A 72,089-nucleotide genomic window follows, 5' to 3' on the forward strand; every position below is an offset into this window, starting at 1 on the left:
CTGACCCTGAGGCCACAAATTTCACAATTGTGGAAGAGGCACCCTTGCTATCATAACTATATTGTAACCCCTAAAAAAAAACTCTCGTTATATTTACAATCAAAATTTTACCTCTAAGAAATTTATTCTGTCCTGTAAGACTTCATTGTTTTGTTTTTGAAGCACACATTTATTTCTGACAACCATTTTTAAATATCAGGATGCAGAATGCAAATATAATTATTTAAAAGACTATGATGGTGAAGAGAAACTTCTAGTTGTGAAAATGTAGATTTTTTTTTTTCGAATTTGCAGAAAATTAAATTAGACGAACTGTGACAATGCCATGGGCCACAATGCTCATCTGAGCAATTTATAGTCTACATCAGCAGAACTAAATTCTTAATAAAAATCTCCTCTTTACTTTGACTGACCATATTGTGGACTCAAATCTAGCCTTAAGAGGGCTGCTATGATTTATTCAAAGTTGAATCCACACAACTTTGGAATCAATATGACTAACAATATGCCCTGCTGACAGGGATAGACATTAACTTTTAGATTCACTTGTCCTTCGGGCAAGTGATCTAAGACTTGGACTTGTCCGAATGCAAAAACTTGGTTGCCCAAAATAAGGGAAGAAAAATACTATTTATTACTGTAAACTGAGAAGAAAAAATGTGACCAAATACACTACTGTCAACTTGGCAAGTTGAGCTACATAAAAAAGTAATTTCGATGCTTCGTTTGTACAAGTGTATCACTGTCCTTGTCAATTTAATATGTTGACACACTGCCATGCAGCATTATCCCTCCGTTTTCTTTTAATAAACTTCATATTTTTAAAAATTAATTTCCGAAGAATCCTTTTGTGAATCGTGATTTTCAGAGATAAAAAGCAACAGTAAAGGAAGACAATTGCTATGAAACATACATATCTGGATTGGGATACATCATGTTACTTATATTCTGTGAATGAATTTCCTAATTAGAAGTTAACAAATTTGTTAAAAGTAGAGCGTATTTATCACGAAAGAAAACAGAATAATGAACCCGATTTTTAAATGGTCCGTATATTCTAGAAACGCTACCAAGGATTTCCTAATGTAAATCAATGTCAGGTATCTGGCGGAAATGAAGTATTCTATCTATTGTTTTATTTATAAATTAATGTAAGCTGACTAAATATGTACATTTCTATGAGAAAAATTCACTTGCCCGATCGGACAAGTACGTTGACAGTTTCACTTGCCCGAAATGAGGATTTACTTGTCCCGGGCAATCGGACAACCGTTAATGTGGATCCCTGGCTGATCTAGTCGGAAATAGCTGACGGTTTCCAGGCTTTCTTCATGATTTTGAAATATGAAGTTGCCAGGAAAATGTCAGTACTCAGGAGCGGAGTGAAAATTTGGCTGCCTCCAAGTGAACTACATTTCAATACTTGCAAATCAAATTTAATTTCAAACTCACAACTTATTAATAACACAGTACTTCAGGAGATTAGTTTTACCAATATTGCTTAGAAGAAAATATCACTCCACATTTCGATACAGGTCTCACAAGATTTCAAAATACAAGAAATTTTTAACAACGACCCTGACAGTTTGATAAAATGTTGTCACCAGACACTTTATATTACAAAAAAAAAACAAAACAATAAAAGCAATACATGTACTGGTAAGTACTAAAAGCATAATACTGTTGATTAGATGCGAGTTCGCCTTTGAATTCAAATTACATGTATCGAAAATGATTGGACTGGTGGCGATTACCACTTTTCACAATGGAGCTGGTTCTGACATTTTCCTGGCATGTCAAATATCAAAATCATGAAAAACCCCTGGAAAACATTAAATATTTTGGACTACTGTTGATTTTCAAAGGATAATTTGCCTGCACAGGAATGTAGCAGAACTTTAGGGGTGTTGCTAAAACGCGGAACGGAAAACGGAAGGGAAAGCAGAACAGAACGGAAAATGGAATTTATGATACCAGTTTAAATCCCTTGAAAATAAATAAACTATACCAAAAACGATATAAATTATATATGTTGTTCTTATTTAACTTTGATTATCAAGAATGAGTTGAATTATTCATGTTTATTCTTCACCCCAGTCAAGCAAAAACATTTATTAAATGTGTACTTTTCCCATCAACTATACAGGTGTCCGTGTTTTGGGGGGGGGGGGGGGGGCGGGGGCGGAAGAGTAAATAATTTGATATAAGATTTTCCGTTTTCTGTTCCACTTTCCGTTCCATTTTCTGTTCCGCGTTTTGGCAACACCCAAATTTCAACCCAATTCCAACACCAGGGTTCATACTTTATAAAAACTGAAACATGTCCATAGGACACAAATGCCCTGCCCAGGGTTCATTAGTAATGAAACATGAAAATTTGCTTAAGTGCATGAAGTTTGATAAAAACATCTTGGAATAGTAAAACTAAGTTTTACACACAGTAAATAGTTAAGTCAAAGGTCAATGGGTAGGTCAAGGTAATTCAAATGTGAACACGATTGATAAATTCTCACCAGATGATGTATCAGTGCATAAGTTGACATGAAAATATCTTAAGTAGTCTTTTGAAACTGTCAGCTGAACACAAATTTAGTAAAAGTTTGGAAGGTCAATGAAAGGTCAAGGACAAAAAAAATTGATGAAGTTGATTAACTCGATCTCCTCAATATGTATATGCATATGAAGTTAGATAAAAATATTTTAATTTTTTTCTTTAAAACTTACCTAACACAAATTTGAGAAAACAAGATCGAAGTAAAAGGGAAGGTCAATGTAAAAATGTTGATGCAATTGAATAGCTCTCTAAATGAAATTTTGATACACAAATCTTGAATACCTTCTTTGAAATTTAGCTAAAAACAAATTCAGGCTGTCCTGAGCACTTTTTGACAAAAATTTCTGCAATTTAAATTAAGAAATTTTAGAGCTAATTTTGGGCTAATAACTTATCTATAAATGTTATTAGTTCTTCAATATATTTGAGATGAGCTGTTCTTCAAAATATTTTGTAAAGTTCAATCTTTGCAAATTGTATCTGACTTACAATTTTCAACTTAAAAGTTTTGAATACTGTATATTAACAAGTTAATATTTTAGAGATATTTAGTGATTTGATCCTAAAAGTTGTTTTTTTTATTAGCATAATTAATTTTGATGCATGTATATTAGAATACTTTCTGTTTACAAATTTTTCCTAACTGTCTGAGAAATCTTAGGGATATGGCCAAATAGTAACATGTCAAAAAAATTAGGGTAGGTAGGTAGCTGATGACTTTTTTTTTAACTTTTACTCTTTATTTTAAAAGATTCAGTTAATTATTCACTACAATATTTTTTTGTCATATATACATATATATTACATAAATAAATATACAATAAAACAGGTGTACCCTAGACTTTAAAACACTTGAGTAGTTACATTTTACTGTCCAAGACATTCATTTTAAGAGAAATCTATACCTGTATACTATTGAACAGAAGTAAAATTCAAAACCCAGATTTGGAATAAAGAGTTAAGAGTCAGTGGGTAAAAATTAGGGTCGGTCAGGTTACCAGAAACACAAAATATTTTTTAGCATTTTTACTTGCTCAAAAATAGTTGATATCGAAGCAACCTTTATTTTTGGTATTGCCTACAATGCCAAAATTAGATGGTCACCATTTAATATTCTTGTTATGAAGTATATCATCTATAAGCTTGTTTATTTGTACTGGTGTTTGTTTTTATTTACAACCACCCTGTAGCTTAAAGCATGCATCGCTAGAGGGCATTTAATGGTCATCCAGGTAAGACAAGATCAGTGAGTAGTGTTAACCAACAGGTATGAAGAGTTCATTATACCAATAGGCTAGTTAACAGGCAAACGCTGGATTTCATATACCAATAGACTAACAGGCTAACATAAAATGCATTTGAAATGTATTTCAAATGATCAGATGATGATTATAATTATATAGAAGTACATATATGTAAACAAATATTTCATAAACCAGTCTTAGTGTAGGGATTATGTTGGACGGTGATCAGAAATGGCGGCGGGAATGTTCGAGTAACCACCGTATTATATTTTCAACAAAAAGGTTATTAAGAGTCATAAATCGATTATTACAACATTCATAAACTTACCTCAGTTGAAAGTAGTCTTCTTCTGTATCCGATGAAATATATGAAAGCTTTGATTGAGTGCAAGGAAGGCTTTTGCAAAGGCAAATGCAAATCACTGCTATTAGGATAGATTCCAAATCTCAGTGTGACGAAATCCTATTCAGGCCCAACTCACGTGATCAATGGTGGTCAATGGAGCATGACGATTGCGAAAACAGAGAAAGAAAGAATGAAAGAAAGAAAGGAGAGGACATTGTTATAAGGGAATCGAAAGGAAAGACTTACTTGTTTCTATATTATTATAAAAAGTTTATTGTCTGCATGCAATAATCTAGAGGGGGACCGAAACACATACCCCCTCCTGAATTTCTGTGTTATTAAATTGCCACGTAAAAGTAACGAAAAAGTATCTTATGCAGGTTGGTTACGATTTCTTTTTAAACAAAAAAATTTTGAATGACATCTGTTAGAGTTCATGTGATGAGGCCCACCTTTAAAAAAAAATGAAGATTTCATGAATTAGGAAGGGCTACATTGTAAATGTATGTCTTTGGGACACATCAATATGAAGCGCAAATTCAATGTCATAAACTCAAATAAATGAAAATATTAACTATTTGAAGATATCACGGATGTCATCCATTCGATTAATTACTGCGGAAAAAAGATGGGCGAACAGGGCGAGCAAAATGCTTATTTGGCGAAAAATAAGAAAATTTAAAAAGAATTAATGTCAATTACGAAAAAGTTCCTTGATGTTTCATTTAACATATTGTATACTAATACCTTAAAAATACACTTGTATGACGCAAAAAAAAAATCGTGACTTTCCGGGAATTATTTGCAGTCCATTTATTCCAAGGTCATATCACAAATATGATTTAAATGCCATTATTTGTCATAAGCAGTATATAGCATAATGATTAGAGTGTTAGCCTCGTTTTGTCGTAGTATCGTTTAGTATCGTTTTTCAAAGTGGAGGGAGGCATCAAAAATGAAAATGCGACTTACCTAAAATAACATACAGAAAAAAAAGAGAAAGAAGAAAAGGTTAAAAATAATCTAGAAAAAAAAAAATTTAAAAAAAAAGTCCAAGTAGATGACTTCAGCCTTTCCTTCGTCAACTTTCCTCATTTATGTAGTAGTATCACCTTCGTATGGTGTTTACGTCTCCCAACTTATTCGATACTCGAGAGCATGCTCCGAGTACAATCATTTTTTTAAACCGATACAGGCTACTGACAGATAAGTTGATGTTACAAGGATTTCAACAAACTCGTTAAAAGTCTGCATTTCGTAAATTATATGATCGTTATAATGACCTTGTTAGCAAATATAACCTATCACTGGGACGTAATTTGGCTGACTTGTTACATGTAGGCCTTTGTTTTATACTAAATTTGACTCTACGGAATCCGTCTACCTGATCAATAGTTACATAGGACTCACGACGGCGTCACGATCAACGGGGGATGCTTACTCCTTCTAGGCAGGCACCTGATCCAACCATTGGAATTTCCAGGGGTCCGTATTTTATGCCCTGTTCACAGATTTGTATTTTCAATTTTTTTTTAGATCGATCACTGTTCATTATCTTCAATCTTTTTCTTATTTTTTTAATTACATGTAGTATATCTTCCAATATACAATCATATAAATACATTAAGCTTAAAAATCTTAAGCTCGTTAGTACACTTATTTTAAGGACAGACTGGGTAATTTGTACAGTTAAAAATTATACACTTGGTAAATATTACCCTCTAATCATTCAGTAATACGATGTACCTTTCAATAAAATCACTATATAAATCAATAAGTGCATTTTTCAATAATTAAATTGGTAATTAGTAGTATCTTTATTGGCGTATACATTACATATATTGCCACAGAAGTATAACATTAGTTTTATAATATAAACATTGGTCAACAGGTGTTACACAGGTGCTTTATAACATAACTTGAAATGTACATATATGAAAGAAGAACTATACAGCAGTATCTCCTATTATTAATCTTGCTTTAGAGTAAAGTTTTCCCTCTTTTATTAGTACAATTTCCAATTACACATTGGGTAATTAGTATATTTTCCAATCATACACTTTAGTAATTAGTACACAGACCAATTATATGTTACTAATCATAACCTGAATATTTAGTACACTTTCTAAATTGTACACTGGGTGTTCATAGTAATTTTTACACATTCTAATCAGGCACGTGATAATTTTTAGAACTTTCCAATCAAACACAAGATAATAAGTAGTGTAATCTCTCTTTATAAGTATGGTAATTACTACACTCTTCAATTTAAATGCTTCATATAACCTGTACTTTCCACGGGGTAATAAAAACTTTTCCAATCATTTACCGGGTAACTCGTACACTTTTTCACCAATTTCTTTGTAATAAGAATATACACTTTAAAAATCACGAACTGGTTGTTTACTTAGTTATATATACATAAAAACTCTAAAAATACAAACTCTAAAAATTCTGTCATTTTAACTCGAAGTTTTACAATATTTTGATTTACAGTCTTATCTTTTAGACTTACAAAAAAAGGATAACTGCACTTAACGCCGGGTTTTAGGTCTTTTTCGGTTGCTTTTATATCTTAACCTTATTTCACTTTTGTATATTTACTAAAGAATTCTGTCAATTTGGCACCAAAATTTAAATGTTTAAATGATTTTAACCTTATTTCACTTTTGTATATTTACTAAAGAATTCTGTCAATTTGGCACCAAAATTTAAATGTTTAAATGATTTTAGACTGTGATACAATAAAATAATTCTATGATTTTTGTCCTTACTGTTTTTAAAATATAGAGAATTTACACTTACCTGCCCTTGGTTAAACATTAGGTATGCATGAGAGGTGGAGCTAACATTGTAAGAATGGTTCTAAAATTAGACTAGATAAATAACAATGACATGTATAAAAGTACGAGATTACTCTTTCTCATCTCCCCCTTTATTCTGTATGGCACAAGTACACTATTAACAAAGGTTTTAAAACGAAATTAACAATATCAGCACGTCCATGTAAGGAAAGAATACTTTGAATCGATGCCTGTCAATTCAACGTGTTCGAGCACAGTGTCCTAGTTAGCACAATACATGCAACCTTACAAGTCACGTGACGGAATTTAGTATTCACAGAGTTACCTGAGGTAGAAATCACGTGGGGAATTATAATATTCAACATGCTATAGCCCTTGGTTACAACAGAGAGGGCGAATGTAAGAAGAAGCAGTTTTTTTCTCTTTTAAACCATGAGCGCATGTTTGTCTATTAATCTCCTTTTGACACAACATTATTAATGCAAATATACAAATACTAAACGGAGAACAATAGACAAACATGCGCTGACTATGTATAAAGTCAGTGAAAAAGTGGGCGTCCTCATTATCGTACGGAGATTCAAGAAATTGTGGTGACCCCCGCCTTTGAAAACAGCTTCGTACTTCGTAAATACATACTTTTATTTCATGTAATTACGTAAAGTTGTAGATTAGATGTTGATCGTTTCTGCAATTAAAAGAAAAATGCTTGTTTTGAAAGTTTATTTTGTCGCAATTTTGGCATGTCCTTAAGTGCAGTCATCCTCTAAATCCCTCCAGTTGCAAACGATGCCTTAGAAGTAAATGTAAATTTTCAAAATGTTGGAAAAGCATTTGTAAACTTTGCAGACAAAAATGTACCTTGGGGGGAAAAAAGATAAAATCATAAAATAGTGTACCATACATGAATTATGACGCAAGGAGGGATATTTACAAAAAAAAAAATGCTGAAAAATAAATATGACAAGTGCAAGACAGATAAGAACTGGACTGGGAAGAATTTAGAAAACAAAGAAATTAAAAGGGTATCAATAAGAAATTATTTCCATGAAAAATGACCCCTAGCCATTATTCTATGAAGGTCTTTATTCGTCTTTACACCGGCGATGCATTCGCTTGTAAAACGTTTGAAGACTCATTTTGGATGTCATTGTGAGGTTCTTCTTACTGATACTATGTGTGTGGCTGAACAATATTAAATCTAACATACTTTATAAAATTATAATGTGATATTGCTTATTTAATTCAAAACTGCACGAGTAAACAATACCAAAGACAATACATGAAATCAATTGCTACAAAATTATATATATATAAAAAAAAAAAAAACAAACAAACAAAAAAAAAACAAGAGGCCCAAGGGCCTTAACGGTCACCTGAGTATAATACAACAATTTAGAGTATAAAATGAACTGAAAGGTGAAGCTTTGTTGTCCATAAGCAAGAAAAATAGGGTGATCAGGATCAACAAAATAATTAGTCTAGTGTTCATTAACAGTTCATAAATTAGGTTCTAATCTGTTCCCCATTTATCACTATCAAGATACAGTATATTAAGAGCTATTCTCTGTAATGACTTGAACTTTATATAGGAGCTGTGGCACGCATAGTCTCAGAATTTCTCCAAACTTTCTATGATAAAAGTCTTTGATACTGTAAACTCAAATCAGGCAAAAATTGGTTGCTACGTGTCATGGTTACCATAGCAACATGTCCTAAAGTTTGAAAAATGGCATTTTTCAACATCTTCAGAGTCCCACAGTTAACGTTTGCAGCAAAGCAAACAAGTGGCAATGACTGTTATTAAAAGTTGAAGGCCTGGTGTCTTAAATGCATGATTAACATGTTTGGTAAATCATCTATAACATACGTTACTATGGAAACAAAGTATTCAAAAGTAATAATTTTGTTCATTTAATTTTATAAAGTCATACACTTAAGAATAAAAACAATTATAGGTTGAAATGCAAGCAAATAATAGAGAAGAGATCCTTGTAGCATATACCAAGGACAAAATATGATATTTCTTATAAGTTGACAATGGTTGCCATAGTTTTAATACCACGAAGGGATGTTAAATTTACTCTCTTAGTGTTTTAATCTTATCCTATCTTTTTGAAAAGCATATTTCTATATAACTGATGATCAATTTTTAAAGGCCTTGGTGTGACCCTAATTTTCACATTTCAAAAAATTCAATTTCAATTCTTTAAATAGTGCGTCGCTATGGAAATAAGGCGAAAAAACATGCATAAAAATCTGAAAAATACTCTGTTTCCTTCGATACGTACCGTTGTATGTAGATTCCAAAAACTTTCATGATTGATATATGTGAACAACTAACCTGACTTTCAATTTTGACTATCACCCAATCTCTAACTGGATGCAAAAAGCTGGCACATAGGGTCTAATATTGACAAAAATTAACAAAATCGAACATTTTCTCTTCTTGGTAACCATAGCAACAATGTTGTATTTTTCAACAACCTTTATCAATATATGATATTCAACTTTAGTTCTACGAGATAAGTACTATTCAAGGTGATTCAAATAATATTTTTCTTGATTAAAAGGTTAGTAAATTCCTAAAGCAGCAAAAAAAATATCACTTTAAACAACTAGTATGTTGTTTCCATGGTTACACTGCAAAGTAACAATTAATCTCAATTTTTTTCTTTTGTTTTTGGTGTTGCAAGGTCCTAAGAATGCATATGTGCCAGTCATGAATTTTATTGTTTTTTCTCACGATAGTAGCATTAACCCGATCATAGCAACAGATTTTGCATGGTGACACTGTGTTACCATGGCAACCATGAAAGTTATTTTTAGAATAATATTGCCAATACCTAATTACACGAGGTCAAATATTTTTCATTGTTTTTCTTACGTTGTTGATTGAGTTTGATCATGGAAGATCAATCATTTGTGACTATAGAGCGTTTTTCAGCATTTTTCAGCATCTAAAATGTATTCCAAATGTACCCATGGTTACCACTTACTTAGAGATAAATTCTAAATAGTTTCTTTATAGCATAAGTGGCAACAAGGTGTCATATTTTTGTGAGAATGGTTTGTTTGTTTTTCTTAGTCTTTATTAAAGCTTAATAAAGATTTAAAGTAGCTGAAAATCTCAATTTTTTTCAACTTTTCTGGCTGTTGCCATGGCAACCAAGACACATAGCAACGAAATTTTATTTGATATATGTTTCTGGTGTCAAGTTGTAATAATGTGCAAAGTTTCATCAAAATCAGTGACCATGCGTGGCAAAGAAGTTAAAGTGGTTACAGAGAATCGCTATTAACAAATTATCAGTGATTCTGTACTATTTTAATTCCTTGATGAAATCTCTTATATTGGACTCTCTTGGTCTTTGATGAACATTGAATAAGACAAGTTATTTTTGTCTCATTTTTATTTATCTATTACTTACAAGTCTACCTGATCATTTAAAATATAAAAGTACTTTTTGTATTTTACAATAAAAAATCTTGCATAATTCTCCTATTCTATTAACCTTTCAAGTACATTATTTACAGTGAACAATTATCAAAAGTAAATGGCAAAGGGAAATTACTCCTCTCAGTTGAATACAAATTAATAGAGCCCTTGCCATGACCAGAACACTTGACCAAATGGTCAGATGTTCAAAAATCTTTATTAAAACTTTTACTATTTTTGCCTCTGATATGCCCAGGTGCAGAGAAGATTTTCAAAGAAATAATGCATTTTTACTACAGATTCACTATATTATCAATAGAGACCCCCTCCCCCCACAACCCCCCAGCATCAGAGCCCCTGACCCTGGGGCCATGAATTTCACAATTTTGGTAGAGTCACCCTTGCTTATCATAACAAAGTATTCAATTTGTTTCAATAATACACAGGAGTAGAGACTAGAGAAGAAGATTTTTCAAAAAAATAATGCACTTTCACTATATGATCTATATAGCCCCGCCCTAGCACCAGAACCCCTGACCCTGGGGCCATGAATTTCACAATTTTTGAAAAGGCATCAATGCTTATCATAACCATGCACTTAGTTTGTTTATATAATATCCATAAGCAGAGAAGAAGATTTTCAAAGAATTAATGCATTTTCACTATATAATCAATAGAGCCCCACTCTAACACCAGAATCCCTGACCCTGGGGCCATGAATTTCACAATTTTGGAAAAATCATCCTTATGTGCCATTATCATGCACTTAGTTTGTTTAAATAATACCCAGGAGCAGAGAAGATTTTCAAAGAATTAATGCATTTTCACTATATAATCAATAGAGCCCCGCCCTAACACCAGAACCCCTAACCCAGGGGCCATGAATTTCACAATTTTGAAAAAGGTGTCATTGCTTGTCATAACCATGCACTTAGTTTGTATAAATAATACCCAGGAAAAGAGAAGAAGATTTTCAAAGAAATAATGCACTTTTACTATATGATCTATATAGCCCCGCCCTAGCACCAGAACCCTTGATCCTGGGGCCATGAATTTTACAATTTAGGTAGAAGGTCCAATGTTTATTACAATCATGTCAACAGTTTGACTGCTTGATGTCCAGAAGATTTTTCAAGATTGCATCATTTTTTGTTGTTTTAGCCCCACCCCTGGGGTCCCAGGGACCATGAAATTCACAAAATTTTGTTTCCCTTTACCAAAAGATACTATATGCCAAAATTGGTTGAAATTGGTTGAGCGGTTCTAGAGAAGAAGTTGAAAATGTTCAAAAGTTAACGCACGACAATGGACAAAAACGAATAGCAATAGGTCACCTGAGTGACTCAGGTGACCTAAAAAGCTATACATCACTTTATGTATACATTTTATAATCACTAGTTCCTACCAGTACCAAGGACAGCAGAGGACATTAATTTATAAAAAAAACCTTTTAAATACATATCTTAATTCCATATTATTCACTTCATTATATATTGCAACAGTAAGTTAAAGCATAAATATAAATCCCTGTGAAATCTCATAGAATCACAAAATTAAGCCTTCAAATCAAATCGATTGAAAGCATGACTGGGAATTACTGTTTGATATACATATAAACGAATTACAATTTAAATCATAAAAACTATTTGCATTTTGTATTTCTTTTAATGGAACGAACAAAAAATTGAGAATCTTTTTTGGATCATTTACAAAATCCTTTAAGATGTATTATTTATTGTTCCACCAGTTGGTCCGATGTTTCGTAGACTTTGCAGGAAAAAAACCAATGGTCTAAGAAGTTGTCTTCCCCTCAAATGCTACAAACATAAATTTTGTGTGTAAGGCTTAATGTAGACAAAGCTTACAGATGATTTATTTTAGAAAGTCCAAAAATTGAATAAACAATACATTTATTTTCTCTCATATCCCAGCTTCTGTGCATATATGACTTAATTGCAGAGAATTCATAGAAGCTAGCTTTCAAATGAGTCATTTTGTCTTCAATGACCCCAGGTTTTAGCAGAAGATTTTAACTGGTTGTATCTTTTATTTCCATGTTTAATTCCATCCTCTTTGCTTGAGTCATGGCTAATTATTTAGTCCTTGTCACTGAGAGATACAATGTACACATGGACCAAGTTTGGTTTATTGGTAAAGTAAAGATGTGAAGTCCACAGATGAACGACAGACTATCCAAGAGACAAATAAGCCATAATGTTCGTCTGAGTCACCTTAGCCCTGCTGTTATTCCGAAAAAGATTTTAAAAGATTTTTTCCCTCTTCATTCCCATGAAATATTGACCCCATATTGTATCCCACCCTCGCCCTTAAGGACATACGCAACGTACCTTACCAACTGATAATTTTTCAAGATATTCTTAATTTAAGATTATAGTGCCATCAGATGTTCGTAGACAAAAAATCAACAAGCATTACCAGGGGTTTTGAAAAGATATCAATTGATGAAAATTCTTGTGTAATTCAAAGAAAAATATACAAAAATTACTAAACATATATTCAAGACGTTTTGTTTATCCAAACTTGTTTTAGAAGAAGTGTACAATGGCATACATAGACATTAAAATGTAGCACACAGTTCCTTTATGTATTGGAACTCTTCAACTCCAAGGAAAAAGACAATAAAGTTCAAACTACGTTGCGTATGTCCTTAAGGTTTATAATTTAAATAAACTTGAATCCACACATGAGGATTGAGGAGTCAATATGACTTACATAACCTTTTGCTCTGGAGAGGATTTTTATGTTTTTTTCCTCTGATTTAATGCATGATTTTAAAATTTTATGCCCGATTTAGACCCGCCCTTATCATACGTTTCACAAAAAAAAAAATTAAATTCACACAATTTGGAAATGTTTGCACATCAATACGATTTAATGTGTCCTTGCTACTCTTAAAAAGATTTTTTCTTTTCAAATACCCTATATACATTTATTCCCAAATAAAACTCTGACCCCTATGTGGTCCCAACCGACCCAGGTACCAAGAAGAAGAAGATTTTAGACACCAATCCTTTTTGCCTTTTCTTTATTATTTCTTATCTTTTTAAGACGACGTTGTCCTTCATTTAAATCTTGAATACCCTTTATCCGAGGGTACTTTTTGGCAAGTTTATTTGAAATTGGTCCAGTGGCTCTAGAGAAGATGTCAAAAATGTCAAAACTTAACAGACCGACGGGTATTAAGCGGCGGACAACAGGTGATCAGAAAAGTTTACTTGAACCATTGGTTCAGGTGAGTTAAAAATGGATGCTGCGCACATTTATAATCAGAAAAAATCATAAACTTTTGGTTCAAATATAAGTATTTAATTTGCTTGAACAAAAATGCAGCTTGATAAAACAAGGTTTGCATCGGAAAAAATTCAAACATATTAAGCTATTTTACTCACCATTTTCCAACGACTTCAGGATTCCTTTTTTAAAGCTCTTCTGAAGAAAAATTGTTAAAGATATATTAATTTGGACAGGGAAAATGATTCTTTAAAAAATACGCATTGATTAAGTTTTCTTTGTATAAAAAGTTATAGATTAAAAAAGCTCTGATCTGTTTTGTTATTGTTAATAATTGATACAAAAAGCTAAAGATAGGAGAAACATACTGCAAAGTATATGCAGTAAAAACATTCTTCCAATATTCCTTGCCAGTAGTTTTTTTTTTAAATAAATGAGAAAAAATATTGGTCCATAGAGTGTTTCTTGTGAAAGTTTTTTTGATTCTGATACTGTAAACATAGTTTTTCCCCAATTTCTTACATATTAACAGGAAATCCGTGGTCATTATGCCTTGTGAAATGAACCTGGTCAAAAAGGAAATGAACTTGGTCAAAAAGCCTTTACCTGCACGAAAAACTGCCGATTTCAACAAACTAGAGGCCTTTTATCTTTTTTGTTCCAGTGAAATTTAGACAGAAAGTAGAGTTTGTGTTTGGAATAATACGAGTCTCTGAAGTGTCACTTACCTCTCACACTTGTTGGTTCAAGACAAGGTCGTTCTATAAGGTCCTCTCCCTCGCAGTCTTTTCCACCATGCCGTGGAGAAGGATTGGTACATGTACGAGTTTTAGATTTTTTATCCATACCATTTACAAAATAGCACTGGCTCCAATCAGACCACTCCGACCAACCACCGTCACCTAAACATGAACTATTCAATGACTTATTCATAAATGGGGATTTATTTATTTAAGATCAGATGTGACACATTGTCACAAAAATAAGAACTAATTCTTATTATTATACTTTCATGTTAAATACTAAAATCTGATTGGTTTAGAGGCATTTAACAATCCGTAATGTTACCCTCAGCATTAGCAACACACTTGACAACGGGTAACATTACGAAAATATCACATGCGTTCAAATGATGCGCGTACGGTTCACCGTAGAATTCTCAAAACGTCGGTTGTGCGTTTGAAAGAAGTCGAATAAACGAGGTCAATAAAAGCTTGCGTCCGATGTAGCTTACTTGAAAACAACAAACGACAGACGAAACATCCTTGCGAGTGCAAACTTTAGATGATAAAGGACTTTTTGAGTAGCAAACAAACAAAAAAGAGGTTGGTAAATCTTTTCCGAAGCTTTCTTATTGAAAAAATAGAAGTGGGGAGTGTGAAAGCTTTCTAAGCGTGAACTTAACGACGATCTCCGAATTTTTTGTATGATATCCGAAATCAATAAGACATTCAGTATAATAAAATAAATAGTGCACGTTTTTGAGGGTAACAGTTGAAATTGACACCCCTCGGAAAACCATTGTCAACCTCCGCTGACGCGTCGGTTGACAATGGTTTTCCTTGGGGTGTCAATTTCAACTGTTACCCTCAAAAACGTGCACTATTTATATAATAATCACTAAGATTAGTAATTAGACATTTATTGACTAAGTTCGATGGAAACATGCGTTTTGTCGAACCCAAGAACAAAATAGCTTTGTTCGAGGTGGTCTACAAAATGCATTTAACCCGAGAACTCGGTCAATAAATGTTTTGTTAACCTTTTACTTTTTATTTGACATATCTTGCACTGGCTTCAATGCTATAGCTGATCCCGCCTACAGTGTGACGTAAAAAAGTCACAATGATTGCGGTCTAATATCTCATTGACAGACCCAGTATCTCACTCAGCGGTCCAACATCGATTTTTTTCGGGGGGGGGGGGGGGTCGCTCAGTAAAATATTGGAAATATTCGACTTTTTAAGGATAGACTTATAAAGGAAACAAGTTTTAAAGGTATAACAATATAATTTTATAGGTAGCTGCAAAGAGAATAATTAACGGGTTAAGATAACATTAAAATCTGATCGCAGATAATTTAATTCAAGTATCATACAAGAATTAAATACAAGACAGTGTTTAAACAGTGAATAACACTTCACGAATGACCATTTACATAATTAAATTTTTTCCGACTGATTACAGATTTTCCAACCAATTATCGTCGTTTTGACCGAATAACTGGTTAGGCGAATACAGATTGCCATCCCTATATTTTATCATATATGTGAATGTTATTTAAGGAATCACTGTCTAGTTAGTAGAGTATGCCAGGGCATCAACGATAGTTGGAAACGTGGGATAATTTGCATAACTATCGTTGATGTCCCTGGCATACTCTACTAACTAGATAGTGATTCCTTATATTTCCATTTCATTGTGAAATAAAATTGTAAATTTAGATTTTTAAAATGTAGACTAATTGATTTAAATTACACGAGGCCTCACATGTCAATTTCAATAGTCCCCGCCCACTGACGTCAAACATAAAGACAGCCGCACGAGAATTACATGCATATTACGCCTTCTTAGCTCCTGACCTTTCGCTTGGCGAAATTTGCATTCCGTTAGAATGATCAAGAAATCAACTCTCCTAACTTTCAAAGAGTTATCACAGAGAAAACAAATAGAAATGGAATTAATATATCATTATTGATAACTAAACCCTAGCCACGATACATGGATTGAATGCTTTTTATCCATTAATATCAATCCAAAATAATATTTCTAAACGCAAAAACATCTTTTATAACTAAGCTATGGTATTTAATAGTGTGAAATATGGTTTAACCCTTAAATTTTCGAAGTCATAAATGTGTAACACACGTTTTGTTGACTTTTCACAAATGGAAGGCAATGATTCTGAGCAATCTTGTGGATAAGTGTTGGGGTAGATTGTTCCATCTTCATTCACCTTAACTGCTAAGCAGTGATGGAGGTTTTTGTCTTTTCCTCCGTTCTCCAAGTCACCTAATAAAAAAAGTCGGAGAAAAAAAAACATGATACATAAAAGTTGTCATATATTCAAAATATAGTGGATATTGATAATACTTTTATGGTCCTTTGAGCTCTGAAAAGACCGAATAAATCTCAGAATGCCCAAGCAAACAAATTTTGTTCCTTTTGTCTAGGTCTTAAACATTATATGAGGCCCATGGTCCTTGAAGATTAACTAAGAATTTGTTTTTCCTTTCATATGACCATATCACCCCAACCTGAAATTGTAACTCTGAACTCGATTTGGCAGGAATTTTACTATTTGGTGAAAAATCTATTTGGTGAAAACTTTATCGTATTCCTGAAGCATGTTTCTATATGATTATGAGTAGAAAAGATTTTTTAAGATTATGTGCATTTTAAATGAATGATCAAGCTTAGCCACGCCACTCGCCTGTGCTCTGGGCACACACATTTAACATATTTGGAAAAGGGCAGCTAGCTCACCCCAATTATGCATTAAATTGTTTGCTAAGAATCCTGGAATGAATAAGAATCCAATGGCATTAACGGTCACCTCATGCAAAAAGTCTGCCTGTTAGATATCCATGAGTAAAGAAGATGATTTAAAATATAATACATTTTTAATATATGATCACCCATGTCCCACCTTGGGGTCTGAACCCTGGGCCCGAATTCTGGACCAATGGGACTTCCCTACTAGCTACTCATTATAATAACGCAAACAGTTTGCCTGCTATATGGACGGCCATTAGTAATGAATGCGCATTTACCAGGAGGGCTCCAATATTCGTAGCTTTGTCTGTAAAATCCTGTCCAAAACTCATGATTCTTGTGAGAATTCGTCAAGCCTGTATAATGGCCAATGATGTCTGTCTTTAAAGAAGATGTACCGCACTGTTTTACAGCTTCAGCCCAAGGTACTTCTACGAGAGATACTCGCCCATCTGAAATAAAATCAAGGTCAATTTTAACAGCCAAAATAAATTTCCAAATAAAGGCCTTGTGGGCTGTTGAGTTTATTATTAAATTAAACCCCATTTCATGTACAATAAACAATCATTTCTTTTTACTTTTACTGTTAACAAAACAATCCTGTAGATGGTTGTTTAACTTACTTGAACACATGAACCCAATTCTGTTCAGACAGGAAGAAAATTGATGACCAACCGGAATTGTTCCTAGATATCTCACAGCAGCGCAATTACCGTATTCATGTGCTGTAAATGGAAGCAAATTATAGTCGTTTTACCTGTATTTATTGTACTACACCATTCATTCTACTATGATCCAATTCACTCTCTTCCTCCTTATTGTTACATTTCATATCGTATTTTCTTGTATCAAAAAAGTAAAAAAAAAATTGAAAAACGCAATCCCTGATTTGAGTTGTATATACAAATGTATTTGAATTTTACATCTCGTGGAATACATGAATTCCTTTGTCTCTCACGAAAACAATGAGAATTAAATCCAGCGGATATTAGTCATATCAAAGTGTGAGAAAAGAAGGTCAATTCAATGACGCGATAGATACTGATTTTATTCATCGTCAATGTAAGATGGTGTTGTCAATAAATAAATTGAATAACCAGAGAGTTCTTTTAAACAAAAAGAGGAATATAACATTTGAAAAACATAAATTGTCTTCTGCGTTCCTGCTTTTATGGGCATATACATGTACACCAGAAGCAGTAGGGTTTATTAAATGTTATGTTTATTGAATGATACATCAAATATTATCAATTGGAGATTTTTCAAATTAACGCCTTACAGTTTGATGATGGCTCCTGTGCGTTATATTGGTATACCACCACACTTCCGTCGTTTGGTCCTCCGAAGAGTTCACCGGGGTACTCTGGAAAAGTCTTATAAACGCACTCTTCGTCTGCCTTGCGGTATTTCTCTACATCGGTATAACAGTAGCATGTCGTTTTCTATTAAAATCATAAAACAGTCTCTATATATATTATGGTTAAAGTATATCATTGAGAAAGATGTAAACTCACTTTATCTGACACAATGTTTCGGGCAAACCAATAACCTTAAATATGGTGTCGTGGTGCACTCTAAGCAATCATTTATAACTATTTACTGCTCTGTCTTTGCTACGAAAAGTGTAGCTACACAAATCATTCCGAGAATTTTCCAAGTTATCAACTACAACCTTTTTAAAGTACAACCGTTACTATTCTCACTTCTATGGAACAGTGCAGAGATTTCAGATATGCAGGTATAGAAACAGTTGAGTGTTAGACAGAATTAAGCATTTTGATGATCTTACCGATATGCCTATAGCCGTAATACCGTCGTTGTTACTACAAAAAGCAGAGCATTTATAGGTGGGATTTCCATGACCAGTAATGGTCTTTAGAGAAATAACCTTGGTGGCTTCTTCGGTCTCAAAGCATCCTTCAATAAAGAAATTAAACACTCTCTTTAAGTCTTTATATCACAAAGCTTAATTGATTTGAGGCGGAAAGGGGGGGGGGGGAGGTATTCACGTGTATATATGTGTATACGGGGTGTGTTCCCCGAACGGCTACTCGCCAAAAACAACAAGTAATTATCACACTCAATTAAGGGGCCCTCTTAGGGGTACAGTAGACTTACCTGTGTTTACCTGGATTAGCAATATTTGATAAATCAGATAAATCCATCCAATTCAAAGATTTTTTTTTAATTTTCAGAATTCTACTATATAAAAGAAAAAAAAATAAATAGAAAAAATTAAGATAAATCAGATAAATTCATTGAATTTCATTTTAATTTAGAGATTATTTTTTTTAATTTTCAAAACTCTAATGTGTAAAAGAAAAAAATAAATACATAACTAAGATCCTTTGTATGATTGTACTTAAAATAAAATTTTTTATTGTACCTTTGATATTATTTTTTCCAAATTATTCAATAGTATTGATGGATTATTTTCATATAATTATTTTTAAAAAAAACTCATAAATTACTCTTTCATAAAATTAACACACACATACACACACACAAATTATCTATAAATTTCTGACTTATTTAACTCATTTATTTATCATTTTGAATGAAACCTTTTTAAAAACTCACCATAAAAAAACAGAAGTTTATGCAATACTTTTTGATAATCAATAGATTTGATGTGATAAAAACAGATCACTTTGATTTTTAATGAAGACCCAAGTTAATAAGCTAATTGATGAAGCAATGATAATTGAGATTAGTTCACTTTGAAATTTTAAATAAGCTAAGCTATAATAATTAGTGTCAAATAAAATGATGTACTGAACTTGTCCAATGATGCAGTCCAAGCTGTAACTACAAGAACAACACAAGCTTCAAAACAGTATATATATAAGGATGAAAATGAAGAAGCATCATACTTCACCCATCAACAATGGCAAATGCACAGCTCAACGTGAAATTCATCACAAACAGGAGAGGCGGCCAAAATTTATCCTTTCAAGGCTTTATCTACAGAATTCATCGCAGAACAGACACCAAACTCTTTTGGAGATGTGTTGTTGCAGGATGCTCAGCTGGCCTCTCTACAGAAAACAACGTTCCCATAGGATTTGGAAGACAGCTCCACACCCATCCTGAAGATCACACCGAAGTTGCTGCCAAACAGATCATGAACCAGATTTCAAGGCGATGCACAGAAGAAGTAAAACCTATACCTTCCATCTTCACAGAAGAACTCAACAGACTGCGAGACGATGAATGGGACGACACCAGCAGAGAAGTGATAGAGAGATTGCCAACGTTCAACACGGCCAAGTCATCGCTTTACAGAGCTCGCCGGAAACAGACTCCACCACTTCCAAAGACACCTGCTGACATTCGACTAGAAGGGAAATGGACAGAAACACAGACAGGTGAACGTTTCCTCCTTCTAGACGACACCGTTCAGAACAATAGGATCCTGGCATTCGCAACAACGGACAACGAGACCTGGCAGCTTCAGAGACCTTTTTCTGTGACGGGACATTCTACACCTGCCCCAACCTATTCCACCAGATATACACCGTTCATATTCTGAGTGATGATGTGATGACACCTGTTGTGTATGCCCTATTACCAGGAAAGAGTCAAGCCATCTATACAAGGTTCTTCACCCTTCTTCTGGACAAAATCAACGACCTTGACCTCCAGTTTTTACCAACCTGTGCCCTAGCTGACTTCGAGACAGCAGTCCACAACTCCATCCGAGAAGTGTTTCCGGACATCACAACGAAGGGATGTTTTTTTCACTTCACCCAGGCTATTTGGCGAAAAGCTCAACAGACAGGACTACAGATCCCCTACAAAGATGACGACAACGTAAAGACTTTGGTTAGAAGAGCAACAGTTCTTCCCCTTGTTCCCCTAGACTGTATTGAAGACGTTTGGTTCAGAGCCCTAGAAGACAGAGATGAAGCTGACCTCACACAAGCTACAGAATCCTTCACAGACTATGTGACAGAACAGTGGGTTAACGGTGACAGACTTTTATGGAATCATTTTGGAACAGAGGGACCACGGACCAACAACAGCCTTGAAGGATGGCATGGAAAACTCAAAAGAATGGCACAGCACGCACATCCCAACATCTTCATCGTCGTAAAGATGTTTAAAGATATACAGAAGCCGGCGGGACCATTAGACCTCCAGCAAAAAAGTACGCAAATATAAAGAGAAGATTGCAGTTACTGAAAGAAAGGTACCAGGATGGCATCATTGACCTTATGGCGTACACAGACTCTGCATCTGAACTACTTCATCTAGGATAGTGACCCCTTAGTTATGACTAAATCAATTGTAAATATGTGTGGTTTGAAAGTGAAACAGTGCTTTTTTACTTATAATGAAATATGAAGTGTGCTAAACAGTGCTGTTAAACAATAGAACTTTAAGACAATTTAAAGTAAAAATTTCTGTGTAATTCTTAATTTTACTATGTTTTGTGCTTGTAAAATTATTTATTTAAAAATTTGTACACAATACATTTAATTTTCTGCTAAAATAAAAAAAAAATACCAAATCTATTTTATTTTATTTTGTTTAAAGTAACTTAAATTCTGGCAGATTATTCATACAGGTAAGTCTACCTGTACCCCTAAGAGGGCCCCTTAATTGAGTGTGATAATTACTTGTTGTTTTTGGCGAGTAGCCGTTCGGGGAATAAGCCTTACTCGCATAGCTTGCTTCCTTTGATCTAATTATTTATCTGCTTGTCTGTATTTTGGGGGGAGGGTGTCTCCTTTATCTTTTTCAGGGGGGGGGGGGGGGTATCGTGTTTGTTTTGTTTATTTCATCGTTTGCTCTCTCTCTCTCTCTCTCTCTCTCTCTCTCTCTCTCAAGCGCGCACGCAAGTTTCATTGCTTTGTTTTGATAATTTGTTTTTTTATTCACATCTTTTTACAACATTAAAAAATTTGATTTTAAAAATCGATTTCTTTATGTAAGAACTCCAACAAATACTATAAATGTGTCGTCAAGAATTTTCCTCCTATACTATAGGGAAACATTTTCCATTAGAAAAAATCTGAAATTACAGTAATTTGTACCATTTTCACGCTGGAACTGTGTTTCAAAAACATAAAATCTTTAAATTTGTATTTTTTTAATCTGATATAGGAAGATGACCAGACATTAAGCACAGTTATCTATCTTTTGTGCATATATGTACCTTCACCAGATGTCTTTATGCAAAATATTACCTAGGAGTGTGAACCATGGAGTTTGATGCATGTCTGCTCCAATCCAGAAAACCTGATCCTGAGGGAAGCCCGATGGTCGGGCTGGTACCTTGAATCCTGCAGTGCTAAAATCGGTATCTTCCCAAGCTCCTAATTGCTGACAATTTGTAGAAGACTCATGCCAGCTTCTGGGTGTTGTATCATAGTAGGCACCTAATAACCAAATACAATTCATAAAAGATCTGCTACAACACTAATCCTCTTAGAAATAATTCAAGTTTTTTATTGTACAACAAATTAGTGCTATTTAGAGTATTTTGTATCGTGTTATTTTCATCTAAAGACATTTACTTCGTATTACCTATCAAAACCTATCAAAAATATTTTTGAATTTGATATAACGAATTATCGAATTTGTTACAACGAATTTAATTTGTTACAACGAATTTTAGAATTCGTTTAAACAAATTCATTTCCTTTTATGTCTTTTTTTTTTTTTTTTTTTTTTTTTTTTTGAATTCGTTATAACGAATTTAGTCTGTTAAAACAAATTCATTGAATCCATTTTTACAGATTCTAAAATTTCTTAAATTGAATTAAATCAGTTTCCAGAATTCATCATTTCAATTTGTTCAATTCCTTTTTTACGGATTTATAAAATCTGGTTAAACATATTTCTTTCAAAACTGTGATAACAAATGAACGATTGTAGAACTCGTTAAATCAAATTTAAATCAATATATCGAATTGATGAACTCGTTATAATTAATTTAATTAAACAATAAAATGCTTTGTTTGGTTCATATAGTATGGGAATTAATGTTACCGCTGTTACAGAAAAAAAAATACATAACCCGCATCAGGTGGTTATGTATTTTTTCTGCAATAGCTGCAACGTTAATTACCATACTAACAAAGAAAGCCATCTATTGTTTATATTTATGTCTGTATAAATAATCATAGAAAGTATAGATTTGATTGCATCAAAAATTTTATTATTGATATGTATAGCATAGTATGTTTCATTGATGGAAGAGCCACTGCTCAAGAATTCTATACAGGTGGCTTGCTACGCAGCGTTAAAGTATTGAAAAACGACCGTGGTTTTTATAAGAAATAATATAAGGGAGATAATATCAGTGGAAGTAATTATTCTGCTATAACGCATTACATTGTGTTAATTTGTTAGAGCATAACTAGAGAATTCGTTATCACAAGTTACATTCTGTTATATAAATAAACGAATTCATTAAATTGACATCAAATTGTTCAATTTGTTCCCACAAAATCTAAAATGAAAATATATGGAGATAACGAACAGTATTCAAGCTCTAAAGTCCATTTAAACAATACAAATCAGGAGCAGAGTAAACACGGACCTCTAAAACATCAGAGGGGGGATCAGGTGCCATGGAGGAGTGAGCATCCCCCACCGACCGATCACACCCGCCGTGTGCTCATTGTCATGATCAGGAAATACCGGAAAAATCCGTAGACAATATTCAGTGTGTAAAAAATTCTGTATAACGAATTCAAAAAAAAATGTTATGACGAATTAAATTCGTTATATATATATATATATATATATATATATATATATATATATATATATATATATATATATATATATATATATATATATATATATATATATATATATAACAATTCGCTAAATCGAATTCAAGACTATTTTTGATGGCTTTTAGTTTAATTAAGAGACAAGCTAAGTCTTCTTCATTTTAGATTCGATCAGTTCCACTGGACAGAATTGCGTGACATTTTCAAATGAGAAGAAACGCAATTTTTTACAGTATTCTAAGTGTGGTTTCCCCAAACAGAAGCTTCTCTGTGTCTGTGACACTTACCTCTATCATCAGATACAACAACTGAGGGACAAAATACCAGGAGCAGAATACCAAGCGGATGGGGCATCATAGAAATTTTCAAAGTCCCGCAAAGTAGACAAAAACTGTAAATCTGAGGAGCTCAAGACAGACTAGTGTTATAGATCCGGCAATAGTTGCTATATAATTGTATACAAACTTAAAAACAGGAAGCAGATTATTATATAGTAGAATGTTGAATTCAGATTTATTACTGTGTAAATTGTCGCATAACTTACGATCCGGGTGTTTCGCATTTTAATATACATGTACTATATATGCTGTTAGTGACGGTTTGTCTTGAAGTTCTTTTTTATATTTTTTTCTTTTCCACATCTTTGTACCTTTAAATATACCTAAACGCTTATTTCTTTGTTTCGGATGCATGTACATCCTAGATTTCTGTTCATCTTTTAACAGATCCAGTTTACATGTATCTCAATTAAACCAAGAAAAAAAGGAAGAGGGTTGGGGGTCTTTCTAATCGTACAAAATGTTTTTATTTTCGTTTCTGAAAACGATGCATTCAGATTTGAAATTAATCTGGAATTTCTTGATACCTCCCATGAATATAAATGTAGTGTTGTGGTTTATAACAAATTAATGAAGAATTAACTAAAAATTATGGAAAAGGAAACAAATGAATAAGTATTGAGAATTTATCTACTTATACATGTATGTTGAAAAGCAAGTGATTTTTTCATCAGTTAATTTGAAATTGAGGGAAAATGAAATGCATGCAGCAATGACGGTACATCTGATGATTAGGAAGAAGTTGAGCGCTTTGATTATTTTATTACAGTCTCCTCCATGAAGAAGGCAAAACCAACAAATGGGTCATGAACATTTTATATTACTAAAATTTATAGGGATATACACATGTAGATCTCCGAACCAATTTTTTATGACCAAAAACAAATTATGATCGAACATGAATTATAGGTATTCAGCGTAGCTAGTCTATTTATTCCGGAAATAAAATCTTTATCTTAAAATATCTCAGTACCAGAGCAAAATTCTTAATTTTGGATGTCGTCGGTCCTATAACCACACCTGGCCGTGCCGACAAATTAACATACCGCGCTTAATTTTGGATGTCGTCGGTCCTATAACACACCTGGCCGTGCCGACAAATTAACATACCGCGCTTAATTTTGGATGTCGTCGGTCCTATAACACACCTGGCCGTGCTGACAAATTAACATACCGCGCTTAATTTTGGATGTCGTCGGTCCTATAACACACCTGGCCGTGCCGACAAATTATCATACCGCGCTTAATTTTGGATGTCGTCGGTCCTAGAACACACCTGGCCGTGCCGACAAATTATCATACCGCGCTTAATTTTGGATGTCGTCGGTCCTAGAACACACCTGGCCGTGCCGACAAATTAACATACCGCGCTTAATTTTGGATGTCGTCGGTCCTATAACACACCTGGCCGTGCCGACAAATTATCATACCGCGCTTAATTTTGGATGTCGTCCGTCCTATAACACACCTGGCCGTGCCGACAAATTAACATACCGCGCTTAATTTTGGATGTCGTCGGTCCTATAACACACCTGGCCGCGCCGACAAATTAACATACCGCGCTTAATTTTGGATGTCGTCCGTCCTATAACACACCTGACCGTGCCGACAAATTATCATACCGCGCTAACGCGATATTAGGTGTGTTATAGGACAGACGACATCCAAAAATAAGAATTCAATGCTTAAATATGCAATACTTTGAAAAATATTAAAATGAATATAACGTTGGGTCACGTCTATCGCCGCACGGGAAGAATGTGCCGACGTCGTTATGACGTTTCACTTCGACAGTCATTTTGAATCAAATAATACATAAGAATTTAGAAATAACATCCAGGCAAAGTTCAAATAATTTTAATACTACAACTCAAAACAAGACTGTTTAATAGCAAAACGGCAGTAAAGATTATTAGATAGAAGCACGTTAGAGGTTAAATAGATATGCGAATGAACTGAAAATAAGTGCCGAAAAGTAACGTCATAACGACGTCGGTAAAATTCTTGCCATGCACAGCGATAGACAAAACCTAACGTTGTGTTTACTAGTATCTTAATATTCTAAGTAGTATTTTATATTATTGAATGAAATTTTCAAGCAAAATTCAAAACAGATAGGGATATTAGTATGTCAAATTTTGTTGATAACATTTGATTATTACAGATTTTATATCAGTTGTGACATTACCTTTGGGTACATGTCTTTGAACACATTTTCAAGATCTTTAACAGTGGCCATAATTCTTTGAATAACTGAGGCACTGACACTTAAGAGTGGTAAATTTTCATTATATTTACATGATATGCAGACTTCTTGATTAAAGTCATTATTTTCCCTTCTTTCAATAAATAACTAAATGATTTAAAATTGCATGCAAGTCTTAAAATTCTTTTCTTTTTTATTCAATCTTAAATTTAAAAGAAGTAATGTTGTCAATCCCGGCATCAATAACGTCTCCTTTATCAACGGGTCCAACACCAGAGGGCGTTCCCGTAAGAATGACGTCACCTTCCTCCAACGTAAAATATTTGCTGATGTAACTAATAAGATATGGAATGCTAAAGATCATGTCTTTGGTGTCGCCATTTTGTTTTGTTTCACCATTAACTTTCAACCATAAATTGACGTTATCTGACCGAGGTAGTTTGTCTTTCAGAATGAGGTCACTGATCGGACATGACGTGTCAAAGCCTTTAGCAAGAGTCCAAGGATGACCTTTCTTCTTTGCCTCGTCCTAAAAACGAAAATCATACATGATTTCAAAAAAAGTAACTTTAAAAAAAATCCTGTACTTTATAGAGTACAGCTGCTTAAAAAAGTTTAATGAATTTTTCCGAAGACAGGTCACATGCAGCGCATATAAAACATGATTTTATGTTCCCCGAACATCTATGCAAGCTTGATTATTTCATTGCTAATACTCACTTAAGGTTCACTGATACTCCGATAAGAGAGATAACTCTTAATGACATAAATGTCTATTATTCCTTCATAAATTTGACGAGTTGAAGTGTGTTTTTGTCCAATTTTGCCCAGAAAGCTATGCTATAATTGTTTGTATTTTACTTATAAAATACAGTTCTTTTGGAAAATCTTAAAGGTTAAAGCAAAATTTTATATGAATGAGCAGAGAGTTTATGAACCTATTACAGAAATTTTGATCGGTCACTCATAGGAAAAAATGGTCACATTGATTCAGCATCTTAAGTATCGTTTCATATCAATTTATGCATCCAAGATTCAGTTTTGGGAATACAACTTTGCAGGGACCTATATATATACGTCAGTACATGTATATAGGTCACTGAACATGACATCATGTTCTTGGTTGTTTCATGCAGTATATCCAAAGCCTGTCTATCATATGTAGTACACGTCACAAACTGAAGTACAACACTTACAATGTATGCAAGATTATTCAAAGAAAGATCAGCAGCTATTTGAAAATGGATCTGCTTCTTCTTTTTTTTAAATCTAAATAATGATCACTCTTTTAAAGGCATACATGTATACGGCGTGTTTTTTATAAGTTCAGACTAACTAAAATTAAAAAGATCTTTCTACTTATTTTATAACTTCATATAAAGATAGGACTTTCCTGTAAATTACACAATTTAAATCAATCACGTTTCAAAGATATTAGAAATTTAAAACAATAACCGATTTATTTACCGCGACTCCGCATTTAATTAACAGACACAGTTTAAACTCAATTTAACTATGGAAACATGAGGTTATTCAAGTTCAAAGTCGGTGAAAATTTTAATTTGAACGTAAATAACATGTATCATGTTTATCTACACTCAATCTCGTATTTTTATTTTTTAGTTCAGATACGTCATATATAGCTTTAAAAAAGTTATACACATGTACCATTGTACCATATATATAATTTTATATACCCTAGCGAATCTCGGAGGCCAAAAGCAAACTTTAGGAGTATACAACTTGTAACAAAATCATTCTCATATGTGTAAATTACATTTTCTTATTAGTAATAGCTAAATTAAATAAATACTAGTATTCTGTTGCGACAACAATACACGACAAACAATCAATAAAGCTAAATGAAGTTTAGGAGAAACTTTTTTTTACTGAGTTTTTATTTAAATATTTTCTTAATATTTCTTTTATTGTGTTTGTGTGTGAGAGAGAGATTTCATCGGTGTTAATATGGTACTAAATTGTGATATTCAACTGGCTTGTCCAGTAAAATTGACGGTTCCTGCTTCTCACACACTAATTGATGAAACGTTGGTGACAATAAAAACTGATGTTAATGGCAAATAACTTCACTTATATACTTGACAGAATATAGATACAATGGCGGATTCAGAGACAGGTCCGTTGGAGGGGGGGGGAGGGTGCTTCCCCTGGGAAAATTGTTCAAAAACTAGAGAAAAATGATGCAATGATTTCACAGCTTATCTGATGTAAATCCTGAATCAGCAGGATTGTACTTTATAGAATCATAACATCCTGAATAAGCAGGATCGAAGTGCCGGTAATGGAGTTAGCTGATCATTTTCTTATATACACTGATGTAATTTCTATTAACCAAATTATGTTTAATTATCAAAAATATATAAATCTCATTTGGATTAAATAATGGGGGGGGGGGGGGGTGGTCCGTATCGAATTTTCAAAACGCTACAAAAATCAAATTACGACATTTATCTGTGATGTTAACTAAACAGCAATGCACAAATAATGCCTCCTAAAAAAATTAATCACCAACACATCTGCGTTAGTCCCACGTTATACACAATTATGTTGATTTAAAAAAAGACAACTGTTTACAAGAAGAATTTCCATACTTGTATCTATAAGACATAATGTTCATGAAATTATTCTCTAATGTCACTGATCTTTATATTTATAAATATTCTGATATCATATGGCAAGAAAAGGCATGCACATGTACTTTATTTGAATACTCTATTAAGACATAAATAACTCGGAAATAGTCTTCGATAATGAAAGTTTATTTTTAATTCACCATCATGAAGAGACCTTTTTTCTTGAAAATGTGAAAATGTTATATTCCTGTATCATTGAGGAAGTATCGAATTACATCTAATGCACCCGCGAAAGTAGAAAACAACAAAAATTCAGTTCTTTTGATTTTTTTTGTTTTTGTTTGGACGATCCAGAAAAAAACGTACATTGCTTTTTCTAAGCTGAAATTTTATTATTTTGTGGAAGCACATCATCCATATCATAGACTTACAATAGACTAATATTTTGTATTGATTGCGATGCCATCTAAACCACGGTGACTATATATTTTCAACAACGTGTCCGACTTTTTCACGTCCTGTAGTTTTGTGTGTTGTCCAGTTATTTTGATAATATCAATATAATAGTGACTGTTCCTGAACTATGATAAATTAAATGTGGTTGCCAAAGCAACTATTTTTTTAAATGAATTTCTGTTTTAATGCAAGTAAAATGACAAGGTTAATTAGCATGATTTATTTTATTGAAGAAGAAACATAACATTCAACGATTTGTACATTGATAATATCAATGATAATAAGGATTGTTTCTGAAATATTTGGTTGCCATAGCAACTGTTTTTTTTTAAATTATGAATTTCTTTAAGTGAAATGATAAAGTTGATTCATTTGATTTATTTATTGATTCAGAAGAAGAAATATAATAATGCGATGTGGCTATGGTTATTTTATATTGTTAATATAAATAATAATTTGAATAGTTCCTGAACTATTTGGTTGCCATCACAACGTGGTTTTTTTATTTTATATTTCTATTTTGTTTAAATGTTATGTGAAATGTAAAGGTAAATTATGTGAGATATTTTTTCATTAGTGATTTAATTAAAGCAGAAATGTTTAAAAAAAATCAGTCAAATGTAGAATCTACAAATTAATCCAAATTCTCCATAGCAACCATTTTTGTTTTCATTTTATTTTATTTTAAGAAATATTACCACTCAAGAAATTTTATATTTTGTTGAGTATGGAATGAACTTTTACATGATGGTGGTCATTTGTTATGGAGCGCCTGCATTTTTCTGCTATTATTTATAGAAAATGCCCAAAATCTGCATTTTTAAAAATTTGTTAAATTTGTAAAAATTGACACTTTTCATTGAAGGATCATTCATTCATGACCAACTACTGAATTAATACACTAATTGCGGTAGTTACTCCTATAAATAATACATCAGAATAGATAACTGTTAATCCTGTATGAAATGTGTAGAAAATAAAAAATTAAGATGAAGTTGGTATAATTTTAGTAGAATGTTGCTCATTTGTGAGCTAAAAATGGCGGTTTCGGTAACCATGGCAACCGGTAATCAAATTTGTCTGTTGACCCCAAATATGATCTATACATGGTGTTTCTACATTACATGCAAAATATCAGCCAAATCTGTGATGTACCATTTCCACTTTTTTCTAAATTCTTTGATGCTTACAGAGAATGACTCTTAAATCGTCATCTGTGTGCCCCGTTAAATCATTCTGAGAGCACAAAAGGTGGAATAATTCCTGTCTATTTATCGAAAGGTACTGCTGGGTGCCAACGTCTCTACCCCTTCCGCATGCACGGATCTAGAGGGGGGTTGGGGGGTCCGGACCCCCCCCCCCCCTCGCTATTTGCAGAGAAAAAAGTGTATACTTTTTGCAAATAAAAATTGACTTTGGACCCCCTAGAAAACATGGATCCCCCATCACCACCATGAAATAGGTATTTTTCACGTTTGGAAAGGGATTTTACCTATTTTTTTTTTTTTTTTTTTTTTTTTTTTTTTTTTGCTTGTCAAGAAATTTTGTAGGTTCATTACGCGTTCGGGAAGGGAATTTAGGTCTTTTTTTTTTTCTTTTTTTTTTCTTGTCTTGTCAAGAAATTTTTGTGGTATAAATATTTTTTTGACTGGGATGGAGTCCCCATGGAAAAAATTCCTGGATCCGCGCCTGTTCCAAATCCACCATTGACACTTTTATTAAGTTAATAAACATTTACAGCACCTACTGACCCCAGGACACTACTGAGTATGTGCAGATTACGGGTGATCCTGTGTCATAGACATCTACAAATATAATGTCGCTAGCGAGGGTGGAAATACAGGGTATAAAATTACATACCTGTAAATCCCTGGCGGTCATGTCCAGAGCTAACACGTAACCTCCAACATGGTCCATAGCTTGGTCCTCGCTTATATTGTTCCCTGTTTTCCCTATAACAATACCTAGTTCTACCTCGTGATGAAGGGATTTGCAATTTGGTGGAATCTATTGGTCAAACATAAACCGCTGTTTTATGTATATACATACATGTAAACTGACTGATAAACCATCCTCATTTTAGAGGAGATAATCCATTAAGAAAGATTCAGTCTATTAATTTATCTAAGTATGTCATGATTTGTACTTTTATTTATATATCAAAAATTCGACCTCGATAAAATGTTTCATCTAAAACAGTTAAAAGAAATAATGAATTCAGTCGCAAGGCTACAGAGACATGTTCAACAATAATTCAAATAATGAATATACATGAGATTAATTTCAGTTACCTTTATATTTTGACCCTCTGTGACGTAAGATGAAGTTGGTTTTAGAAACAAAATTGGTTTTGTTGGTACAACATTTCCTAGTTCTGTAGCATGTTCCCTGTATTAAATGTAAATTAACTTCTCAAAATCTGTGATTTTGTGAAGTTCAAATAGTTACTTGTAACAATTTAATTTCAAGCAATGTTATTTTATTTAATGGCAGACTTTGTTATCAACTATAGCATGTCTATAAGTATATTTAATAATATAATAACTGAAAATTAAAAAAAAAAAATAAAAATAAAGGTTATCTAATATGGAATTCCATATACGACAGCCAACTGCTTACTGCCAACTGCTCACTGCTTACTGCCAACTGCCACACATATTTGAATAAATTTTCATATTTATATTGATATTTATGTGAATTTTCATAAAACCAGGCGCGGATCCAGGATTTTTTTTTACAGGAGGGGTCCCCCCCCCCCCAAAAAAAAAAAAAATCCAACACAGAAATTTCTTGACAAAAAAAAAAAACAAAACAAAAAAAAACAAAACAAACAAACAAACAAAAACGTAAACTCCTTTCCTAAACGTAAAAAACCTATTTCGGCGGGGGAAGGGGAGGGGTTGACATCTTATGCTTCATATCTATGACTTTTCATATCAACTTAACACGGATCCGCGTTTTCTAGGGGGGGGGGGGGGTTTCCAAGGTCACTTTTAGTTGGTTTAGTATAGGTCTATACATTAAATAACTCTACAAATTCCAGGGGGTGGTCTGGAACCCCCCCCCTTCCCAACGACCCCCCCCCCCTTCTAGATCTATGTATGTAAAATATAACTTATTTGGGAAAACAAAGAGATATAAATCTTTAATTTGAAAAAAATATTTCACTATAGAAATTAACGAAAAATGGAAATTTATTTTCAAAACATCTTCCCCCGCGAAACAACAGATCCCTTTTTTCAGTTTTTATTCATTCCAAAGGTTTTGTTGTCTCACGGGGGGGGGGGGGGGGACACGTGTTTTTGAAGAGTAAAAACAGGAAAATAGTCATTTTATTACCAATTTCAAATGAGATCACAAATAAAAAATGTACTTTATCACTTTATCAATCTCATATGTTAAATTTTACATAAGTTAAAACATACGGTGAGATTCAAGAGTCATTTATCCATTTTCATTTTCATGAAGGCGGGAATAGAGAGTTGGTGTGCTGCATAGTTCTTACAATAATAACAAAATTTGGCGGATTTAGGAATTTTAAACTGTAAAGGCGAGGAAGGAGTAAATCGGAAGAAGGGGTGTTTCCTCTTAAAAACAAAACATTTAATTTCTGCATTTCGTTGCAGGCAAATAATTTGATAGCTTTTTTTTGACGCGGGTAAGGGGGGGGGGTCACTTACGACAAAAGAACAAACTTTTAAAATGGTCTTGAGTAACATTTGTTGGTATATGTATTTATAATAGAAATATTACTGAAAGTTATAATAACAAATAACTTTTGCCTAGTTTAAAACATCGAGTAATAACTTTTGGATTTTCTTTTTATCCTAGGAAAAATACCTATGTGTGGGAATTTTTATATGTGTCTTATGTAAATCGTTTTAATGGCTAATGTTCGACCTGTTAGATCTGTAAAAAACATTCGTGGTGGTGGTGGTTGGGGGGGGGGGCGGGGGCGTAAACACTAAATTTCCAACATATACTATATACAGTAGTTCTCCCTTACGGAAGGGTATTAGTGCCACGTAATTTTTTTTTTTTTTAAGTTGGTAATTCCAACTTTAAAGTTGGAAATTCCAACTTCAAAGTTGGCTTTTCCAACTTTAAAATTGGAAATTCCAACTTTAAAGTTGAAAATTCCAACTTTAAAGTTGGCTTTTCCAACTTTAAAGTTGGTAATTCCAATTGCAACTTAAAAGTTGGAATTACCAACTTTAAAAAAAACATTACGTGGCACTAATACGCTTCCGTAAGGGAGAACTACTGTATATAGTATGTGTTGGAAATTTAGTGGTTACGCCCCCCCCCCCCTCCCTACAACCACCACCACCACGAATGTTTTTTTACAGATCTAACAGGTCGAACATTAGCCATTAAAACGATTTACATAAGACACATATAAAAATTCCCACACATAGGTATTTTTCCTAGGATAAAAAGAAAATCCAAAAGTTATTACTCGATGATTACTCCCCCCCCCCCCCCTTACCCGCGTCAAAAAAAAAAGCTATCAAATTATTTGCCTGCAACGAAATGCAGAAATTAAATGTTTTGTTTTAAAGAGGAAACACCCCTTCTTCCGATTTACTCCTTCCTCGCCTTTACAGTTTAAAAATTCCTTTTGGAAAGGCGTTATTACGCCTTTATTTGCGTTATTACGCCTTTTTCCGCGTTATAACGCCTTTTCAAAAGGCGTTATTACGCCTTTTTTCGCGTTATAACGCCTTTTGAAAAGGCGTTATAACGCCTTTTAAATTTTTTTTACCGTAGTTTGATCCTAATAGGCTTTCGTAATATCTCTTTGTTTTCCCAAATAAGTTATATTTTACATACATAGATCTAGAAGGGGGGGGGGTCGTTGGGAAGGGGGGTTCCAGACCACCCCCTGGAATTTGTAGAGTTATTTAATGTATAGACCTATACTAAACCAACTAAAAGTGACCTTGGAAACCCACCCCCCCCCCTAGAAAACGCGGATCCGTGTTAAGTTGATATGAAAAGTCATAGATATGAAGCATAAGATGTCAACCCCTCCCCTTCCCCCGCCGAAATAGGTTTTTTACGTTTAGGAAAGGAGTTTACGTTTTTGTTTGTTTGTTTGTTTTGTTTTGTTTTTTTTTTTTGTCAAGAAATTTCTGTGTTGGATTTTTTTTTGGGGGGGGGGGGGGGGGGTGGACCCCTCCTGTAAAAAAAATCCTGGATCCGCGCCTGGTTTTATGAAAATTCACATAAATATCAATATAAATATGAAAAATTTTTCAAATATGCGTGGCAGTTGGCAGTAAGCAGTGAGCAGTTGGCAGTAAGCAGTGAGCAGTTGGCAGTAAGCAGTTGGCTGTCGTATATGAAATTCCATATATCTATCATATTGTACTGAAATATTATTTTATTCAATCGGGCTCGAGATTTCCAACACTCTAAATAATGACCTCCCTTGTCGGGATAAATATTATATTACACTAAATAAAGTAAACCAGTAAACCTCACCTATAATTTCTCCCGACTGCAACTATTTTCTTACCAAGTTCTCGAAATCTTGACACTGTGTTTGAAGCCATTTTGCACTAATCTATAAATATGTTGTATCGATATACAAAGGGCAGGGGTCGTATCAAAATTAAGTTCTTGTGAAAAATATTGTAAAATTAGAAAAACGAAATGCCAAAAAAAGTAATACTAATTCTCCTTTTTTTGATTTTTTTTCTCAAAAATAAACAATTACGTTTAAATTTTTAAAAAGTAGTCTAAGTTATCCATTATGAAGTATACTAGTTTCTACAAACCTTCTTGCAAACTGCAAACCCTCGACTATTATAGCACTGGTTCTCTGCCCTTGATTCCAGTCGCTGCCGCTAGGAATTACAAGGAAGGTAACCACCGCCGCCATGACAGTGGAAAATCTCACTGCTTTGTCGCGCATAGCAATTGCGCATTCTAAAAATAAATAGCATCCATGCTTGCGGAGAAGAATGTTAGGTGGATCCAGTGATCTAAATAACAGAGATAACAAAACGTAGCATATCTAAATTGAAGAATAAAACAATGAAAAACGTGGGAAATATTTAAATAACATGACAGTGACTGTATTGACTGAGTATATAGTTTACAAATGTCACAATGAACCCGAGATTGTTCCAATAGTGTTAACATTGCATTGCGATCCTGACTCATAAACACATAAATATACAGTGATTTATGGAGTATGGAGAGGCGAGTTAAAAGCTATCATTACGTGTAAACTTGAAAACATAAATAAAGTTAAAGAACATCCAGTGTCGTAGTGGAATCAATGTTTAACATACCAATGGGTGAATGGCAAATATGCAAGTTAATAATCATAGATTTGGGTTATTTAAATAAGGCCTATGATATCGCTTGCAAATGATTTTTAAAGCACCACTTCGTAACGGTTTTAGATGGTTAAAATCCGTCTACTTTCTTTATTAACAGCAGTGTGGAGTGCAGAAAGAAGGTTTGTTTATTACAGCATTATGGATTTACGCTAGTTTAAATATAGATTTTTATCATCATTGTTGTTTCCTGTGACGCGATAAAATGGCAGTGGTTACCTGTCGTTGGTTTTTTTAGGGCGCTCGCGCCTGTTAACCAAAGTCAGGGTACCAGTCTACGACTATTAGAACTCTTCAAAGTGAGGAGGAACAAAATGTACATTATTTGTTTACTTCCTGTATCATCATGCCGGGAGAAGATGCGTCTGAGGACAAGGGTACATTTTCAACTTTCATTTCATACATAATAAACGAGATATATCCCAATTGTATGATAAAGGTGTAAATTTTTGAATGGATGATTAAACTGGGATTCATAGAATTTTACTATAAAAGTACTGGAACTAGAATGATCAACTTGAAGTGATGAATTATTGATTGATGTACTTCAGGCAGTAAAATTTTAAGTTTAATGTATTCACAATAATTCTAAACCGTAAACGGTAGTAAAAGTGTAAAAATTATGAACAAATTGTAGACAAATCCATCCAGCATATTGCTGCGATAAGCTTTGGGGTAATCTGCATTGTTATTGGAATACCATTATGGTGGAAGACAACAGAGGTGTACAGAGTGAGTCTGCCATACTCAGAGATAGCAGAATTATCGAATTCTAAGGTAAGATATCTGTCATCAAATGCCAAGCTGTGACCTGCAAAAGTAAAACTAAATAATTAAACCAAATTGTTTTTCTGAGCACTAAATGCGCCCAATGGGTACTACTAAAAAGAGTACAATAGAGTACTTTAGAGTACGCTGATAAAATTTAGATAGAATTTAATGCAATAATTTGGGTTCTTTATTCATATTTAACTTTAAAAAACATATTTATAAAATAATATTACAATTTTTTCAAATATTTATTATTTAGCTAAATTTTGTCCAGTTAACAAATGTATTGAAAAACAATTATGGTATCCCGATCACAATTTTTATTTTGCTTGCAGTACCGAGCGACATATTAAAGACTGTTTTCTTTAAATTCAATCTTTATTTTTAAAAAGAAATGATTGTTTTTCCCTATATTTCTGTGTTTTATTGTATTTTTGGGGGGTTATTTTTTTTCTTTCCTTTTCTTAGTTTGGGTTCGAGTTCAAATGGTAAACCGTAACCTGGAACAATAACTTGAAATAATTCAATAAATAATGGAAACAGAGAAAAATGATTCAAGATATATATTTATTTTGTCAAACTAAAGTTTAAAAAAAAAACATACAAAAAGCTGTTTAAGTGCATTAAATTCTATTATTTTACCAGTGTACTCTAAAGTACTCTATCGTACTCTAGCATACTCTGTTTAGTAGGACTGGCACCCAATGGCTCTAAACAGGTCCAGCACAATCTCGTTTAGCTTTATAGCTTGAATTAGCAATATAGCTTTATTAAGCTATTCAAAATAACTTGATAAAGCTACATGTATTTTCAAAACAGTTTTTCACAAATATTTTTGAATTAAAAAAAAAATTACAAAAATTTGCAAATATATGACTACTCATATTTGTACTAAGAACTATCAAAAAAGCAATCCAAACAACATTTGAACATTGCTGCTTTTTAACGCTTTTAAGCAAAAGATGTATTTCCATTGTTTGGGTAAGGCCAAAAAAGTAATAGTCTTGTTTCCTGCTACCAGCCTGAAAAAAATAGGGTCGGTAGGTAGGAAAATTATTTTATTTTATTTTTTTATTTTATTTTTTTTATGACAGCATTTGTTGGATATGAATTAATACAAGATAAAATTAAACATGTCACAGGTCAATATTGTCTTTTAAAATTGAATTTCATGTCTTTTTATGCACAACGCAAGTGGTATTTTATGAAAGTCCATATTTAAAACAAGAATTTCATGAAATGCTTGTTTTGTGCTAACAGGAAAACTGATTATGGTGACAGAACGATGAAATTCCGGAAATTCTCGATTTTTTTTCCTCCAAAACTTAAAAAAAACTTTAGGGTCGGGTGCAAAAAAATAGGGTAGGTCGGGTAGCAGGAAACAAGACTATTATTTTTTTTGGCCTAACTGTACACCACCTTGTGTGTGGTGAGGCATGGCTAAGTATGATTGCTTCACTTTGTGCTATGTTATTTAAAATAATCATCTTGTTGACCACAATTACCTCCTTTATAATTTTATTCAAGAAGTAATTGTGTGGTCACAAATCATTTGCTTTATATACCTCCAAAACATTTAGAACTTTGAGTACAATGTCTCTCAAGGAGAAGCAATTTGATGAATGATTTTATGTTTTCAGAAGAGTTCAAAACTGAAAACTTTCACTGCACCAAAGTGCAAGGGTTGTTAGACCCTAGACTAGCCTTAAATTTTGTTAAAAATATTACCAAACCAGGTACTTTTTAACAAAGAAGGCATAACCCTGACAATGTGGCTGTCAAATTTCTGAATGTACTTGAAAGCTTTTATAAGGTGGTACATGTACTTATCAGTTTTTGGCTTTTATATTTTTCTGCATTTTCATTGTAAATGGTTTCTTTTTCAGTTTCAGTTCACAGTTGATATTGATGTTTTAAACTTGGAAACATCTTGGACTGATAAAGATCTGACAGATCTGTCCAAGCTTTTGAAGGCAAACCTAGGTATTTTATGTAATACATTTGTAACTCATATTAACAGTAAATAAATGCATGTATATTGTCGGTTTATCATAGGTTCAAATCCAAGGTAGGCCTCTGAGTCAATCTGAATCAAGTGACCTATTGCTAGAGCTGGGCAATAATACCGATATTCCTGTATATTGTGGTATGTTGACAAAAATTATCGTATTGCAATACGTTTTTGTAATAGCGATATACCGGCAAAATGCATGGAGTCAGGAATTCTATCATAAAATATAAAGTAAAGTTGTCAGAAAGGTTTGCGATTATGCCAAACAGTAAGACAAAAGCTGTTGTATGGGTATATTTAGTTGCATAACTGTAATTCAATCAACAAGATATCTTTTATTGGTTATTTATCATAGTTATCTACATTATACATGTAATAGGAAGTTAATATAATAAGAATATACCATTTAAATTTTTTTTGAAAATATCGCAATACATATGGCAATACAGTTAAAAATATCGCAATACAAAATCTCTAACCAATACCCACCCCTACCTATTGCTGTCTGTTCCTGCCTGTCATTTTCTATCAACTTTTTAACATTTTCAGCTTCATCCAGTGTTAGTATCTAGCAACTACATATGGATGAAATTTAGAATTTCAAATTCCCAACCACCCTTTGACCTGAGAGTTGGGATTAAAACCATCAAAATTCATGCAATAAAAAAAAATCTCTAGTTCAGGTTTCAGGGAGTGGCTAATTTGGTCATATATTGAAAATACATTACACCTGTACAAAACTAATTTACCACCAGAAAAACTGTTTGGTTGTGAAATTCATGTCCCCTGGTCCAGGATGCAGGCCCCAAGGTGAGGTAAAGTTGGTCATACATTGCAAACTAGCTATGCTATGTACACTTGAAAATCTTATTTATCTCTGGGCATCTAATAAATGAATTAGATGCATCATATAATAGTGTAGTTCCAATCATTGATTATAATAAAAAATTAGTCGATTGTTGGTATATTTCAAACACTCAGTTATTAAAATTTTATATCAATTATAAATGAGTTGTTCCTTTTTATCAGCTAGCCATATTTTTGGAATGCAAGATTCCAGCTATGGCTTATCTAATACCCCCCAAAAGGAGCTCAGAAAAGACAACTCACGCTTTTTTTTTCGTGTCAGGTGCTCAACATTCATATTCCCGAAATATAAAAAGACTTATACATGTATTCAATATTTTTCTCGTTTACTCTTGGTTATTTTTTATACTCGTCAAGGATAACTTAATTGTATACAAGGATATTTATGTAAGTATCAACAGGAAAATAAATCTTTCTGCTAAAAGGAAATGTTATGTTTCAATTTGATTTCACTCTTTCAGTTACTTATCGTGGTATTTCTTGTTTTCTAATTATATCGATAACTAGTTATAACAAAAATGAATCATTGATTATAGAATTCTTACTGATTCCCATCACTATCATACATTGTATAAGCAATGATCCCTTTAGCAGATATTTCAAAAAATTTTGTGTCTGGAGCCCATGCCCTAGGGTGGGGCTAAATTAATCATAAGTTAATCGTATGTTTGAGGATTGATCCAGTCCTTACCAAATTGTAAAATTGATTGAGGCTGATTGTTCATTGCTTAAGAAATTCATCATAGTCGGTGACCATCAAGGCCTATTAGACTCTTGTTTTTATATTTTTGTCAACAAATTAAGGATGTACTCTGCTGATCTGCTGCATTCAACTTTTCAAGTACTTTAATTCAATGTATTCATTATTTGAAACAAAGTATGAAAGAGAAAAATATGAGTTATAGTGAGCATATTTTTAAGCTAAAAGGCATTAAAAATATGACAGGGAGACAGACTTCTAAGGATTTTTCATAGACAGTGAATGAAAAATTTCTTTCTCTGAAAACTTGTGATCTGGAATTAAAAATTTCTTCATATTTTTTAAAAGATTATAGAAGACTTTCAAGACTACAAAGAATCAAAATGTGAATAAATAATAGGGGGTTAGCGGGCAAAAGATATTATGCATATTTTGATGGATAAAACCAGAGAAGTTCCATAGAAATGGCTGACACCTCAGCATAATCAGCAGAATACATCTGAATTATCTTTGTAACTCTTAATTTTGTGATTTTATCATTCAGAGAAATCTTACAGATCAAATCTTGAATATTTAACAATTGTATATTTTAGGTTTTGCTGGATTATTGAGTATCACATTTAATGTAATAAATAAGAATTAGGAAAAAAACAACATCAGTGAGTCAGTAAATTTGACCTAATGCTTAATTAACGTATACTTAGAGAATATTGAACTAAGTAATCACATTATTTCAAAGAAATTTATTTTAATTATATAATTTGATATTGATACTTATTAATTTACTTCTTTAGATGACAGGAAACTTGGAACAATATTTCCTAAATATCGTGTGACAGTCAGACAAGCAGAGAAGAAGCAGACAAGTGATGCAAACTCCTTTAAAACACTGACAGGTAAATTTGTGTATCTGTGCTCACTGTTAGATGATAGTTATACAGAATTGATTATTAGGGCCCCGCTCTGCAGGCACCCTACAGTGATCAGTCTGTCCATCCATCCGTCCTTCTGTCTGTCTGAGATCTCTTGTCTGGAGCATATCTTCTCTCTCCTTGGCCCAATCTGGCTCATACTTCACCCACAGTGTTTCTTTGGGTAAAGGGTGTGCAGTGACCTTGAATCATGTTTCTAGGTCTAAGGTTAAGGTCATAGCAGAATTATACGAAAAATCCTTGTCCTGAGCATATCTTCTCTCCCCTTGGTCCAATGTGGCTCATACTTCACTCACAGAGTGCCACTGGTCAATGAATGTGCAGTGACCTTGAACGAAGTGTCTAGGTCAAGGGTCAAGGTCAAAAATATCCTCTCTGTTTAAAATCTTGTTTGGTGTATAATTTCTTTCCCTTAATTAAGTCCAGTCAGCCTCAAACTTTACCAATTGACATAGGGTATGGTACATTTGTGATTTTCCTTCCATATTTTGATAGAGGATATGCAACAATTTTCATAGAGGATATGCAACATTCGTGATTTTTGTGCCGTTTTTTTTATAGAGGGTATAGAGCACTAGTGATTTTCGTGCCAATTTTTATTATAACAAGGATGACATAGAAGCCCTTTAGACTCAAACAACATATCCCTTAATAGTACACAAATGTTCCTCTTCAAAATAAGCCCTTTTCAGCTACCTTACATTTTCATGTTCGTTGCTGAAAGCGGGGCCCTTTGAGATGGCCACCATCTCAATGATATCTAGTTCTATTCTAAAATTGTGCCCTTTTGGAAAAATATTGCACAGTGTTCAATTGCATTAAGTTTCACAACTTCTAGATTTACCTGTATAGCCATTGTTTATTGCTTCTTGATAGAAGATAATCCATCATGCCTGATTGATATACATGTAAAGGTAAAAAGATTGTGTTGAATTTCATTTATTTACAATATCCATAGGTAAAAAATGCTCTCATATGATGTTACATTGTTAGAACTGGATGAATACTTCCATGGAGAGGACTCTACCATCAATAAATACCTGATTGTTCTGCTGCCACATAACAATGCTGTGGTTAATGTGCCTTCTGTGGGAAACTACAGGGCAGTGTTCTTACCTGTTAGGAATGGAGGTAAGATAATGTCATTACCCGGTAATTCAGAACTTGTTTAGGGATGATGTGCTTATACACTTCTCTTGTAGATTTATTTTGTTTGTTTTGAAAAAAAATAGCTTAAAAAGGAAGAAGATGTTGTTTTCACAGAAAACCAGTTTGCTTTTTTATGTCCCATCATTAAAGATTCAGGGGCATATAGTTTTTGCCCTGTCCTTCCATCTGTCTGTCTAGCTGTCTGTCTATAAAAACTTTAACCTTTTTAACTTTAACCTTAACTTTAACTTTTGATTGGTTAGAGCTATGGCTTTCATACTTCACATGTGTATTCCTTAGTAATGTGACAAGACCTTTCTTTGGGTACCAATATATTTGACCTCATGACCTTAACCTTGGAGTTTGATCCATTTTTGCAAAATTGTACTAAATTTAACCTTGGCCATAACTTTTGAACAGTCGGATCTATGGCTTTCTTACTTCACATGTATATTTCTTGTAAGAAGATCTTTCCTTGGGTATAAATAATTTTGATCCTTTGACATTGACCTTGGAGTTTGACTTACCTTTGAAAAACTTTAACCTTAACCATAACTTTTGAACAGTTAGTGCTAGGGCTTTCATATTTCACATGCATATTTCTAGTGACAAGATCTTCCCTTGGGCACCAACAATTTTGAACATTTCACCTTGACCTTAGAGTTTGACCTACTTAAAAAAAAACTTTAATCTTGGCCATAACTTTTGAAGAGTTGCTAGGGCTTTCATATTTCACATGTGTATACCTTATGACAAAACCTTCCCTTGGGTACCAAGAGTTTTGACCTCTTGTTCTTGACCTTGGTGTTTGACTTTCTTTTGAAAAACTTTAATGACCTTATTCATAACTTATTGAATGGTTGGTTCTAGGGCTTTCATATTTCATATGTGTACATGTTTTTCTTGTGACAAGACCATCCCTTGGGCACCATTTATTTTTACTTTGACATTTGACCTACTTTTGAAAAACTTTGACCTTTGCCATAACATTTTAATGGTTGGTGCTAGGGCTTTCATATTTCACAGGTACATCCCTTGAGACAAGACCTTTCTTTAGGTACCAACATTTTTTGATCTCTTGACCTTGGAGTTTGACTTGCATTTGAGAAATTTTAACCTTTGCCATAAATTGCCATATGTGGGCATCAGTGTTTCACAAGCACATCTTGTTTTAAAATAAAGACTTACTTCTTTGAAATTTGTTTTCAGATTTGAGTCCAGTTTCCGCAAAGATTACAGGAGTTCTTCACAATGTTCTGGTTAGGGAGGATACACTAATGAAGTCCTTCCAGAATTCTCTAGGTGCTAGAGAGCCAAAGGTACAGTGTGTAAAGCCAATATCAGAGCACTAAATATCCTCAGGCTGTATATCGCTTTTATGTCATGCAGCTTTATTTTCTTATTTATGGCACCTAATTTAGGGGTATCTTAAATATAATACATGTACATGCAAGTTTAGTTCCTTTCCCTACTATTGATAACTTTCATATGTACATGTACATTACTTCCTAGCTCAGAAACCTCTAGGATTATAATTTATTTTCTTCCCTATAAAATTCAAGGATTTTTATTTCCCCTACTTTAATTGAATGTCTTATCATTCGTCCCTCAGGAAAAACATTTGAAAGAATACAGAATTCAGTAGTCTTGTATGAATTTATGGTATTTTGTGTCTGTGTATATTGAAAATAATAAAGTGACATGAAGAATTTTAACAATCACTAATTTCATATCTGTAGGCATAGATAAATCCATTCTTTCCTCCAATCCATAATGTATTTAGGTACATGGACATTGATCGTAGGTCGTTTTGGTCTTTGATGAGATATGTCAAGAATTCTCCCTTCTCGCTGAGCAGGTGAATAGAATTGCTCTCACAATCACTTGTTAATATGTTGCTTTGAGCATCACAGCAGATTCCATAGGGAGCAAAAGGCAATATGTCTGGACTGGGTCCCTTGTATCTAAACTTCAATTTCCCAGAGGAGGACAAAACACAAACATCTCCTCTGTTAATGGCTGTGCGGTTAACAACACAAATGTCCCCATTCTTATTTTCAGATATTGCATAAGGAAAGAAAAACAATGAAGTTTTCTCATCTTCCTCAAACTGGTAGACCTTTTTGGTCTTTCCTGTGTATGAAAGTACAATGACAACACTTTTTTGTGGCGGATATTCGGTGTACAGGTATTTACAGAGTGCTTTTTTATCCATGGCTGTAAAGAGGAAATAGCCTGATGCTGACTGACAAATACTTATTGGAAACAATGGGGAAGTGTCTGCCAGTTTTACAATGTTGTGGAGTGATTCTGCCTCGGTACTTATATTCATAGTAGACAGTTTCATCACACATTGCCCTATGTGGCTTGTGTATACAAGCTCTCCATTTTTTAACGTAATTAAATTTTCAGGAAGTGCGGTAGACTTTTCAAAACTGTAGCCAATTTCAGACCTTTCATTTCTAATATCAACCAGAATGTTGTCTACAGATTTGAATTCTCTGTACCATGCTATTGATTCAGTTACTGGAGAAATATACTTGATATTTTTCTCTCCTTTCTTTGATGCAAACAATTGAGTAAGTTTGATGTTATGGTATGTCAGAGATAGTTTGCCAAGCATAGATCGTAATATATTTTCACCTGGGGTTACTTCCTTAAACTCAATTTTCTCTGCAGTCACATCTTCATCCGAGAATTTCAGAGGTTCAGGCATGAGGGACACTTCTTTTTTCATCTGTAGTATTTTTAATATATCCGTAATGTTACTTTTTTCCATTTTCTTAACAATGGATTCAAAATTTGAAATATAAGTGTGTATTTCTTTTTCTTTTAAGTCCAGTTTTCCATCAATCTTTTCTTTGACTGTTGTACAAAATTTGATTTGTTGATCTGAAATGTTGCTCATACATTTTTCTAACAAGTTGGTTTGCATTAGAATATTACTTGTTTGGGTGTCGATAAGTCTCTCATTTTCAGCTTTCAAGGTATGGATTTTCTGGACTTGAGCCTCCAGTCGAGGAATTTCAATTTGACGTAAAGTATCACAGTTTTCTCCGATTTTAGACTGCACATGGTCCAAGACATTAACTGCTCTGTTCCAATTATGGGAAGCATGATCTTGCTTACCACAAATAAGACATATCTCCAGCTCACAATCTTCACAAAACATGTCCAACATGTCACCATGCTTAATGCAGGTCATTACATTTTCATTGCATGCCATTTTCTGAAATGTTTGTGGACAGAAAATGTAAATATACTAGCTTTCATACCTAGACATTTTTTCCTCATTTTGCCTTTAAACGGATGTTTATCAGGAAATTATGATGCTTAAAATAGTATGAATAAACATACACCCTAATTATTATTGAATTTTTCTAACATTTTCAAAGTATTACTATTTAATGGATAATCTGCCACATTGAGTGGATAATAGTATGCTTAAACATGAATCACACTATACTTTTAACAAACAAGTTACATATGTTTACATTTCACATCAGAGCATATACAGTATATGTTTTCTACAATCAGGAGTAACATCATCTTGTTTTTTAGACTTGCCCAAAAAGTTCAACCTTTTGCTGAAAATGTCCTAAGTTATGGGCATACGCTTTTTTAAAATGGGATAAAAATTATTACAGTATACATGTATTGATAAATTAGATATTGCAATAACTTCTCATTGAGCAAAGGATACTGTTCATGTGGTTTTGAAATTCAAGTTTTGATCAAACTCGTACAGTAAATCTTGTTTAGTGTGAAACAGAGAAAGTGAATTTAGGAATATAGTAAAGTTTGTGGTGATTCCAAGCAAAATTCTTCACAATTTAAGAGTTTAAAAATAATGAAATTTACATCTTTTATAACAAATTCTTAAAAATCTCAAAATCTCAAAATCCAAATTATTGAACTGACATTATTATGTCCCCCTTTGAAGAAGGAAGGTCATATTGCTTTGCTGCTGTCTGTCTGTCGGTCCACCAACAGTTTCTTCATTTTCTTTGCAGAGGTTGCACATACTGAAATGAAATTTGGTATACAGATTTATCATAAAAATATCTAGGTCAACTTTTGTTTTGGGTACAATCGAGCAATTTTTGACAGAGTGATGCCCCTTGGACTTAGAAAAATTCCAATTATTGGGAAGGGAGGAGCATAAGTGTTTCACAAACATCTCTTGTTTTTCATTAATATTTATATTTAATTTTTATTTATAATTCAATTCATCAGTAAACTTATTTAATCAAGGTAAGTTTGTATTTGTTTCTTCATGGGACATATCCTATAATCATGCTTGAGGGAAAACATGTATATTGTGAATTTGCTATATATATATACATGTACATGTACATTAACAAATTCATTTTATGGATAAAATGAATTACAAATATAGCAAAATAAATTCAAAGGTCCCCAGGACTTAGCTATAACTGCTATAAACTAGACTCCCCCAGTCTAGTAGATTTTGAAGACAAGAACCTTCCTTATTTTTTGTCTGTGTCTCTATTTAACACAAATTGATCTGCATTCAGTCATTTTGAAAATATTTCAACTTTTTGAACTATATATTTTGAGCATTTAAAATTCAAAATATTAACTTGAGTTATTAAATTTCATTGTCTTGGAGTTTAATTGCTTTATCAATGATATTACATAAACCTTAAATTTTTGCATGAATAATACAAATATGACTCTCTTTAAACACATGTACATGTTAATAGAGTTCATCTGCTTTGAAAATGATCTCGGTATTGATTGAAAACTACAAACATGTGTACATGTAATTGGCAGGATAAAGAAAGCATGAGATCCCTACACTATCACCAAGGATACGACCTTTTATTCACTTTGGTGAACCCACAACCAGATATCCTGAATGTTGATTGGTCAATCAAGGAGGCTATAGCAGGTAAGGGGCCATTCAAATATTAAATGTTTAAATTGCAAATTAATTTGTCATATATTCTAGATATTTATATTCATTCAGTTTGTTTTAGAAGTTGTCTGACAAATATGCAGTTGACCCATGTTTTATGAATTTTAGGAAAATTTTTATTGTGGACTGACTTTTTTTCTTGTTATAGCTTACTTGAATCCTTTAGCCACTCAGCTGTCAGATTATATTAGTCTGGATACCAAATCACAGGTAAGTTATAGTCTACATAGCTCCTTTTTCTATGTATACTGGAAATATTAATACTATACACATGTAAGTTGATGGTGTGTTTCAAATATTTTTCAGATATTTGAGAAATAGTCATTTGTTGAATTTGTAATACATGTATTGGCCATTTTGAAAAGTGGGCTATCATCTGTAATATTTTAAAGTTTTATCATAGATATTGTATATTTGTTAGTTTTTAATCAGTTACATGTATACATTTAATTTAGAAAAGTAAAATCTGAAGTCTTGAATTCTATAGATGATATTTTTCACTGGATTGAGAAGAAAACCTAAGAAGGACAGTGAAGGTTCTGGTTACTACTATGAGGAGAAAGATTTACCCCACACCATCAACCCACTGGAGGCCAAGCTAGGTAAAAAAAAAAGAAATCTGTATACAGGATATCATATTAGTGTGATATGGGATGATTCTGATAAGTCTTATCCAATGAATATATATGATAATTGAGATTGACAGAGAACAATCATCAAATTAAAAGGCAGCAAAAGGTTTGGGGATGATTTTTTTAAAAATTGTTTTTTAATTTTTATATGTTAATTCAACCAAACAGCTATTTAGACCTCAAAATAAATTACTAAATACAATATTCATTTAGATAAAATCAGTTTTTGACCGTGAAGAAACATTGAACTTTTAACATTTTACTTTTGAAAGTGAACATTGCTGAATATATATATATATATATATATATATATATATATATATATATATATATATATATATATATATATATATATATATATATATATATATATATATATATATGTGTGTGTGTGTGGAGGTATGTCATTTTGTAGGTATTTCTTCATAATAAAAATTTAATGCTTTTTTGTGTCTAAAACTATTTGAGCATTTTGTAAGACTTGATTAACAACATTTTTCAGGATCACATGCCTCCAATAATCCCATGTTGAATTTCATTGTTTATGTTCCAAGTAGAGACCAGAGCCCCCTTCATATTGTTGACAAAAATGGTATGTTTTGTATAACAACTACATGTATTATGAACTTTGTATTCAATTAAAGTATTCAAATTATTGTCTCTTAAAGCAGTGTTACAATTTTCCTCTCCATTTGAAAATTACCGAACAACTATTTTTAATTCTTTTTTTTTTTTTACATAAAGTGTTTCGTTTTTAAAATTCAATTACTGAAAGAATGGGTAAATGAGTTCATGGGTGCATGAAGGATTTCCCAGTGTACTGACGTTATGATTTATCATTTGGCTCATTCAGGTAAAACTGTGAAGACCAACTCCTTTCTGAGTCCTCAATGGGGAGGGATAGTGATTCAGAACCTTCCCTCTCCCCCTCCTAATTCCTCTCTCCCAGTTGATGCTGAAGTGGACATGAAGACAGTGATGGAAGTTTTCCTGACACAGCTAAGACTTCTGATGGATTTCAGTATTCAGGTAATTTTGTTTCTTTACCATGTTCTTTTTGAACGTAACTTTAATAGTGACATGTATTTATTCACAGCAATATTAATATAAATAATATTTAGACTATTTAATATTTAGTATACATGATTTACATAAGGTGGTGAATTTTTTGTAGGAAGTTAAAGATGTAAAAGTCAGAGAAGTAGAAAATCTTGTCATAAGAGAATGGGTAAGTACACAAAAGAATTGCACTTTTAAGGTAAGAATGTTGTTAATTTTTGAAATCTCACAAGGGTGTGAACTGAGAAGTTTCTGATATAAATTTATAATTGTACATATATGTATTTGAGAAGGAAATTTTTCAATTTATTTGAAATTTAGTAAAAAAGTTATTAATTTTAACTTATTGGTTTTAGGAACTGGACAACTGGTTAAGAAAGAAATGTACAGAGAATTTGGCTACGTCAATATCAACTCTGCAGTCTCTGACCGCTTTGTTAGAGGGCATCAGTAACATAGTTATACAGGATGATATTGGACAACAGGTCAGTTTATAAGAAAACAGGTCAGTTATAGGACAACAGGTCAGTTTATAGGACAACAGGTCAGTTTGTCCCTATTTGTATTTCTGGGCATCTAGAAGTTACTAAACATACATGTATAGGATACAAAACAAATATTGCTTTCTGGCATTTAATGATTCAATTTTTTCTCTTCCCTCCCCTCACCTTGTTGTTGCAAGCTCCTCTTGTCAAAGACAACATGAATTTAACTTTATACCTTGATAAAGTGTTTGTCTTGTGCTTTGTTTGTATTCAGTTCATACTTATAACTTTGTATAAGAAGCCATGAAAATTAGGAAACTGTGTTTGATTTCAGTAGTTAAGACTTACCTCAAACACTCAGTATGGCAGCTTTTGATGATATTTCTAAACAGTTCTTGGAAAGTCTCCAAAATTTGCTGACATATATTCAAGCCATTTTTATTGATACAGCAACAGCAAGTATTGTATTCCTCAGAATTTTCTCATTTCACACTGTTTACACATGTGTGTAGGTGGTTCACATTCCACAGTTTACTTGTAGGTGGTTTACATTCCACACTGTTTACAAGTGTAGTTATTTGTAGGTGGTTCACATTCCACACAGTTAACACATGTAGTTATTTGTAGGTGGTTTATGTTCCACACTGTTTACAAGTGTAGTTATTTGTAGGTGGTTCACATTCCACACAGTTAACACATGTAGTTATTTGTAGTAGGAGGTTCACATTCCACACTGTTTAGATGTGTAGTTATTTGTAGATGGTTTACGTTCCACAGTGTTTACAGGTGTAGTTATTTGTAGTAGAGGGTTCACATTCCACACTGTTTAAATGTGTAGTTATTTGTAGTAGGATGTTCACATTCCACACTGTTTAGATGTGTAGTTATTTGTAGATGGTTCACATTCCACACAGTTTACACATGTAGTTATTTGTAGGTGGTTAATATTCCACAGTTTACACATGTAGTTATCTGTAGATAGGTGGTTTATGTTCCACAATTTACACATGTAGTTATTTGTAGGTGGTTTATGTTCCACACTGTTTACAGGTGTAGTTATTTGTAGGTGGTTCACATTCCACACTATTTACACATGTAGTTATTTGTAGGTGGTTCACATTCCACAATTTACACATGTAGTTATTTGTAGGTGGTTCACATTTCACACTCTTTACACATGCAGTTATTTTTAGGTGGTTCACATTCCACACTGTTTACACATGTACATGTAGTTATTTGTAGGTGGTTCACATACCAAATTGTTTACACATGTAGTTATTTGTAGGTGGAGAATGCAGTTACTGGAATTAAAGAAGCTCAGAGATACTTGACCAGTGGTCAAATATCCAGGGCATTTACACAGTCACGGAAGGCTCTAGCCTCATCAGGTAAGTGCTACTTCAAAGATAATAAATTTTAAAATTTAATATACCTTTGGTGCCTTTTGGAAAGGATGTGTTTGTCTATACCACAACTTTTAAAATATTTTTTACTTTACCAAGGCCACAATTTTTTTTTAAAAACAGTTTGAATCCTTACACCATTAGGTTCCATTGTGATTTTTTTTACCCAAGTTTTGGATAAGTGTTTATTTTTAAAACGACATGGATTGGTGTATTTCTAAATTAAATAAAAATTTGTACCCCAGAAAGAAAGTTTAGAGATATATGTTCAAGATTTTTATGAATAATCAATTATTTTCTTTATCTTTTTTACTTGTTTACTGTAAAATACACATACAGCAAAGTGTCAGGGTCAGATAATTTTGATTCATTATAAACATTATTCACTATATCTGTAGACATTTACAATATGTTTTAAAACCACTGGGAATGAAAATCACTTTGCTCTAAGCATGAATTTATCATAATCTTGTTTGCTATAAGCGTGTTTTTAGCTCTACTGGTCAGAGACCAGAAGAGCTTATGCAATAGTAAGGTGTCCGTCCGTCCGTCTGTCTGTCTGTCTGTAAACAATTTTTCAAAACGCTACTCCTCCTACAGTTTTGGTCCGATTTCAATATAACTTGGCACACAAGTAGACTACACTAAGATACATAATTTAGTGCATCAGTTTTTGATTTCGATGGATGGTGTTGCCATGGTTACTAAAGATAGAAATTTCTGTGAAATTCCTTTAAAACGCTACTCCTCCTACAGTTTCAGTCCGATTTCAATATAACTTGGCACACAAGTAGACTACACTAAGATACATAATTTAGTGCATCAGTTTTTGATTTTGATGGACGGTGTTGCCATGGTTACTAAAAATAGAAATTTCTGTGAAATTCCTTTAAAACTCTACTCCTCCTACAGTTTCAGTCCGATTTCAGTATAACTTGGCACACAAGTAGACTACACTAAGATACATAATTTATTGCATCGGTTTTTGAATTCAATGGACAGTGTTGCCATGGTTACTAAAAATAGAAATTTCTGTGAAATTCCTTTAAAAGACTACTCCTGCCACAGTTTTAGTCTGCTTCTAATATAATTAGGCATACAAGAAGACTATACTAAGAGACATAATTTATTGCATTGGTTTTTGAATTCGATGAACAGTGTTGCCATGGTTACTTAAAATAGAAATTTTTGTGAAATTCCCATTAAACGTTACTCCTCTTACAATTTTGGTCTGATTTCAATCTAATTTGGCACACAGTTAGAATACACTACGATACATAATATGTATTTCTGTTTTTTTACTTGAGTGAATGGTGTTGTCATGGTTACTAAAAATAGAAATTTCCGTGAAATGCTTTCAAAACGCTACTCCTCCTACAGTTTTCATTTGATTTCAATATAACTTGGCAGAGAAGTAGACTACATTAAGATACATAATTCTATCTATTGTTGCATGTTGCAATGTTTCAAATCCAAGTGCTACTTTTCTTTTGTTATACAAACAGACCAGTAGAGCTACAGTCTCATCAGAGACTTCTGGTTCTGTATATAGACTCTTAGAATATTTCATTTCAGAAAAAGCATTCTTCGATCCATCCCTCTTAGAATTATTGTACTTCCCAGAAGATCAAAAGTAAGTCATTCAAACATTATGAATTACAATGAATTGTCATCTCTATTTCATGGGTACATGTAAGACTGCAAAGGATTTTTTTTCTTGGCATTCAATTATGATAAACTAAAATTCTGTTAACAGGTTTGCCATATACATACCTCTTTTTCTTCCGATTGGTCTACCAATTCTTGGATCACTATTTAAAGCCTACAAGTGGATCAAATCAAAAAGGAAACAGAAGTTAAAGACAGACTAATTTCTTCTATCTGTGAATTGTCTTCATATCATTGATTTTTTTATAGCAACTAATTGTTTTTCTTTTCCTTTGGGGGAGGGGGGGGGGGGGTTAGCTACTTTCCTATTTGTGTGTGTTATTCATTATGTTAAATTTATGAATGTTTTTCAACATATGTATTTTTTTTTAGTTAAAAATGATATAGGATGAATTATAAGAATATATTGCCTGATTGTGTATTACAAACATTAACTGAATTTATTTATTTATATAAGACATCCTGTATAAACACAGAGATGAAAAATCGTTTTCCTACCCAGGGAATTACATATGATCAGGCAATAATTGTGTTTATATTCATTAGGCCCTGCAAATGTGAGAGCCCAATAGGAATTACATTGTCCATTTATCAATCTATCTGTCCAACAAAACTATTGTGACACAATAACTCGGGTTTTCATTTTAATGTTTTGAAATTTTGTACAGGGGTACTTTACTATAAGAGGCCCTTGGGGTCATATTGCCTTATATGTATGTATGTACCTGTATGTATGTTTGAATGTTTTCATCAACTCTTCTGTTGTGATGCAATAATTAAAATAGCATTCAATGTAACATTTTCAAATTTTTATACAGAAATATTTTTCTATACGTGTCCATGTAAGAGGAAGACATCTGTAGATTTTGGGGTCATACATGTACATTGATATATGTCTGTCTAAATGTAGATCGAATGACATTTTTGTTGTAATGCAATACCTAAAACAGTTTTCAGTGTCACATTTTTCAATTTTGAACAGGAATTCTTTACAATAAGGGAAAGACACCTGTAAATTTTTGGGTCATATTGCTTTGTCTGTCTATATGTATGTGTAAGGATAGATTCATCTTGATGCCATAACTCAAACAGTTTACATCATGAGTGATGGTATTTTACATGGGAGGAGTTAACCATAAGAGAAAAACCCCTATGAAGTTTGTGGTCTGTCTGTCAACACTTTGTTGTGAGGCTATCACTCAATATTCACAGCATTTTCAAATTTTGTACAGAAATACTTTAAGACAACTATAAATGTTAGGGTTGTATAAGTGTCTGTATGTTTGTACATTTGTATGTATACATCTGATTTGATGACATGATAACTTATGTCACAGGGTCATGGTTTGGATATAGAGAAAAAAAAAACCTAAAAAATAGAAAAACACACTCACAACACTCATACAAAACAAAAGACATAGACAAACAAGAAACATAAAGACATTTAAACATTAACGAAAAGTAATGATCATTAAGATGTTAATACAACTGGCAGAACATCGTTACATATATTTAACAAATACCATAAATGAATTACAAGATTAATGAACGTCTTACCAGGAATCCAGTATTAAAGTCAGAAATAATAATATACATCGATTGAATCGATCTGAGGTATAACCTAATATGTTATCTGTTACCGTAAAGGCACAAAAGCTTGGGGTAGGGATTTTGGGGGGTTTCTTTACATGTATATAGTGCATGAGTTAGTAAAAAAATGCATATAAATAAGTATGGTGAAATCCATTGGTCCATGGTAGGTCACTGGTCAGTCATACGTATAGAAATGCTAAAAACAGAAATTCACCTGTACAAAACAAAACACTCGCACATGGCTCTCACATACCTGCAAAACCGGTTGTATTCGATTCGCTATGCGCGCCAATTGGAATACGATACTAAATATTGCGCAAAGCATATATTTCATAATAACAATAATTTAATTACAACTGTGACATTTAGACAATTTTCTTGCTAACAATTTCAAATTTTATACTGCTGGAATTGATTATGATATAAAAAAAAACTCCTATTGATTCTGTGATTATTTAGTTTTATATCTCTGTATGCATTTAATTATTTATAATTCTAACACCTAAAGGCATGATTGTTCTGTGTCCATATTAAATGCTATATTTTGTTCCAAATATTACTGTACCAAGTACATTTGTCACTTTCCTGTAACAGCCCTTAGTGGGTCCCTCTCTGACTGTGTCAGTTTTCTAGTGATCTTTTTTTAATTATTTTATGTGCTCATGTTGGATTTAGGTAAAATATTGATACACTGTAATTATTCTTTTCATATTTAACATTTATGTGAATTAGAGCAACATGCCTTGTTTATTTAAAAAGTTTGTTTGTGTATTTATTGGTTTGTGAATACATTGTGGTGCAAGACATTTGAAAGTTAGCATAATATGACATTAATTATTGTCTAATTTATGTTTAATTTGATTTGTTCAGTTTCTTCTCTCTGACAAAGTGATTTACATAGTACTTGCACAGTTATTTGAAAAAAGGCCATTTTCACAATAAATACACATTTTTTAATGCAATATGACATAGTATCTACAAGTGCATTTCTGTATCATTGATAAGATAAGTCTAGATGTACAGTGTTCTCCAACGTTGTGAAGACAAGTGAATTGGCATGTTAAGCTGCATTTAATTCCACTTTCTTGACATGAAGGCTGAAATCTAGATTGATGTTACCAATGTAATGAATTAATGGATATTGATTGATCTTAGTGGAAGGATTATCACATTGGACGCATCTCTGATTCTCTTGTTCCCTGATCTGGTTTTAATTAATGGCAACATTTTTTATGCAATTACATGTATTTACAGTAATATAGTAAATTTATTTCTCCAAGTTTATCAAACATGAATCCATCATGGCATTTAGATGTTAATCTTGTTACACTCCAAGTGTACATTGTATTTCTGATTCAAACAATTCTCTGTTCTGATGAATAAAATCTTTCACAATTCTGCGTCGGCCTTGTCATTTCTTCTTTATTGTTGCAGGTACATATTTAATGAATATATACAGCTTGGTGCATGTAGTGTAAAATAAAGACAAGCTGCTAAAAATCAAGGTTAAAAATGAAAGATTTTCATGTTTCAAACAATGTTCCATTGGACATTTTTCTTCAGATAACTACATGAACTCTTTCATATTTATTAAAATTTTCTCTCAAGTTGTTCCAATTTTTGATGGCATGCATTGAGCCCTTGGAAAAAAAGTGGAGGCCATTATTGGTAAAGTTAGATTATTGATTAAAACTTCATATATATAAACAAGATGTGTTTGTGAAATGCAACTTGTATGGCAACTTATAGCAAAGGCTAAACTTCCTCAAATGCAAATCAAATATGTTGATATCCAAAGTAAGGACTTGTCTCGAGGAATATAACTGTGAAATATGAAAGCCCCAGCAGCAACCATTGAATAGATATGGAAAAGGTTAAACTTTTTTTCAAAAGTAAGTCAAACATCAAGGACAAATGGTCAAACTTATTGGTGCCAACGGAAAGGCCTTCTCACAAGAAATACACATATGAAATATGAAAGCTGTAGCACTAATCATTTTAAAAGTTATGGCCAAGGTTAAAATTTTCCAAAAGTAGGTCAAATTCCAAGGTCAAGGTCAATGGATTACAATTGTTAGTATCCAAAGGAAGGTCTTGTCACAAGGAAGAGACATGTTAAATATGAAAGCCCTTGCACCAACAGCTCAGTAGGTCAAACTCCAAGGTCAAAGGGTCAAAGTTGGTATCAAAAGAAGGGTCTTGTCACAAGGATTACATATCTGAAGTATGATAGCCCTAGCACCAATTTCTCAAAAGTAATGGCCAAGGTTAAAGTTTTTTAAAAGTAAGTCAAACTCCAAGGTCAATGGGCTATATTTGTTTTTATCCAAAGGAAGGTCTTGTGTCAAGTAATACACATGTGAAGAATGAAAGCCTAGCGCCAACTGTTCAAAAGTTATGGACAATGTAAAAGTTTTTTCAAAAGTAGGTCAAACTCCTAGGTCAAGGTCAAAGGGTCAAAGTTGTTGGTATCAAAAAAAAGGTCTTGTCTCAGGGATTACACACGTGAAGTACGAAAACCCTAGCGCCAATTTTTTTAAAAGTTATGGCTAAGGTTAAAGTTGGATAAAATTTTTAAAACTTCGTCAAACTCCAAGGTCAAAAGGTCAAATATGAGGGTTGCGGACCACAGACAGACAGACGGACGGACAGGGCAAAAACTATATACCCCCGAATCTTCGATACGGGGGCATAAAAATACATGGCTTTCTACTTCAATTGATGAATGAAACCAAACATTGGATTATGGAGCTAGAAAACTGAGAAAGGTCAAACTATATTGCTAAAGTTTTTTCAAATAGATGTATCTTGTTGACATTATACTACGTGGACATATTTGAAATATTTCATTATCTGAAGCACTGTAATTCTGTCTCCGTTTAAAATTGTTGAATACATAAATGTATGACTATTGACTTAGAGATGTGAGGTAAAACATACATGTACACATTGTCAATTGTTTCTGGACCCCGTTTTACAAAAAAAAAAAAAAACATGTATGACTAAGACCAAAATGTAATTTTGCACACAACTTTCTTTTTACATTGATTTGAAAATGGTATTAATCTTTTTTAAAAAATAGTTTTGAGAAGTATTTTAATCAATTTTTACAGGATGATTAATTTTGCAAGATTTTACATTTTGCTAAAGTTTTTGGTCTTCCTCATCTTCGCTAGCCAAGGGTTTCTGATACACTACTCTCCTCACATCTTCGCTAGCCAAGGGTTTCTGATACACTACTCTCCTCACATCTTCGCTAGCCAAGGGTTTCTGATACGCTACTCTCCTCACATCTTCGCTAGCCAAGGGTTTCTGATACGCTACTCTCCTCACATCTTCGCTAGCCAAGGGTTTCTGATACGCTACTCTCCTCACATCTTCGCTAGCCAAGGGTTTCTGATACGCTACTATCCTCATAAAGTATGAGGATAAAGTATAAGCTTATGAGGAGAGTAGCGTATCAGAAACCTTTGGCTAGCGAAGATGGGTCTTCCTCCATAAGTTCTTTTTTAAAACGGAGTCCTGGATCTCAATGTAGAAGGTTGTTCCACTACTTAATCTGATAAATCAATTCCAAGTAAATTAGCTGTCACTAAATTTATTACAGCTTGCTCTCTCTCCCTCAGGGAATTTCAGTGTGCAAACTCTTTATGAGGTTTCTCCAGATCAAGAACCCCAAATATTAGTTGTATATATGTAATATTCCTATTTTGCATATATATGGAAATGTAATAGGAAAAGCGGGCAAAAAGATGTGAAGATAAAGAATTTGTGATATTCAGGAACTGACAGGGTAATGATATGACGGAATGGGTTATTTATCTATGAGCAAAATATGAATTATACATGATTTTCTTGACTTGATGAGTATTCTGTTGATATATATCTGTTGGCAGAATTTATATTTTCATGTGTGTGTAATGATTTAGTGTTTACACAAGTACCTAAGTTAGGACTTATTTTCTTGCATTGTGATGACCAAAGTACATTTTCATTCAGTGTTTTTTGAGTTAATGCATCGAACATTTTTACATGAATCTAAGGCACGTACATCATGTTTCAAAAAAGTGGGAGGGGGTTCAGACTGTAAAATAATTTACAACTTAACAGAAAACTGAAAAAATCTTTGACCCCCCCCCCCCCCGCCCCCGACAAAAGTCAAAAAATTCCTAAACTCGAAAATCCCATTTCATATGTGGGGATTCCAACTATTTCAATAAGGAAAAACTGGGGGGTGGGGCGGCATCCAATTTTTCGATTAGAAAAATCTAAAATACATGACCTTGGGATAATTTTGTCTTTGCTGCAACCAAAACTGTGTGTGTAGGGAGGAGGGGCAGGCTTTCAATGAACATCTTCATATTAAATTAACAGTAAAAAAGTTTTTGTTAAAACGTGCCTGATTTAAAGGCTGTTAAATCAACATGGGACGATTTAAGAAATGAAAAGAGGAGGGGTTTCCATTTCTACATGTAGCAGTGTCCCTGTTACTCAATGTCAGCTTTTATGACCCCCACCCTCCCGTTCCTTTAATTTAAATTGTAACTACCGCCCCTCTCCCACAAAATAATGTCTTACATTTTCATTCCTTTAAAAAAACTCAACAATAAGGTGAGCCTTTCAGATTTCTGCAGTATCACCATATACACGTACTTAGCGTTACCTGTACTTCTAGATACGATGGCATGCTAAAGAACCCTCACCGAGTGTGAGTACAAAATAAAGGTCTTGTTCACTGCTCAATGGGCCTGTGTGCCGAATAAATGTCTGAATTTGAAGCCCTCACCGGCAACGTCTGAGATATTATCTTGCAAGGAGCGTAAAAATACAATAATTTCATCTTGTTTATTAATGTATGAAATATAGCAGGCAACCTGTTTTCATGATTGAAATAAACTCTTAACCCCGAGGTTAACAAAACTGTATAATCTGTGGCTCTCGAATTGGTAATATGAAAAAAAAACATTAAATATTTGAAAATCTTCTTTACTCATGGACATCTCGCAGGAAAATACGTTTCATGCTTATATTAAGCGGCTAGACTTCTACTAACGTAAAATTAATGCCCCCTGCATCCTAAGGTTCAATCCCCAGCATGACACTTTATTAAGGCGCGTATCCAGGAATATTTTTCCAGGGGGGGGGGGGTCCACCCCAGTCAAAAAATTTCCAACCCAGAAAATTTCTTGAAAAGCAAAAAAAAAAAAAAAAAAAAAAAAAAAAAAAAAAAAAACACACAAAAAAAACAAGTCAAACTAAAAATCCGTTTCCCAAAAGTGAAAAAGACCCCCCGACCCACTCACCTATTGATCCGCGCATGATTTATCAGTCATATTGTAGCAGGAATTAAAGTTTGCATATTATCACATTAAGTTGAACAGTTTACTCAGCCCTCTACCACCAATATTGACCCCCCCCCCCAGCCCCAAGCCCCAGGGTGGACTAAGTGGTCATATAGTAAAAATAAAAGTAATATCGATTTTTTTTTTACACATGGAAATCTAGCAGCCAATGTATTTGCATGCATATACAGTAATTTGCCCTTTATTACGAGTCCAAGGTTCCATGCAGTTCCAGGTAGGAGCTTAGTTGGTCGTATCTAGAGAAATCCATGGTACTTTGGTGACCATCAAGGCCCATGAGCCTATTGTTTCTAAAATCAATGGTAGGAAGGAAAGATAGATGGAGTCCGATATCTTTATATGTGTAAAGAGTTCATGCATCATGAAAACCAAATTAATACCAGAGAACATTTATGAAATGCTCAAATTGGAGAAATGCTGTCTCAAACAGAAAGGAAAAACCAGGAATTTACTGCAAAGCTAATCAAAGGGGATATAAGACCGACATGGTTTCAATAAAATTAATATATGAATTAATCATCGAATTATGGAGAGTATATAACAAATATAAAGATTTGCCAAATCATACTGAATTTTGTTCATTTTTCCTGTTTCAAAAATAACAAATTAAAGAGTAATTTGAAACAAATACATGTAACATGCGACTGACATCTACATGTATATTGAGAGAAAAGCTACATGTATCTTCATTTGGAACAGCCTAAGTACGCAACAGAATATATATATTATACTTATCTCGGAATTCAATTATATCTGGCAGATAATATAGATTGCTTCTGTAATGAACCATCACTTAACATTGGGCTATCATTTTTAACTGAAAATTAATTTTTATTGACATGCCAGCGGTTCGATTTCCACGTTACCGCACATATATTATGTCATCAGCAGGAAATATTATATCGTTCGCCCGACTTTATATGTCGTTCGAAGGGTTTTTATATCCCAAATCGTTTGCACGAGATATCTCGTTGGCACATGTACGACAAAATATCTCATTCGCACTACTTATTATCTCCTTCTCACGAGATAGTATGTCGTTCGCACGAGATACTTTTTCTGTATACAATGTATTTCTATTTCTAATTGTTTGTTAGGATAGTATACTAAGCTGGCCAAAGACTTGTATAGGGTATTGGAAGTTGATTCCAATATGTGGATAAGGGTAAATCGGGAAATTTGCCTTACGCATGTGTAAGGAGGATAAACAAAAGATTAGTACAAATTTGACAATTTTACTACTAACAAGTGCTAGCTTTTCAAAAAGCTTGCCTGACTAATCAATCAATATCTACATGATCTATGGAACGTATAAGCAAGAGAGGTGCTAAACGTTTCCGTCATCAAGGAGCGAACACAGCTGCGATACTTTATTACACAAGATGTACAATTGACTTTAAATGTACAATTGACTAAAATGTCATATTCACCAAATACTACAGATTAACGAATATCTAAGACATGCCACTATTTGGTCATTTATTGGTTAGCCCACGGGCTGATTAGTCGATGGGATGAAACTGCAAGTGAGCTAGCGTAGATTGGAATTCTGTGAAAAATAGTCTGTTTTCCGTCGTTCTCGACTACTAAGTAAATTGTGAACAGTTTTAACAGATGAAGTTGACTTTAAGTGGTTGAGACAAAAATGCTTCAATGCTGCTGTAGGACTCAAAGTAAATGGCCTGTACACTTCATATCTAGAGCAAAATATGATACTCATAGCCCCCCCCCCCCCCCGGACAAAACTCGCTCGATGCTGGTCTTACCATATACATGTATTATAAATGAGTTTAAAATTAAAATACATCTTTATGTACAGTTTTAAAATTGTTTAGTTTCTCTTTTCAATCAATTTCAGGATCTTTCTCATTTCTTTTAACATAAAGGGTACTTAAGTCTAAGCTTAAGTAGGACTTAGGTACAGTCCTAAACTTAAGACCGTAACTAGAAGCTTGGTAAGATTTGACAATCTTAGCAAAACTTAGGTGGTCGGTAGAGGTGACTTAAGTATGTCTTAACTTTTTTATACATATATTTAGAACTATAAAATGTTGAATCTCGGCGTTAAAAACATTCCTCTATTCATGTTATGCACTAAAGAAAATAAATATCTCTATTATATACTGGTATAAGAATTTCAGTTTTTCGTCGGAGAGGGGGGGGGGTGTTCAGTTTTATTGATTACAGATTCCAATATCACACTCAACATGGCATACTAGTACTTGTAGATGCAAAATTTTATTATTGGGATACTTTTGAAATACTAGTGGGACCTAGGTTATAAACACTAATCATTATAAGTAAATTGTACGTACTAATCATGGATTTTATTTTCACTGTGAACATGTGAAAATACGAAAGCCTATTAGGATCAAACTACGGTAAAAAAAAAAATTTAAAAGGCGTTATAACGCCTTTTCAAAAGGCGTTATAACGCGAAAAAAGGCGTAATAACGCCTTTTGGAAAGGCGTAATAACGCCTTTTGGAAAGGCGTAATAACGCCTTTTGGAAAGGCGTTATAACGCCTTTTTAAAAGGCGTAATAACGCCTTTTAGAAAGGCGTAATAACGCCTTTTGGAAAGGCGTAATAACGCCTTTTGGAAAGGCGTAATAACGCCTTTTTAAAAGGCGTAATAACGCCTTTTAGAAAGGCGTAATAACGCCTTTTGGAAAGGCGTAATAACGCTTTTTGGAAAGGCGTAATAACGCCTTTTGAAAGGCGTAATAACGCCTTTTTTCGCGTTATAACGCCTTTTGGAAAGGCGTAATTACGCCTTTATTTGCGTTATTATGCCTTTTTCCGCGTTATAACGCCTTTTCAAAAGGCGTTATAACGCCTTTTAATTTTTTTTTTTTACCGTAGTTTGATCCTAATAGGCTTTCGTAGAAATAGACTAAGAGTCAGTAAAATTTTCCGTGAGTTAGAGGATGATGACTAGGAAGCTAATAAAAAGTGTCTGTAAATAAGATTCAATGTAGAACTCGACAAGCGCGGATTCAGACGGGGGCTCACTACCGCCCGAGAGAGAGAGAGAGAGAGAGAGAGAGAGAGAGAGAGAAACTGTTGATAAGCTGGAGACATACGAAAATTATCTCCTGAGAACAATTCTTTTCGATCCTTGATTAAATTTAAATAAGTACATCATAAAACGTCTACATTCTTTGCTTGCCGATATTGTCTGATACATTGGGGGGGGGGGGGGGAGAGAATTCAAAATGTCCCTTTTGTTTTGTACTTTATCATTAGAATTTTAATTTCAAGTAGATAGACGTTCCGTTATCGTACCATGTCTGCGAGAATGACAAAGCGAGTAAACATTTGTCAAATTAAAAGAATGACAACAAAAGGTACACTGAAAACATCGCAGTCTCGAGTGATTAACAAAACTCATGCATTTGCATTGAACCCTTGCCACTTTGTGAAATATTTATTTTCAAATACTAAGAATTATTTTTAACAGAATCATAATTTTAATACAAAATCTAAATAAATGTTACCTAACTAAAATTGTAGAAAGGACGTCGATTTTATATATAATTAAAACATAACTGAATATTTTTTTATCAATACAAGTAAATAAATTGAAAAACTAGCGTGATTCATAAGAAATATTGTGAACATAAGGCTGGCTTAGCTAAAACCTCGCTTAGTTCGTTTTATGTTACGGTTTAAGACATACTTAAGTAGTACTTAAGCAGGTCCTAAGATTGCGCCTAAAACATACTTATGACTCTACTTAAGTCAAAAACTTAGCAAGCTTTATGTTACGACCCCCAGGTTAAAAGAACAAACTTTATTTATTCACACCCATTCAATAGAACAATTCAAGAAAAAGGCACGAAGATAATTTACTTGACTGTGACATTTGGCGCGAAATGATTGTGTCACCCCTTTCGTAGAAGACAAATGGACTGATCCAGTAGTTGAGAAACGCAGAAAAAAATGTTACACGGACATGTCCGTACAAAGAATCGCAAAGAATAAATATGTGCATGCAAAAAAGCTAAAAGATTTAAACACATCATTATTTTGCATCAGTAATATATGATTCTTTCTTCTGCAAACTGTATTTGTTTAAATGCAGGTAACAAATTCCGATGTAAACGATCAGCTTGCACAAAATCTAGTTCATTAAGAATGATTGCTTAGTTTCGGACCATGAAAAAATTAATCCTTATACTGCCTGACGCACGTGGCATCAGGCAATAAGGTACTATTCTAAACTTGTTGGAGAGACCCGAGAAGTTCCGATCGGGATTTATATAGTCCTTCATAGTGTAAGTACACATATTTCCATATAGTATCAAAAGTACCACACATCGAATAGGATCACAAAGCCAAAACAGGAGCAGATTTTGTGTTTGTCTGGGACTCCATATAAATTTTAATCTCTGTAAGCTACATGCATTTCAAACACAGAGTGTCTGTTTTAACATACAGGTATTTCAAAATTTCAAGTGAAATTTAAAATACAGAACTGTAAAAATTACTACCGTTTTCTAACTCAATCTGTTTTGTTCTTTCTTTTCTGCTGTTTGCTCTACGTAAAGAATTTATCTCTCTTTATTTACCGTTTTCCACAGTGCCCTATCACAAGCCTACTATATGTTTACTTATAGTTAAGTGTAGTTTATCATAGTATCAAAGTTTTTAATATAGTAAATAAAAGTTTTTACTACAATAAATCAATGTACTTTCAAATTGCTATATTTTGATTTCTCCAAGTCTTAGATCAGTTAAATGCAATTCTTTTATATATAAATGGAATATTACTCGCATATTCACATATTACATCTATATACAAATTTTTTTACAATTTATATATAAGGGTTCTAATTCTCAAATTTAATTTTTGAAAAAAGTTTCAAAGTAAATCAAATATTAAAGTATTTACGTAAGTTAACTATAGTAAACTATGGTAACTTGTTTGCTAAGGCTATTTCATGGTTTTGTCATTAAATAAAAACGGGAAAATAAAATTACTGTGAAAATATAAATACACTAAGTAATTCAAGAATATGCACAATGAATATGCTATCTGTTCCAATAGGGAAAAAAATAGAAACTATAGTAAGGAACAGATACTCTTTAAAAAGGCAATTGTCGGGGAAATCACGTACAATGTTTGCCGATCTTGCAAAAAGTATTAACAAAGATCGATTCTACTGATGAATTATTGAAACAAAAAGTAGTCGTCAAATGATAGGAATCGTTCTGCAACAAGAATAGACTCCATTTAATCTTTTCCGAGAATTGATGCTAAAAATATAACAGCAAGATGACAGTATTGCATATTTGAATGAAGGATGTAAGGTGCACTAGTAAAAGAAAGGAGGGTGAAGAGGAAATTCAGGTCATTTTGTTAACCATAGTCTGTCGTTTTTCCTGTGATAAAATCTCTTACACTATTGACTCTGAATTAATTGTCAGAGACAATTGTATAGGACAGTCAGAGTGATAGAAATAGACTTCCACTTACGACATCGAATTTTACATCGACACCGAAACTCAGTCGTGATTTACTTTTAAGGAGTGTTTGAAACATATTCTCTCCATTTTACGAAAGGGTTGAAGTTTATCATCTATTTGGTGAAGACGTCAATTAGGTGTGTTATAGTGACGGTACACTTTGCTGTCCATACAAAACCGGTACTTCATTAGAAATAAAAGTCGGAATTGTATTTCTATCCACTATACCACGGGGTGTTTAAACAAATTGTATCAATCGATGGCATCCCTTTTAAGTGTGCGACATCCTTGCAGCTTTTTTTAAACTTCTGATTGATCTGGTCATTTGCTTGTGCGTATTAGCTGAAATGACTGAAATCGTATTCCTGGCACGGAAAACTTCCTGTTGATTGCAAAGAATAGAGGTAAGAGACAGTAGTTTCTTGTATAATTAGACTTATGTTCTCCACATCTACATTTGTATCTACTTTTAAAATAAGAATCAAGGGGAAAATCTGTGAGTATTTTTCAAGCTCTTTTTTTGGTTTTGGCTGTTTTTATATTGTTAAGTTTCATCAGGAACAATAAGTTGCAATTTTCATTGAAAATACAATTTGATTTTAAAATTTCTTTTGTTATGTCTGGTGTATATACGAGAATTTTAACCAAGTTGAAATTAGGGAATTATAAAATGTTTCTGTACATGTAGTTTCAGCAATTTTCTTAAGTCGAAACCGTACATGAAGTAGATAATGGCAGGTAATTTTAAGATCCATCGGCTAGATTTGCAGCCTTCCATCGGCAATTGTTGGCGTTCCCACGAGTGAAAAATTCTCGAAGGGACGTAAAGCAAACAACCAACCTTCTTTTTCCCGAAAGGAAGACAACATTTAATACTGCATATTTACTCACTATATTTCAACTGTTAATTAGTCGGATTGTTTTATGGTGATTTTTGTTAGCTTTAGTCGATTACAATATTTTTTTTTATATTTTAAAATGAAGATACAATATATCTTCAATTTATTGCGTCATACTATGTACATTGTAACTAGAATAGTCAGCAGAAGGCCGGTATTAAAAAAGTGACCTTTGACAATGACCTCAGTACACATGAACCCAGAATATCCATGCGCTTAAAAGGATGCTATGGGAAAAGGCGCATGAACCATAATGCAAAACAGCTCGCTCCTAAGACTCTTATGACAGTATAACCAAGCCAGAAACTTGCCCATTGTCGGGACAACTCGACGTAGGTATATATTTATTAGCATATACATGTACTAATTCTACCTCTTATGGACATGTATCTTAGTTGGTAAATACACACATTACTTCTCTCGTTTTTCTACTATAGTTCTAAGGTCTGTAGTATAGTAGAAATATTTATATCCACCAATTAAAACTGATGGGTAAAGTCTACGGTAAAAGCAACCTACAGAGGATGATGAATGAAGGGGGGGGGGGGGCATGTGTTCTTTGGGGGGAGGGCGTTATAGTTTTCCTGATTTCCGTTGGTCTTACCAAAGAAAGTTTAACATTTACATATTTTATGATACGTGAAACCATCTTTTAATTCTGAAATTAATGAAGGCTAAATTACAATCAATCAATAAATATTAAGGCCGAGCTATTATTATCTCTCATTGCAGCTTAATTTAGCAATAAAACTTCCAACTGAAAAATTTGTATGTTTTAGATCAAGATGAAAGTAGAAAATATATATAACGCATGGTCCTTAAAGAGTCACACTAATGGAATCTGAGCATGCGTAGATTTATCCTATTATGCATGTGTCGCTTAACAATACATGCTGAAAATTAAAGCGTACTGGTAATCGGTGATGAACGTATAGATCTGTCTACCAGTCAGTCAGTACAGGGTCCTGTCTACTCTTGTGATAAGTTTTAACCGAACACGTATAAGAATTGATGGCGCTGGTTCATCAATCAGGACAAGGGCGAAAACTTCAAATCCTAAATCTTTAAATTCAGGTTTTTATACCCACGCAATCAAAGATTCGGGAGCATATAGTTTTTGCACTGTTCTTCTATCTGTCTGTTTGTCTGTTTTTCTGCAAAAACTTTAGCCTTGCCCATAACTTGTGATTGGTTGGAGCTATTGCTTTGGTATTTCACATGACTTTGTGTATTCTTGTGACAAGATCTTTCTTTGGGTTAATTGGGTACAAATGTACGTACCAACATATTTGGCCTCTGACCTTGGAGTTCGACCCACTTCTGCAAAATTTTACAAAATTTGAACGCTGGTCCTATCTTTTGAACGGTTGGTTCTACCCTAGTGGGGCTTTAATACGTCACATGTGTATTCTTTGTGATAAGACTTTTCCTTGAGTACATATATTTTTACTTTTTGACCTTGACCTTGGAGTTTGGCCCACTTTTGCAAAATTTAATCAAACTTTATCCTTAGCCATACCTTTTGAACAGTAAGTTCTATGGCTTTCATATTATACGTGTGTATTTCTTGTGACAAAATCTTTCCTTGGTTATCAAAAAATTTTGACCATTTGACCTTGACCTTTGAGTTTAATCTACTTTTGAAAAACTTTAACATTAGCCATAACTTTAGAATGATTGGTGCTCGGGCTCTCATATTTCACATGTGAATATCTTGTGACAAGGCCTTCCCTTGGGTACCAATAGTTTTGATCTTTTTTCTTTGATCTTGGAGTTTGGCCTACTTTTAAAAAAAACTTCAAAATTTGCCATAACTTTTGAATGGTTGGTTCTAGGGCTTTCTTATTTCACTTGTGTATTGCTTGTGATAAGACCTTCCCTTTGGCACCATTAATTTTGACCTTGATCTTGGAGTTCTACTTACTTTTGTACAACTTTTTGGCCATAACATTTGAACGGTTGTTGCTAGGACTTTTCATGTATTCCTTGTGAGAAGACCTTTTTTGAGGTACCAATAGTTTTGACCTCTTGACCTTGGAGTTTGACTTGCATGTGAGAAACTATAATCTTCTCCGTGCGCTGCCAAACGGGGACATCAGTGTTTCACAAACACATATCCAATTTATCAGAAGAATTCAATAAATTTATGATAAGGTTTCAATGGTTTGTTTAGGATGGGCATTATATTGATTATATTTTGAGTCAAACCTCGATATGTAGGTTTAAGTTTCTTAAATACCTTAAAGTAGGTTTACATTCTCCAGCTGCATGCTTGCTAATTTCTGAACGTTGTAGCTAAAATGATTAACATGTTGTAAGATTTTATTTTATGGCCAAACATTTGCAAATTGTTCACCAAATTATCAAAGTTTTCTTATTATTTAAATTTCTTACTTTTTGATTAACGTAAATCCTCCTTTACATTTGCACTCATAAAATTTCCCAGAAAAAAGTGTCATGTTGAATTTACTGGATGAAAGTAAATACTGTTAAATCACTCATTTTCGTATTGGTTAATTTTCGTTGTTTTCGAGTTATGAAGACACCTACGAATTCATCTCCTCCACGAAATATTGATACTGTAATCAAAACAACGCTACACTTCCTCGACCACGAAATCAAATCCCCACGAACCAAAATTGTTTTCCTCAAACCACGAAAATTTGACCCCACGAAAATATGTGATTTTACGGGACTAAATTTACAATTAATATATTCTAAATTTTGTGTCTACAATTCATCCAATGAATTCCCAAATTTTCAAAATGATAGATATATGGCGCATCTTTGTTCATATCAAAATTTTTATTTAACAAACATTTTCCATTTTATACGTATAATTTTTCTTTCTATTTGAAATTTTAACTGAGGGCTCAATTTAACCCTCCTCCTCCTCCTCTCTTTTTTGAAATACATGTCTTTCATCATATTCAGAATACGAATTATTTTAGTCTTGTACATCTAATTCCATACTATTTTAAAACCTCTTTTCTGAACTTAAACCATTAAGTCTGCGAAGTTTATGCAATCTCCCCCCACATATAGCGGTTCAGTATATTCATTTAATCTAAAGCGGCTTTTTTCATAAATAGTACAATTCTATTTTCAGGAAATATTAATGATTTTAAAACAAAAAAGTACGTTATCAGGATCATAAAGCAGTATCCTGTGTTCTTGAATAATTAAGTAGGATAAGATACGATATTAATCAAATACGGGGTTTTCAGTCTAAAATTAAAACTATTATAGTTATTTTGGTCATGTAAAAAGATAAACTACGCGATGTTTTGAGAGTAAAATAATCGTCCTTTGACAGTAAGTTGTAGCTCCTGTAAACAGTTCCATGAACTCAAACATTTACTTTGCGATAAAGTGACGTCATATTAAAAATCATTTAATTTTGCTAACATTCAGTATTAATGTATTTTCTTATCTTCACGATTTCAACAGAAATACCAATTTCGAAATAAGTTGGAATTTTATTATTATTTTTTTCCAAATTATGCCGTGGAAAAGATTTTGAAAGGTACAGGTAAGCCATACATTTTGTTTACATTTGATCAGGTTTAAATTTTAAGATGTATTTAATTTATATTGTCAAAGAAATTGTTCTGTAAAACGAGTGCACATGTATATTGAAAAACTTTTCTGTATCTTGTTCTTTTGCCAGAGGGATACATTTATAAAGTGTGCATAAATTTTAATCTGAGGTGATGGTTACACATGTAGATATACCCAGAAAAAAGAAGACAAGATCAAATAGGTGTATCAACACTTCATACAAGTCCTTGACCCAATCGTCTAAATCTTAACCAATACAAGGTTGAAACAAGTTACTTTCAAGACAATATGCGCTTCACTGTGTATTTGTAATTGAATTGCATTTGTGTAATTCACTAATTGTAACAAACTTACAATTATAGAATCAATCTGTTCCTAATTTAATCGGGGTAAAAAAAAAAGCTCGATGATTGATTGATTGTATGTTGTTTTACGTCCCGTTCGAGAATTTTTCATACTCATATAGAGACGCCACCATATACCGGTGAAAGGCTTCAAATTTTCAATGGAATCTGCATAAAAGTTTGCACAATTTCAGCATATTTTTTTCAAGTTTCAAGTTACTTTATTTCCTTAAACCATCTTGCTCATCAGAATAATTATACAATTATACTATTAAGAAATATAATATAAAATATATATAAAATGTGTATGTGTGTGTTTAAAAAGTACACACTTTTAATAACTATCTTCACCTCGCTGTGGAGTTTGGTATCATCGATGTCTGCTCGGCAAACAGAACTCCAGTGCCCATTATAATGACAAACAAGACAAAACCTGTAATAAAAGCTTAGTTGTAATATTTGATACACTGGAATGGTCTTTGGTCGTCGCTCATTATATTTCGATTATCCAATACATTTTATTCGCACTTGCAAGTCTATTAAAACTAAACACAAAACAAAACACCGACGAAGCGACAATTTTTGGATCGCCCCACTTAAGTGATACCTTTTCCTGGGTTCACGAAAACTATGTGGAATTAAACCATATGCTGTACTTAAACTTAAATCAATTGTTTTAACACAGTTTGTCAGGGTTGAGAAAACAAATGGATTATCTTTCAATGGGCATTAATAGATAATAGAATTTTTGACTAAAAACTACTTAGGCGGGGAGATATATTGCTTATTCATATAAAAATTCCTGGATGGGAAAAATTTACCCTTGAAAGCCCTTATTCTGCGTAGTGAAAACGAGAGAATATTTACAATGCCGTCTTAATGGAAAGGGGTTACTTGCGGGGGGGGGGGGGGGTTCGCCTCTCCTTAACCATGCAGAATTTAAAAAAAAAAAAAATATAGGTATCAAATTGGGAAGAATTTCATAATCAAATATTGAATAAAGAAATTCTACATTAAAGCAGCATTATAATAAAATGTTTTAACAGTGAATTGAACCCAATGCAGCCCATTCCGAAGGCATTGATTTTGTATGTTATTTCTTTTTACTATGTTTATTAACAATTTATTTCACAATATTTTGCTTTGAGAGAAGAATTTAAATGAAACTGCTTAATTTTAAGTTTTATATGTTAAATGATCAGGATTTAAAGAAATTGTTCAATATATATATATATATAGAGAGAGAGAGAGAGAGAGAGAGAGCATTTTCAATAAATTGTCAATTTAGCTCCACGGAGGTACATGTACTTTGATTTTGACCCCAGAGACGTGTTCCTCATTCTGCTAAAAGACTGTCTGCTCATCACGCAAAATCACGCATTGATTTATATGCTAATTATCAAGTAGATGATTGGAAGACTGTTTTAGTATTGAAGGTTGTACCATTTCTCATGTGGAGAGTTGGGTGGGAGGGGGTGTTCATGGATCACAAATTTGAATGTCCTACATTGTACCCTGTATAGATATCGATGCTACTTGTACTTAAATTTTGTCCAATCTCATTTACTTCTAAAAAATATTGTGGAATAAAATTGCTCAAATATATTAATTTGTTCAAAGTTGTAAGAGAATTAATATAAAAAAGATAGGAGTTCATGTTTCAAAATTAATACTGACGCACGACAGTCAAAAATAGATTGTTATAATTCACCTCAGCGACTTAAATTTCAGAAGATTCACCAATACACATCTGTGGGTGGTTCTTAAATCCAATTAAAGAAACAATTTTTGTGATTCTCGAAAGTGCCTGTGTATTTAAATATTAAATAAGGTAGTTGGAACCTTAATTTGAAGTGATCAAAAGCTATATTTTTCTGCTTTGTGTGAAGTTGGTAATAAAGCAACACATAAGGATCCCTTAAGCTTTCTCTCTGTCTGCTAATGTGAAATAAGTCACACTTTCACAGAAAAGATTACCCTCAGGTGACAGTGGGGTCCCTGGAACACTGTCGTAATTATATTTTTACACACATACTTTTATTCAAGTGACGGATATTTAAAATCATTTGTATCTCTTGGTATCTCAGCCAGCTGAGTAGTATGCCCAACAACCTGTAGAAAAATTTCCTAGCTAAACATAATTCAGCATACCTCACAAGTCTCCGGTATTTCTTTTACATAATTTTATAGGCTTAGATTAAAATTTTATCCATCCATTCTAATTACATGTACCTTCATATCGTCAAATGTCTTTAATTCGGAGTATGACCGCTGGTATTGCAAATGCTTTTTGTTAGGTGACCTGGGTCGCTCAGGTGACCTATTGCTGTTTTTGTTCGTCGTCGTCCGTCGGTCGTAATCTTTTGAACAATTTCAGCTTCTCAAAAATAATTGAACCAATTTCAACCAATT

General features: G+C 33.2%; 4 protein-coding genes across 4 annotated transcripts; 2 read left to right on the forward strand and 2 right to left on the reverse strand.

The window, feature by feature from the left end:
* Positions 1-14,185: 14,185 nt before the first annotated feature.
* Positions 14,186-19,299, reverse strand: LOC133181269 (uncharacterized). Its single transcript, XM_061315800.1, has 7 exons — positions 19,263-19,299; positions 18,924-19,051; positions 18,414-18,576; positions 17,413-17,586; positions 16,508-16,651; positions 14,368-14,541; positions 14,186-14,205 (listed from the first exon to the last, which is right to left on the reverse strand). Exons 1-7 carry the CDS (start codon positions 19,297-19,299, stop codon positions 14,186-14,188), a joined length of 840 nt encoding a protein of 279 aa, XP_061171784.1.
* A 1,374-nt stretch (positions 19,300-20,673) lies between these two features.
* Positions 20,674-21,298, forward strand: LOC133181274 (uncharacterized). The gene has a single exon (XM_061315804.1). The coding sequence runs from the start codon at positions 20,678-20,680 to the stop codon at positions 21,296-21,298; it is 621 nt and encodes a 206-aa protein (XP_061171788.1). The 5' UTR covers positions 20,674-20,677.
* A 5,304-nt stretch (positions 21,299-26,602) lies between these two features.
* Positions 26,603-35,086, reverse strand: LOC133181371 (acylpyruvase FAHD1, mitochondrial-like). The gene is made up of 4 exons (XM_061315886.1): positions 34,965-35,086; positions 31,769-31,865; positions 31,338-31,484; positions 26,603-26,956 (listed from the first exon to the last, which is right to left on the reverse strand). Exons 1-4 carry the CDS (start codon positions 35,033-35,035, stop codon positions 26,621-26,623), a joined length of 651 nt encoding a protein of 216 aa, XP_061171870.1. The 5' UTR covers positions 35,036-35,086; the 3' UTR covers positions 26,603-26,620.
* A 1,053-nt stretch (positions 35,087-36,139) lies between these two features.
* Positions 36,140-52,713, forward strand: LOC133181373 (GPI transamidase component PIG-S-like). Its single transcript, XM_061315889.1, has 16 exons — positions 36,140-36,204; positions 36,465-36,604; positions 38,485-38,581; positions 40,971-41,072; positions 42,102-42,239; positions 43,467-43,576; positions 47,055-47,172; positions 47,348-47,409; positions 47,687-47,801; positions 48,334-48,423; positions 48,685-48,860; positions 49,006-49,059; positions 49,247-49,375; positions 50,661-50,763; positions 52,354-52,411; positions 52,535-52,713. The coding sequence occupies exons 1-16, from the start codon at positions 36,174-36,176 to the stop codon at positions 52,647-52,649; spliced, it is 1,638 nt and encodes a 545-aa protein (XP_061171873.1). The 5' UTR covers positions 36,140-36,173; the 3' UTR covers positions 52,650-52,713.
* The last annotated feature ends 19,376 nt before the right edge of the window (positions 52,714-72,089 follow it).

The sequence above is a fragment of the Saccostrea echinata genome, unplaced genomic scaffold (genome assembly GCF_033153115.1).
Source record: "Saccostrea echinata isolate AGI-Se365-2 ecotype Australia unplaced genomic scaffold, CSIRO_AGI_Sech_v1 ptg000008l, whole genome shotgun sequence".
Classification (NCBI taxonomy): domain Eukaryota; kingdom Metazoa; phylum Mollusca; class Bivalvia; order Ostreida; family Ostreidae; genus Saccostrea; species Saccostrea echinata.

Coding starts and splice junctions, on each gene's coding strand:
- LOC133181269 (XM_061315800.1), bottom strand. CDS start 19,299: ATGGATTTATCTGATTTATCAAATATTGCTAATCCAG. Junction 17,587..18,413: donor ACAGGAGCCATCATCAAACT/GTAAGGCGTTAA, acceptor ATTTTATTTCAG/ATGGGCGAGTATCTCTCGTA. Junction 14,206..14,367: donor TGAACCAACAAGTGTGAGAG/GTAAGTGACACT, acceptor CTTTTTGACCAG/GTTCATTTCACAAGGCATAA.
- LOC133181274 (XM_061315804.1), top strand. CDS start 20,678: ATGACACCTGTTGTGTATGCCCTATTACCAGGAAAGAGTCAAGCCATC.
- LOC133181371 (XM_061315886.1), bottom strand. CDS start 35,035: ATGGCTTCAAACACAGTGTCAAGATTTCGAGAACTTGGTAAGAAAATA. Junction 31,485..31,768: donor CAGAGGGTCAAAATATAAAG/GTAACTGAAATT, acceptor TTTGACCAATAG/ATTCCACCAAATTGCAAATC. Junction 26,957..31,337: donor TGACCGCCAGGGATTTACAG/GTATGTAATTTT, acceptor TTTCGTTTTTAG/GACGAGGCAAAGAAGAAAGG.
- LOC133181373 (XM_061315889.1), top strand. CDS start 36,174: ATGCCGGGAGAAGATGCGTCTGAGGACAAGG. Junction 36,205..36,464: donor AGATGCGTCTGAGGACAAGG/GTACATTTTCAA, acceptor AACAAATTGTAG/ACAAATCCATCCAGCATATT. Junction 47,802..48,333: donor CCCACTGGAGGCCAAGCTAG/GTAAAAAAAAAA, acceptor AACATTTTTCAG/GATCACATGCCTCCAATAAT.